General features: G+C 35.0%; 1 protein-coding gene and 1 long non-coding RNA gene across 2 annotated transcripts; one reads left to right on the top strand and one right to left on the bottom strand.

Moving 5' to 3' along the window:
- Nucleotides 1-48997: 48997 nt before the first annotated feature.
- Nucleotides 48998-59909, top strand: LOC129234476 (uncharacterized). Its single transcript, XR_008581543.1, has 3 exons — nt 48998-49101; nt 57387-57611; nt 59748-59909. It is a non-coding gene; the product is annotated as an uncharacterized LOC129234476 (long non-coding RNA).
- A 9796-nt stretch (nt 59910-69705) lies between these two features.
- On the bottom strand, nt 69706-70206 carry LOC129234313 (uncharacterized). Its single transcript, XM_054868307.1, has one exon. It carries the CDS (start codon nt 70204-70206, stop codon nt 69706-69708), a length of 501 nt encoding a protein of 166 aa, XP_054724282.1.
- Nucleotides 70207-72089: the final 1883 nt, after the last annotated feature.

Genomic DNA, 72089 nt, shown 5'->3' with positions numbered 1-72089 from the left:
GAAATGTCGAAAATATTTTACTGATTCATAAATGGCTAATAATTCCCTATCAAAAACCGAGTATTTTAACTGAGCAGTATTCAGTTTTTTTGAAAAAAATGCTATTGGTTTCAACCCTTCTTCAGTCTGCAGACTTAAGGTTGAACCAATGGAGAAATCACTAGCATCAGTGTGTAATGCTAACTGCCCATCCTGCGAGGGAAAGACCAATGCAGCGCCAATTAAACTTTGTTTAGCTTTCTCAAATGCGTCATTCAAAATTGGAGACCATTCTATAGGAGTGCTATCATTCTTTTTACATCCTATTATTTGATCTGTTAAAGGGGTAAGCAGTCTTGCTGCATGTTTAACAAATCTTCTAAAATAATTTATTAATCCAATGAATCGTCGAAGCTCTGATATTGTTTTTGGCTTAGGATAACTTTGAATGGTTTCAACTTTTGATTTTAAAGGTTTAATTCCTTCAAAAGAAATATCATGTCCTAAAAATGATACTTCAGTTTGAGCAAAAACACTTTTGGAAATATTCACATTTAAACCATATTTGGCAAGCCTACCTAATACAATTTTCATGTGTTCTAAGTGTTCCGTTTCATTTTCGGAAAAAATTAGTATGTCGTCTAAATAAGCAACAGCGAAGTCTACATTTGAAAGTGCCTCGTTAATAAATCTTTGGAACGTATTTGCTGCACATTTTAAACCGAAATTTAAATATAAGAACTCAAAACTACCAAACGGTGTGGTAACTGCAGTTTTTTGAATATCATCTTTGAAAACTGGAATGTGAAAATATGCCCTAACAATATCGAGTTTAGAGAAAATTTTCTTGCCGTGTAAAATGTTCGTTACATCGTGTATGTGTGGCACAGGGTAACGGTCAGGCACAGTGACCGAATTTAACCTTCGATAATCACCACAAATACGGTAAGATCCATCCGCTTTTGGTACCACGTGAATAGGAGAAGCCCAAGGAGATTTTGAAGGACGGCATATTCCTTGATCCATAAGGTATTGAAATTCTTTTTTAACTTCGATTAATACCTTTGGATGTAAACGTCGGGGCTTAGAAAATAAAGGCGGTCCTTTTGTTTCTATATAATGAACAGTATCGTGACTGACTGGTTTTTTGAAATTTGGGATAGGATTCAATAACTCGGGAAAATCTTTAAATAATTCTTTGTACACCATATTATCCGAGACTAATTTAATTCCACTATATTGAGTTTTAGTTAACTCTCCCTTCGTTGTCAAACCAGTGACTGAATCAATTAATCTCGACTTCTTTAAATCTACTAGTAGTGAAAAATTTTGTAAAAAATCTGCTCCTAGAATTGGGCAAGAAACATTTGCTACAACAAATGGCCACTGATATATTCTACGCAATCCCATGTTGATATTTAACACCTTGTGGTCGTACAAAGCTATTTTTGAATCGTTCGCAGCATACACGTAAGTGATGGGAGTTTTTGCTTTGAATGAAAAATGGGCAGGAATGCAAGAAATATCACTGCCACTATCAACCAAAAAATTTAATCCCGTACTTTTATCCATTATGTGTAATCTACACTGTTTATGTGCTGCTATGTCAGGGTAAATATCGTTATTAGACATAGCAGCTATGGCAAAGTTTTTTTGAACTGCATCATAACTGCATGGTTGGCGACATTTAAATGCTTTATCGCCGAATTTTTCATGATAAAAACAAAACTCAGATGTATTTTGATTATCTGAGGGTGTTGGAACTCGTCTACTCCTAGATTGGGACCTATATCTATGATTACTACGACCTCTTGAAAATGAACGTTTTGATACCATTTTAGTTAATTCAGAAACTCGCATGGTTAAATGGTCAATTTGGTTTTGCAAATTTGATATTTGCGTTGTTTGTTCACTATGTTTTAGTGATTCTGAAATTTTGCAAACTGATGGCTCCATTTTTATTTCATGAATTTTATCAGCTAAAATGGACAGTTCAGTCAACTCTGAAGTTGATGCTGATAAAATGGCTTGAATATGTGTTGGCAAACGCTCTAACCAAATGGTTTTTAAAAATTCGTCAGTAATTGAATTTCGTGAAAGTTCTTTCATTTGCCGAAGTAAAACAGATGGTTTTTTATCACCTAATGTAAGTTCACACAAAAGTTTCCGTATTTGGCTTGATTGCGAATCGGAAAACTCTTTAACTAATCTATCTTTTAAAGCTTGATATTTATTTCCCTCTGGAAGAGCTATAATTAAATCCGAAACAGCGCTAAGTGTATCTGCGTCAATGGCAGATAACAAGTAGTTATACTTCGTCTCATCATTTGTTATACGTGAAACATCGAAACTAGCCTCCACTTGAATAAACCAAACTGTTATATTACTTTTCCATAGTGGAGGTAATCTGGTTGCAACTCTCAAAACTGAGTCACTTTGTACAGTATTATTGGTAAATTCAACATTATCTAAACTTTCTACCGACATTTTAAAATTTAACTGAGAATTTACAAGTAAAATAAACAAATGCAATTAAATTAAAACAAAGAAAAATTAGTCAAAGATAAAATTTATCTTTACACGAAAATTTAGGCCAGAGCATTTCCCTTCAAGTGAATGACTTTAAGTGAAGAGCATACCATAGAATAAAGCATTGTCCGTCTTCTTTTCTTTTCCTTTCTTTCTTGTCCAAAACGTGGGTCACCACTGAGAGTGTTGTGAAGGTTTATAACAACACCCTAATTTTGTATAAGAATTTGACTCCATTATTTTATAAAAATCGACAAAACTTTATTTACTTCACATATACTTCAAGAAGTCGTCATTTTCATTTTCTCAAGACCAAATTCGTGGAACACGATCTCGTGCGTCTTTTTCACTTTTTTTTAATTACGTGTTGCCATTCGGCAGTTTGTGTTAAATAGAAATAAAATAATTAAATTTAAGAATTAAAAGACATTAAAAATATGGATGAAAATATAATACTAGAGAATTATCATTACGTGGTAATAATTTTGACTGAGAAGGGCACTTCAACTACTATCATCCAAAGATTATTTTTCACTTTTTAGTTCATTTTGCTACGAAAGCGTGTTTTTCTAGTTTTTTAAACTATTATTTTATTTTTCTGTTTTTTAATCTTACAGTTGAAATATTTATCCAGAATTGACGAAATTATTTATAAAACGAGTGCGAGGTAATATCCTAAAGTTAAGACAAGGGCACCCCGATGGGAAGCTACTGTGAGTCATCGATGTATGTTTGCGGAAATCATATTTATATTACTTTGAAAATTTGAGATGCATTTGAATAAAAGTTTTATTCAACAATGGTCTGATCAGCAATGAATTTCCAATTGAAGGCTCACCTAAATTTTGGCATGAAATTAGTTAAAAACAATTATATTTCATGCTCTAATTACCTTGGAACATTGGAACAAATTTTGTCTGATGCAGAAAAATTAAAGGTTTTTGTAGATATTTTTAAATAATTTTTAGAAGCTTTTTTTAATGATTTTTTTTTTAATTTTTCCTTTTTCACATTGTTGGATTTATGCCAAAATATTGATTAAAATTGGAGTAAACTAACAATTAAAAGAGTTAATTAATTAATTTGATTATAGAATATTGCATTGGCATCGGGTCTAAAGTCGCGTGCCAAATTTCAAAAAGAATCCGATAGCAGGAAGTGGGCGAAATTTGAGCTGCAAGATTCCGTTACAAGATACATACATACATACATACATACAGGTGAAGCTAATAAAAGCGTGTTAAAAAATTATGCATGCATTTGTTTTAAGTAAAATGTATTATTTTGGCTACCAAATAACTACCTGTCTTGGCGAAAACACAATATAACTCTCCAAAAAACTCAAGGTAAGCCTCGTTTTATACTCGTAATATGAAAATACTTCTCGTTGTCGTGGTGAAAACACTTGACAATATAAGTCGAAAAATCAAGATGAGTCTCCGTTTCAGGTTATGAGCTCAACTTAAAGTGCCGAATTAGGAGGTGTTCCAACTACCCCTTGAACTTTGGGTAAAATTCACTTTGAGCAGCTTTTCAAGAGCTTCAACATTCTACAAAAATGGAACAAATATGGGGGGGTTTTTCCCCCCATAACGGGATGAAAACCACCCTATGTGCTGTTCTGATGCATAAGCTATAGTATTGTAAAGTTTCATCAAAATTTTTTAGTTTTTGCGTGAATGAAAGAGTAACAAACATCCATACATCCATACAGACAAACTTTCGCATATATATTAGTAGTAAGATATCGTCCAGTAAAAGATCTTTCTTTTCATATTATACTAATTTTATTTATTTTACCAAATTGTTACGTTCCATTTTTTTTTTTTTTACTTTCAGGTTTTTCATAGCATTCGCAGCACTGCTGATGCTATGGCTCATTTTCCACCCTTCAACACATAAAGATCAGGTCATCAGCAACATCTCATCAGGTCAGTCAGTGTACGTGTTTATTATTATAAATATAATTTAGGTATAAAATTACCTGTACCTTTTCAGCAATGAATGTTTTCAGTCCGTGAATAAATCATTTCGTTAGACCATTTGTTTGAAAACGAGTTTCTGTAAAAATATTTTGGAAAACATTTCTCAGTTTCCTCACCCCTTTAAAGAGCTAAAATTTTGTTCTCTCTCTCTCTCTCTTTAAAAGAAACTGAAGCCTGTACACTTTTGGGTAGATCAAAGTATCAATTGTAGAATAAAACTGGTCAATATTGCTTATTCTAATTGAATGAAATTCTTTGTAAGCAACGTTGAGGGAAAGGATTCAGGGATCATAATAGGAAATTTTTCAAAATGGAAGGCCTAAACCGCTATTTAGGCTATCTTAATAACGTTTCAGAGCAAGAATCAGGGACTGCCCACAGAGATGTTTTGGCATTGAAGTTTTAAAACCGCAATTTTGGACTACATGTTGGGAAGTTACGGGTGTGTGTCCGTTAAAGTTCACATACGCTTAAGTTAAGTATGTGTGCTTTCTTTCGGAAAATTTTCAAAACTTGAAGGCTTTAAAATGTACTTTTAGTCTATGTTTGGTAAAGTTAAGGCAAAATACCTGGAAAGTGTTCCGGCATTCAGGCTTCAATAAACGGCATGGGGAAAAGATGAGAGCTAAAAAGTATGCGGTATCGTAATAACTCTACAGTTGAAGCCCTTGTAACAGATTAAATTTCTTGAACACTCATAAATGTCTTCGCGAAAAGTCTTTTATTAGAAGTGTTGAAAACAGAAAATTTACAATTAACCGATAATAGGGAGTCCGCAAGTAGAAATGCAGCTGGGTTCTGATTCAGGTTGGGTTGCACACAGGCCAAAAGAAACGAAATAATAGAAGATAGTTTGCAGTTTCTTCGATATTTGAGTGATCGTCAATTGGACCTGTGGAGGTAACTCAATCAGTGGTTCTATGATTACAATATGTGCTGTATAATAATAATGAGGATAATGGTTCAATTAATGGCTGTTTACGAAAATTTTGATGTTTTGATCATATGGGGTTAAAGGAAAACGAAAATGGAAACAAGGAATTGGTCATTGAAAGTCTTGAAAGTGAATTACAATAACGGTAGATATGTAGTTAGTTTGTCATCATGGAATTAAAATCATGAACAGTTAGATAATAACTTTAAAACTGCTATATTGAATACCTGCAATTTTGAATCCTTTTGAGCTTTATGTGTTGGTTTTGGTATTGTTTACTCTTCAACTGAAATTGGCTCCTTTTTCAAGATTTGTCGACGATATAGACTTAGATCCGAAAGCTTTAGCAGAAAATCATGTCAAAGTATCACTTTTTGGCCCTATCCATGTGCACTGGCTTCAAAACGTTAAGGTACAACATGTTTTTCGAAGCTCACCCTTAAAAAAATGGCAGTAACAATCAAATGCATAGTTTCCATGGATGATAATAACGAACTTTAAAACCATTTATAGAGAATCGATAGCTGCCGCTTTTATTTTATAGAAGAAAAAAAAAACATATCTTTATGCGTGAGAAGAAAAAAATATGCAAATATCAAGCTTTTGTACTTTTGTATGTATGTTGTGTTGATTTTCAACTGTTGTTGGCAGTTTCGGTGATAATAGTCAATAGAGTTTAGAAAATGTCTCAGAGACGTCGTTCGCCCGATTCGTTAAGATGGCGGGCAGTTGGAGGGATGGAAATGGTATTGTATCAGGCTGGTGCTGCTAGACGTCTCAATGTGTGTCGTAGTGCTGCTCAGCGACTTTGGGATCAATACCAATCAGAAGGTTCTGTTTTCAAAAGACATGTTCCAGGCCGACCACGAGCTACAACACCTTTAAAAGATTGTTTTCTAGTTCTTTCGGCCCGAAGAAGAAGAACCACTACTGTGCCTCAGCTCATTGCAGTTCACTTTGTAGCATCAGAAAGAAGAATCTCTGCTACTACGGTGCGAAATTGTCTTCAGAATGCAGGTTTCTATGCAAGACGACCAGTTGTGTGTGTTCCGCTCAACGGACCACAGCGAAGGATGCGCTTATGCTGGGCAAGAGAATATTTTTCCTGGACCCAGTAGCAATGGACTTCTGTGCTGTTCACAGACAAGTCCAGATTTACATTGGAGAGTGATTCAGGGCGTCTAGTGATCTGGAGGAAACAGCGCACTTGATACCATCAATCCAACACTGTTGAAAGGTCCAGTTACAAAGATGGTGGAATCATAGTTTGGGCAGGGACCTCGCTCGGTGGTCACAATGACCTGTATGTGTACCATGGAGGAACTCTGACTGATCTAAGATATCGGGATATGATCCTTGATCCATATGTATAACTCTACACAAGGTCAGTGGCGTAGCCCTGGATTCTGTTTCGGGAGGGGCCCAAGTGCTTAAATTAAAGAGACGATCGGTTGAACTGTTTTTCATTAAATATGTTGGAAAATTCCATGAAAATTTTACGATTTTGTTTTTAAACTATAATTTTATTGGAATGATTTGACAAATTATTTCACACATTATACTTTATTCACTAATTTTATATGGGCCATTTTTTTTTCATTTAAAATTTTGTCACTTTTATTGTAATTAATGGAGTTAAAACATTCTTGTCATTCCGTCCCAACGCATAAACTTCAATTATTTTAATCCAATGCTTGAAAAAATATTCAGTTTCTTGTTGTTACTTCTGCATCTTAAAAGTACTCATCCGTTAAAAGAGTTAATTTACACAGAATAAAAGGCAAGGATCCAGGATTCCGCTCCCGGGGGAAGGGGGGGGGGCAGTAAATTTCCAAGGTCAGCGCCCTCCCCCCTTATTAACTCAAAAAGGGGGAGGAAATCACATTTCAGTTTATTACAGTGTCGTCTTTACTTTCGAACATTCAGCTATTTATCCGTTTCCTAAATAAAAAATATGAAACAAAAATACACAAGTGAAAGAAATAAAAAATATTTTTTATAAACCAACTAGAGTACAGTCAATGACAGCGTGCATGAAATATGCGATAATTTTTTACTTCAAAATATTGTTAGGGGTAGTTAGTAAGTAAACATACTAAAAGTCCCAGCCCCTAGGGGGTGAGCTAAGCGTGGGAGGGAGGGAGGAAGAAAATTTAGGGTTTTTAGAGAAAATGTCGGAAACGGTAGAAAAAATGCGTTTAAAATGAAAATTCAAGCTAAATAAACTTCCTATGAAACTGTTTCTACACATATTTGTCAAATTTCCAATAATTTTCCGGGTGTATGTTATGAAAAATCGATGATTTTCGTAAAAATTCTCTCTTTTTGTCAAACATTTGCTTCTAGTGCCTCCCAGGATCAGTATTCATGAAAATTGTCAATAACAAAGTTGTAGAGCTTTAATTTTCCTTCAATTTGATATGCTAATTTATTATATTTTATTCAAACAATCAAAAGTTACAGAATTTCAAACACGCACTGTCACTGCAAAACATGGAACACTTCCCATTCACAAATTTCAAACTGGCTCGAGAGGATCGCGCACTTCCTCTTCCCTCAATGGATTTGACAGTCCTGATGGACAATAAAGAAGTATTTCTGGATTACTACAACACAAATGATGTTTGGGGGGGCGGGATCGTGAAATTGTGACAAGGAGGGAAGGAAAGGGTAAGAAGTGTGATATCAAGCATTTTTCAATACGAATATGTTTATGAAAAGTAGCTTGTAAAACGAATTTTGTGACAAAGGGGGGGGGGAGGGGGGGGGGATTAAAGTGTTGAAAAAAAGTTTGACATTTTTTATGGAAAGCCCTTTACTTATGAGTAGGACGAAGATTTGCAAAATTACGTATATGCAGTTTGCAGTATTAATTGGTGGACTGAGGACGTGCAGAAAGTCAGCACTATACATGCTGTTTAAAGAAATTGATAACGACATTGATTTAATTTAATTTGAATTTGCTGTTACTGAGGATACCTAGTCTACAAAACTGTTAGGCAAAAAGAGACGACTGTATAAACCACATGGACATAAATGTCAGTTAGAAAATTGAGACGATGGTCAAACAAGAAGGTTTCTGTCTAACTTTCATAAACACAGTCAGCTGACAAAACCGCTATTGATGAAGCTGTTAAAAAACGAGACAAATACGCTCCGAGCTTTAGGTGATATACACGTTGATATTGCGAAGACGGTTATCATCAGATGGCAAAATTCTTCGGTAGTTTTCATTTGAGAGGAAGTTCTCCTGGTTGTTCTCTTGATAGCTAAATCTAACTGATCTAACTGCTCTAAATCTAACTGCTCTAACTGATCACAACATTCTGCTGTCAAAATGTTCCAGAAATCTAAAATCATACAAAAATGTATCTGAGGTATACATCAACAGTTCTTCTTCCCCTGAATCCATTGAGGCTGCTGGGCAGTGGCGCCGACTCCATGGGGCTTGAGGGGGCCCGAGCCCCCTCAAAAATATTTTTGAGGGGGCAGAGCCCCTCCAATAAATCATGAAAAGTATTAGTTAGTTTTCTAAACTCATAAATTTATTTTTTATTTTCCTTCTTTGAAGCTAGTTTACCTTGTAAAATACAGATTAAGTGGTAAGCAGGTAGTGTGAATAATGTTGGTGTTATAGCGTTGCAAGCACACTTAGAATATGTCCCAGTGCGCGAACTTACGGGTCAAATCTGTTGCCGGTGGGCCGCGCTGCGGCGAACTCATCTAAGTGTAGCTGATCTGGAAAAAATATATGAGGGTTTGATTTGTATATTAATACGGGATTATGGGAGGCGTGATAGTTTTGAATACTTTTGGGAATTGTGTTTAAAAGAAAAACCTTCTCAAAATGATGATCCTTCGCTTCCTTGTAATCGACGTATACCAAAGAAGTATGAAAACAATGAAGCCACCTCACCGCACGCTTTCAAAATCCCAAAGGAGTACTACAAGGCACTTTACATTGAGGTTTGTGAAATGGTGCAATCTTGCATTGTTGGGCAGTTTACATCAACTGGAGTCACACAGATCATTGCAGTTGAACAAGAGTGCTTGCATCATTTTATCAAACAGAGGTGAAACAAATTTTGAAAAATCAACTGAGTTTTCAAAAATAACCTAGACATTAAGAGACTGCGTTTACACTTGAATATGTTAGCCAGTATAACTAATGAAAAAACAAATGGTCTTTAAAAAAAACATGCGTAAATTAAATTACCTTTTTACGAAAATACTGTGCGTGTTTGTATTTATTTTTTCCCTTTTTCAAAGCCAAAAAATATGTGTCAGGCTTGTCGAGTTTTCGGGGTTCTAATGTTGATTATATGACTTTAAAATGCTTAAAAAAACTTTAAAACTCACCATTTTTCATCTAAAATTTAGACAATTTCCCCCGTTTTACTCCCCTCCCCCCGGTCCATTTTTTTAAAAGTCGGCGTCTCTGGGAGTGCCCTTCCATTCAAGTCAAGTGTCTTTCCTACCTTATAATATCAATGCCTAGTTACGGCACTGCACAGCTCCCCATAAAATAGAACAAAAAATCTCTTACTAAGACAAGTGATATAATTTAAAAGTTAAACCAGAAAATTTGTAAACCAATTTTTAGATTCTTTTACTTCGAAAATGCCGTGTCACATACTGTTTGTTTGTTAAAATTATACACACCAGAAAATATGGCATTTTCAAGGTAAAAAAATCTGACCTTTCTTGGGGGGAGTTCCGAAAGATTAAATAACCCCCTAAACCCCCGGTGATGTCCGCCCCCCCAACAATTTTTGCAAGTCGGCGCCCCTGCTGCTGGGGTCATACACAAAATGACCAAAAGTATTGGGACACTTCCAAAAATTCACATTTTTAAATTTTCTTAACGAAATAAAAGACCAATTGCTTTGAAAAAACATTTCGCGTAAAAAGTATGCTCCAGCTGCCATTTTACAATAAAAGTTATACTACTCTTGCGTTTCGGGGGTCAGTAACAAATTGAGGAAAACAAAAATGTTTTTTGATCATCATTCATCGTAAATAGCTGAGAATAAGCTGTAAATTTCCGAATTTAGTTAGCTTACTATGTACAATCATTGTTCATGCTTTTGAGAAGGTATCACTGATTTCACGAAACTATAAGCATTTCTTTCAAAACTACAAATTTTATTTGAAGGTCTTTGGCTCATAACACGCAAAGTTTTTCATCAGAGCTTACGAAACTTCCAGAAAACTTGACAGCATACAAGAGAAGCATAATACTAAAATTTGAAATTTAAATGTTGAAAGATTGATAAAATATGTCCATTCTAGGACATTTAAATAACATAATCAATTTCCTTAAATATCCTAGAATGGACAGTTAAGGAAATTATTGGAAATTATTGAATTTCAAGGAAAATTATTGGAAATTTGACAAATATGTGTAGAAACAATTTCGTAGACAGTTTATTTAGTTTGAAGTTTTATTTTAAACGCATTTTTTCCACCGTTTCCGACATTTCCTTGGAAAACCCTAAATTTTCTTCCCCCACCCACCTTTAGCTCACCCCCTAGGGGCAGGGACTTTTAATATGTTTACTTACTAACTACCCCTAACAATATTCTGAAGTCAAAAATTATCGCATATTCCATGCACGCTACACCCCTGTTTTGAGCATTCATTGACTGGACTAAACGTGGAACATAATGCGGTTTTACAGTGGTGTTATTAGCACTGGTGACACCCAGGCAGACAATTTGAGGTGTCATCAAGTCCCCCTCTCCTACACACACACACTCAATAAAAACCTGGAAGAATCTATTGCGATTTATTGCAATAAAAGTAATCAATGTGCATAACATTTTCGGTGTAAACAATTGTTTTAGTTTAACCTTCATAACAAAATGCAAAAATAGAAAGGACAAGCTCGGAGGAAATTTCCATTACCAGCTAACTAAAGTAATAGAAAACGCTTATTAATTTACAATCATGGAAAAAAAAACACAGAATGCAATGAATTAAGTGTAAAACAATGCCTTACTACATGCTTATGCAATGCCAAAAAAAAAAACAATATTATCAATATGAAAATGAACAGAAAACGTCAGGACACCAAACTGCCAATAGTTTTGAAAATCATCCATATATACTGATCATACTTTTGTCTTTTTCAGCTATCAGCTATTCTACCATGTCTGGTGATTATTTCTTCAATAGGTTTGTCCAAGTGAAATTAATGGATGGTTAGATGCAGCTCACGAATTCAAACAACCACACTAAGATTAAAATGCCTTGCCTTTACTTCGCAATTAAACAACTTTCGAAAAAAAGATTGGCTTTACTTAAGCTACAGGAAATGTGAAAAGAGGCAGCATGGAGCATACGGAGAGACATACTCAGAATTATAGTTTTACGGTAAGAAACATTCTGTAACTTGAAAAGTATAGTTCAGAAAACTATTTGCAAATACAAAAGGAAGAAATTGGCTTTATGAAAAAGCCTACTGGTGCACAGAAACCGAAAAAAAAAAAACTCAAAAAGCCTTTACTTCATAATTGAAAGGTGAAGAAACTTTTGAGAGGAAGTTTCTTCGGTAACAAAAAATGCTTTAGCTGCAGATGTTGTAAAAACGGGCAGCATAAAACATCCTCAGGAATATACTGAAGAAAGAAGAGATACTCAGAAACATATACTCAGGGAAGAAGAGATACACAGGCAGTTAGTTTTACGTTAAAAGACATTCTGTAGCTTTAAAACCGGATTTTATAAAACTATTTGCAAATAAAAGAAAATGGTTTTTTCCACATGTAGCCTACTAGTGAACATGGACAGAAAAGAAAAAACTCCAAAAAACCTAAACTTCATGATTGAATGGTCGGCTGGAGCAACGTTGGATGTTACAAAATACAAATTTTACAGGAGAACGTGTTTTCTGAGAGCGCAATTTAATTTGAAAAAGCTGCCAAGAAAATGTCCCATCTAGTTTTGCTCCACTGTAATAAACGTTTTTTTTTTTTTTTTTTTGCAAAGGGTAAAGATAAACCCAAATTTGTTTTTTATGAACCAACCAACATTATTTCACTGGAAAATCAATTTAAAAAAAATCACATCCAACGTTGTTTCAGCCGACCATTCAGTTAAAAAGTGAAGAAACTTTTGAGCGAAAGTTTGCTTTGTAATAATTGATTTAGCTACAGGTAATATGAAAAAGTGCAGCATCGAACATTCTCAGGAATATATTCAGGATGGAAAAGATACTCAGGAACATCAGGGAAGAAACGATACTCAAGAAGTTTTAGTTTCACATTAAGAGACATTCTGTAACTTGGAAACTGGATTTTAGAAAACTATTTGCGAATTCTTAAGAAGGAAAATGGTTTTCTGCACATATAGCCTACTAGTGAACATAAACAGAAAAAAAACCCTCCAAAAAGCCTTAATTTCATGATTGAATGGTCGGCTGGAGCGACGTTGGATGTTACAAAATACAAATTTTACAGGAGAACGTGTTTTCTGAGAGCGCAATTCAATTTGAAAAAGCTGCCAAGAAAATGTCCCATCCAGTTTTGCTCCACTAATAAACGTTTTTTTGCAAAGGGTAAAGATAAACCCAAATTTGTTTTTTAGGAACCAACCAACATTATTTAACTGGAAAATCAATTTTAAAAAAATAACATCCAACGTTGTTTCAGCGACCATTCAATTAAAAAGTGAACAAACTTTTGAGAGGAAGTTTGCTTTGTAATAAATGATTTAGCTACAGATAGTGTGAAAAAGTGCAGCATAGAACATATCCTGGATAGAAAAGATATTCAGGAAACTAGTTTTTTGTTAAGAGACATTCTGTAACTTGAAAATTGGATTTTAGAAAACTATTTGCGAATATTTAAGGAAAATTAAAGAATTTGGTTTTATGTACATATAGAGTCTACTAGTGCATATGAACAAAAAAAATAAATAAATAATTTGAAGGACAAGGTATGCAGTCTTGTATTTGCTCAAGATTTTCTTTGTACACAGGAATAAATGGAAGGACTTTCTTTTGTCATCAGTGTTTCGTTGCAGGCAGATATATATATATATATATATATATACATACATACATATATATATATATATATATATATATATATATATATATATATATATGAACCGGTTCCATGACTAGACTGCGAAGATATTTCCCGTACCAGAGTTTGTGCAGAAGCGTAATCAGTTTCACCCCTTAATGTGTGGGTCTTGCTCACCGTGAGATACCGTATCTCACGGTGAGCAAGACGGTGAGCGGAAGCTCAGTATGGTGACCTTCCCCGGCGCAATAAGCACCAAGCCCGTCCGTAGCACAGACGGCTATCGACCGCCGCACTCAGTCCCGCGGGGGGCCCGCTACGCGGACCCCCCGTGAGATGGAACCTAAGGCCTACGGCTAAGAGGTGGGGTGTGTGCGGAGAAAAGTACCTTCTTTGTCTGAAAACAATCTACTGCAGAGTCATCAAGTAGCTAAAATTATTTAATCATATTGTTAATCAGTCAGAAAAGATTTCGACCAGTATCTTACTAATTATTGAGATTTTCATTTAGGTATATAACATGCTTTGAATATGACTGATCATCAAAACGTGAACATTGACTTAGAGAGTGCCTTTTCAAGAACAATTCCCCATACCTAATGTTTCATCATGATTCGTCACAGCAGTAATACCCATAAGAATATTCAAAATGACGCAGTTGCTATCATTGGACCACTAGGTATTTTCATGAATGGACCACCTGACTAAGTGTTCATTCATGGAAAACCTCAAATATTGCTGTAACTTCGGCTCAATTGCCTTTGAAAAAAGATAAGTCCTCCGAAATAGGAACATGATTAAGGAATCATATTTTGAAATTAGCAGGGCCGATCCTAGGGTGTCGGCCGCCCGTGTGCAAAGACCTAATGTGCCGCCCCTCAAGTGTAATTTGCATATTTTGACTAATCTTTAGCGTCCATATAAATCTTTCTTTAAATTTCTATGCCAAGTTCGAATTTAAAAAGGGGACGGGGGGGGGGAGAAGAATGATCTTATAAAAAAGAATTTTTTTATAAGAAACTTCTTAGGTACAATTTATATCTTTGAAGAAAGTAATAGATACCAAAATTTACTAGTCGTAAAAACGCATTTTATGGTCTTTCTTCGGTGACATCAGAGAAGAGACGGAGGAAGGGAAAGCGTGGGGGGAGGTGTCAGGGGTTCAGGGGAGGAGGATTGCTCCAAGAAAATTGTCGAAATTGGCTTATGAAAAATATTTTTAGTTAATCTCTAGTTGTGTTCGGTTGCAAGGACAAAAGAGTCAAGTATATTCAAGGTGCATGGAGAAATTTTCGAAATTGACGTCAAATATCGCAATTTTAGGAACTTTTTCGAGACTTTAGGTGAAAGTAATGTTGCAGTTCTTTCCTTAAATTCTTTCAAAATTGAAATCAATTTGAAGCTATTTTTTAAGACCGTAGCTTAGGAAGGATCGGCGTTCTTCCCGAAAAATCTCCGAAACTGAAATTTTAAACCGGCAATTTTGGGTTACCTTTGTTGACGTTGCAAGAGGGAGGGAGATTCAATCGTCTCCCATCGAAAAATTTTGAAATGTAAGTTTAAAACGCAAATTTAGGCCGTCTTTGGTAACGGTAGGGGATCTGGCGGCTATCCTCCGGTAATTTCTCGGCACTATTTTTTCAAAAACCCGTTTTTGGCTAGATTTGAAAACAATAGGGGAAACGTGAAAATATTCCGAACCAAAATATTTTTCGGAACTGAAATCCATTATAGACTATTTTTGGGAAGGAAGGGTTTTGGAGCCCTTAAGCGGACATTTCTAAAATCACAATTTTATATTATCTTTGGTGACGTTAACAAAACTGGGAAGCTTCTACGGATCTTTCGGATATTTTTCAACATTAATATCCGAAAAATATAACTATAGACTTTTGTCCACCTCACCTCGACGATTGATGGATATGCCCTAGCACCGTAAAAAGTTACATAGGCCTGGCAGTTCTCCTCCTGAATTCTTTAGAAAAATAAGTCCCAAAATCGTATTTTAAACATTGTTTGATAACGATGCGACGAAGAGCAGGTGGGGGTTCAGTGTGCCCTCACGAACTATGTTTTTGAAACTGAAGTCAATTGCAGGTTAGTTTAGGCAGGAAGCTGTAGCTCCACAGAACCGTCTAAAAACGAACTTTTCAGGTACAGTAATTGCGTTGGAGAAAAGGGGGATCCGGGGTCTTTCCCCAAAAGTTCTTGAAACTGATGTTTGAAAAACGCAATTTTAGTTTGTTTTTCAATACGTTAAGTGAGAGGGGGTGGAATTAGGGGCTTCTCTAAAGACGCTAATTGAGACTGTCTTTGGTAGTAATGTTTGCGAATGGATTTCGGGGTCCTCCACTGCAAAAATTTCGAAAAATACCAAAGCAATTTTATATGACTTTTGATGATAGGAAGAGCTGTCGTCTGAAAACACGTTTTGGATTTTGGAGCCAACATTTTTAGGCTATGTTTGATTAAGTTAAGGTGGAAGAGGTGAATCAGAGATTTAATTGTGTTTTTAAGATCGATGGTTTAACCATCGAAATTTTCTGAAAGTAAAGTCCTAGAAACGCAATTTTAAGACTTCTTTAGTTTCAACAAGGAGGTCATGGCATCCTTTTGGATCTTCGTTTTGGAGCTACATTTAAATTTGCTTCCCGGGGCATTGGCCCTGTCCTCCTACCTGATCTGAAACCGGGCAGTTCATTCAAGATTCTAATCAGAAAAATTGTCTTAAAGGGGGAAAAGTACAACATTTTAGTTCGTCATTCATATATGTTACTCTCAAGGGAGTCGCAATTTTCCACTTTCTCTCCACGCATCCTCGATTGTTAAACACAGAGTTTGTTACATAGTTTGTTGTTTGAAATGCTTGCGAGAGTATCTAATCAGTATAGCTTCTTTTTAATAATTTAAATAAAATATGTCTTCATTGTTTAGGTCTATAAAAGCTTGGGGGTTAAACATTAGTGGCCGCCCTCGGTGCTCCTTTTGAACGGCACCATTTCATGCTTCAGAAGGGGGCCTTTCCCCTCCCCTGTATCTATGCCTGATTACCGGTTCTGTCACAAACTTTGCAACCAAATGAAGCATGTTGTTAAGAGTAGATATTAATGGACAACACAATGTTCCCTAACATTCTATTTTTCTTAAACTATGCTATGCTGTCGTGAAATCGACACATACTTTGACAATTGAACATTTAAAAATAAGCATATTTATTCTACTTATTATAAGTTATCTTGTGAGAAATTCTCGAGGAATTTTGCTTGATTATAAGAACTATATGATGTGGCATGCGGCCGCCCCTTGCTTTGGCCGCCCTTGTGCGGCGCACACTCTGCACACCTGCTAGGATCGGCCCTGGAAATTAGAGAAGAGGTTTTTGGAACTACTTCCGAAAAGTTGGGGGAATTGGCCTATTCAAGAGGTTGAGAAAAATAACGTGTCCCACAGATTTAATTAAGACAAAAAATCTGTTAAAACTATAGTATCTGGTAGTTTAAGACTTAAGCTTCTGGTTTCAGTAATAAAATGGTCAAAAATGTTCTCTGACATTTTAGAGAGCAAGTACGATCTTGCATCAAACGAAAATTTTCAAAATCGATTGAACAAAATTCTCAACAGTTCAAAAGAGGTTGAAAAGTTATTAGATAAGAACAGTGTTGCACAGGTTTGGAAAATATCAAGTGGTGAACGAGATGTGATGACAACAGCTGTGTGTTGTGTGGGTGCTGGGTTTTTTTTTTTTTTTACCATCCTCTAATCCGAAAATTAAACATTTTGGAAAATAAATCTATTTTTCTATAATTTATTGTTATTTATAGTGTTTATTGACCACCTGTTATAAATATTTGTAAGTTACGCATTGATATTTTAATTTGAGAATATGTTCCATCGATGGAAACTCGATGGTCCATCCATAGCAACCGGTAGCCATGAATGGATCACATACTAAAATATTTATTTTTTTTAAATTTTTATACTTTATTTTGTATACTTATCTTGAAAGTGAATATTATTATTAAAAGAGAAATATATTGAGAAATTGTTCTTATAATTAACGTAAAATTTAAGTTGGATTTCCTTTCTAAAAAAATCGAAAACTGTTATGTGGTTCATTGATGACAACCTTCCCCTATACATAAAGACTTTACAAATATTTTCTGTTCTGCTTTCAAATAATTCGCATTTGTTTCTAGGCATTTAGGTTTTACTAGCAAGATTTTCGGCGTGTTTTTCTTTCTTTCTTTCTTTCTTTCTTTTTTTTTTTTTTTTTAATATTTTTTAGCGTTAAATGTAATTTTTAGTTTTTACAAAAAAAAAAACACGTTCATTGGTCCTTTTACTTGCAAAACGGTTTCCTACTTTTATCAGAAAAAACTGCTTTCTTATGAACTGCAATTTATTTTAAAACTAATTTGATTTTTCGCAGTTATAAATAGCTACATATCAAGCAATAAATGTGAATGCAAACAATAAAAAATGATTTACCAGTTTTGAAAATATTGTAAGTTTTTGGTGTGACGGAACGGGACAAGCACTGTGACGGAAAGGGACAAGTACAAAATGATTGAGATAATGGAACCTATACTTTGAAAACAAGACAAATAAACAAGAAGTTCCGTCCAGAACAAAACGAGCCTACTTTCCGGGCATACCAACATTCACTTTCTAGTATCTAATCAATATTCTCTAAATTAGCTGAGACTGCAAATTATGTCAACATAACTTTTTGACATTTTCAGCTGATTTCTAGAAACAAAATACGCTTCGCTCATATAAAGAAATAGATTCTGAAAAAATAAATAAACGAGCAAATAAAGTAAAAGCATCATTTTTAACAAAGCAGCTAATAAATGTTTTTCGATTTAAAAAAATCTTTAATCGATTTCAAAAAGAAAAAATTATAATTAAAAATAATGACGTCATTAAAATAAATACATTATATCAACCAAAAAAAATCACTTGTTTTTCCCGCCGTTGCCAAAAAATAATTTAAAAAATGAATAAATAAACTTTAAGAATTAAATAAAAAACAATAATGTTAACTTCAAGCATGGCCCCACTGAATTCTCGAAAATAAAAGTTCTGTCAAGTGACGCATGTTCAATAGGGTGAGCCCAAAAAAGGAAATTTTTGCTATGCAACTCAACTTCTAATAGCAAAAAAAAAGTTGCGTATTGCGATCCTAAACATAGGAAAAATAATTTTAAAAAAATAATACTTTTGTCTTCAGATCGCGCATTGGCAGCAAAGTTTGGAAACAAGGTAAAAAAATGGTCAATTTTCAAATATTTTTCATAAAAATATCAATGTTAAAAATTTTTGTTCTAATCCCGTTTAAATGCTTCCTTTTTATTGTCTTTTAATATATCTTTGAAAATATTTACATTCCTTTACAGTTTTTAGTTCGTGCATATGCCGCAAAGTTACGTGAAATCAACCAAAAATCGACGTTTTTAGCTTATTTTGTATATTGCAGTACTTCATCTTTTAGATCACAGTTATGTATTTTTTACAGTAAATGGGCACGATACAGCTCTTTGATGGAACTGCAATTATATTATGTTGCATTACCAACTAACTGTTCAGTGAATCTACAGAAATTCATTGGTGGCATTAGCCGGAAGAGATGGATTTATATGAAAACCTTTATATTTTTCAAACATCGGTGCCAAAACTGAGTCGTAAGTCCAACTTCACACCTTGATCGAAACGTAGAAACTTGTTCAAAACCATATAGTTATTATGAAAGTTACTTTACAAATGTATAAGTCTTGTCGATAAGCCCAGTCTTCTTGGGAATTGCAGGGTGGAGTCAGTGGCAGATACACCCGGCGGGCAACCGGGAATTTGTCCGGTGGGCCGGCCATGTTTCGGGCCGATCAGTTGCCCTGTCTACAAACAGTAAAATGCAGATACCGCTACATAAATTCTCTAACTTCAATCCCTCTTTACGCATGGGTTCAAGCCCGCGGATGGAGGGTGCAAGGCCGTCGCTAAAGGGCCATGGGGGTGCTACACCAGCCCAGTTTTTCAGAAATAGGGCCGCCAATTTCATTTTAGTAATGCAATAAAGAACAGAAAAAACAAGGGCAGTATTCAAAAGTTAAAATATTTTTTTCCATTTTTCGATTTCATCTATTTATTTTACTTATGAATGGTTAATTTTAAAAGCTAAAAACTGAGGGAGTGATATACAAGATAAAAGAATGATAAACTATCATAATGAAAGGCATTTTCATTTAAAAATTACAGCTACATTAAATCAGATAGTCTGAATAGTAGTAAAACAGTAGATATAACATTAAGGGGATCAGATAAGTATGTGTGTTTTTTTTTTTTTTTAATTAAATAAACTTTTACTAAGCTCTTATTTTTGATCAATGATTTATTTCTCGCATACCTTTTGCCATGACGAGTACAAATTTTCAATGGTAGGTCAATAAAAATCATTTGGTTTTGGAACAAAATATTTTTGGAGATGTCATTTTGGATCTTAGCGAAACTTTCATGGTTTTTGTCTCACGGCAATTGGTATAAAGTAATATCAAGTGGTATAATGTCGGATGAGCACTAGGGTGGGCCGAATTAAGCCGAAAAAATTTTTTTTCGAAATCAATTTTTGGATAGCGCGCAAAAGTTGCGTAACAAGCTAGTTAGCACTCACAAAAAATTTCTTTGATATTAAAAAATATCTAGCCAACGCTATTTGACACTGAAAAACCGAAAAAAAAGTAAAAAATGAATTTTTGTCGATATTTTTTTTAAAAAACTAAATTCCAAATATTTTGCTAGAATGCATCGAAAATGTCATATAATGAGCCAGTTCGAGCCCATAAAATGTTTCATTGATTTTAATGAGCATTTAACCGCTCCTTTCTGCAATCAAAAATTGGAGAAAAATGAAAAAATATTGAATTTCTTTAAAAAGCAATGTAAAAATTATTTTTCAAAATTAAATCATAGACTAATTAATTAAATAGCACTATTAATCATAGTAATTATTATCACGCAATAGTATCATACATTTTCTAGAATTACATATAAAGATAATAAAGTTTTGAAAAAGAAATCTTCAAATTTGATTTATAGTACCTCAAGCATAATGAATATTATTTTTTGGAATAATATTGTCCCTTGTTATCAAATGATGGAAGTTCTTTCCTAGCTTGAAGTTTGGCACGAATGTATCCATCTCGTGCAGTTTCACCACGAACTTTTATTGCAACTTTGGTTATTAGTTTCACACAACGTTTCACAGCTTGCATGTGACAGGGAAATTTCTCGAAAGTGAACTCTGTAGGCTGTACTTCGCACATTTCTTTCAATTGTTGGTCTATTAGGTGCATCTTTCAATTGTTGATCTTTTAGATGCATTGTAAGAGGTGGCTCTGTAACAACAGTTTGCCTAATCAACTAAATCAACATAATCAACGGCTTCAAAATTGAGTTTAGGACGCTTAAAAAATCGTACACCATCCGTCTTCGTCTTCTTATTTCTAGAGTTCAGAATGCGCCTAACTGCTAATTCCCGAATGTATTTTCTTGAGTCAAACAACATTGTGAACAGTAGCTGTTCAGGATGAGCGAAATATGCATTATTTGAGAGAACTTTGAAAAATATCTCCTTAACGTTGTCTAGAAACTGCCTTGCAAGAGAAATCATTTTCCAAAAATGTTGGGCACCATACTGGCAGTTCGGTTTCATTTTTATTTCAAACCACATTGGAGCATAAACTAACATTACATACTTTACAAGCATAGTAAGATTTTCTGATGGAGTTGGTGTGCCTATATACAAGCGTATCAAACGGTTTGCAGTTGTCAGCCATCGCGCATGACGGAGTTTGCCTGAGCTACTCTCAGCCATGTTAAAAGGACAACTACCATATTTTACGGTAAGACAGATTCTATACAAATATTGTTGCTCAGTACTTAAACGTTTTCTATCTTCCATGTCCAAAAACAGAAGATTGCAGTCAATGTTATCAAATTTGACCACCGGATTTTTTTTACAATCTCTAAGAAGTTGTCCGATAGCTCCAGAATATGAATGTGGCCCCTTTGTGCAACCGTCCAGTTCCAGAATAAGATGCCTCAGTGGCAACTTATTAGTATACAGCAGACATATGTTCCACTGTAAAGGTCTTTGGAGATATGTCTCAAGCAGTGGCGGATTGATTAAAGAAATCGGCCCTGGCATAAAGGGATGTCGCGGTCCCATAGTTCCTATAGATACTCATTTTCACAAAAATGATTGGGGAACGATATCACTTAAATATGAGGAAATTATTGAAAAAAATTAAATACTTTTTTTTAAATAAAATTTAACAGATGGAATTCTTTTCTGTGTTTTAATGGTGAGCAATTGATACAAGATAAGCTAAACCATTGTTTGTAAAAAAAAAAAAAAAAAAAAAAAGGTGATTGTACTAATCTATTTAAGTATTTTTAAGTGTCTGGTGCTGTATTGATTATTTCCGTAATGATCTCTTCTAACATTACTTCAGTCAGAATAGAGAGATTATTAGGGAGGCGAGGGGTATGGAAGTTATTAAATATTAACATTAGAAACTTAATTGTAAGTTTAACATTGAGTCAGAAATATGGGGTCCTGGGAACTCTCCCCCGGAAAATTTTTCAAATTGTAGTACTAAAAATGCAATTTTAGATGATCTCAGGTGAAGTTAGGGAGAACGGAGGTTCGAGGGTCCTCTTCCGGCATTTTTTTGGAAGTGAAACTCCGAACTTGCATTTATATGTTATCTTCAATCATGTTAGGAAGATGAAGTCCGAGAAAATTTCAAAATATTAGCTCTGAAAACGCAGTTTTAAAAGATTTTGGGTAATGCTAGGGAAAGAAGAGATTCGAGCAACATCCATCAAGAATTTTTTTGAAATTGAAATCTTAAAAAGGTATAATTGTAAGCTTTTTTTTTTTTTTGATAAAAACTAGGACATCGACAGTTATTCAAAAGTTAAGTTCCAAAAACGAAACTTTCATCGACCTTCGATGATTTTAGGAGGAGTTATGGCGATGCTCTGCTTGGAATTTTTTCGAAATTGAAGCATTAACAAGAAGTTCTGTCTAGAACTAGATGAGCCTACTTTCCCGTATACCCATACTACTTTCTAGTACCTGATCAATATTCTCAAAAATAGCTAAAATCGCAAATTTTTTCAAACATATTTTAAAAATACTTGAAGCTGATTTCTAGGAATAAAATAACCCCACTCATCTAAAAAAATTTTATGCGTAAAAAAAAAAAAAAAAAAAAAAAAAAAAAGCAGCAACTTTTAAACAAAGCAGCTAATACACTTTTTTCCATTAAAAAAAATCTTTAACAGCTTTCAAAACGAGAAAATAATTAAAATTAATCAGCTCATTAAAATAAATACATCATATCAAAAAAAAAATCGTTTCTTTTCCCCTGTTGCCAAAAAACATTTTTTAAATGAATTAATGCACTTACCAAAACAACAACAACAACAACAACAAAAAAAACAATAAAATGTCAACTTAAAGAAATAGTTTTCTTTGTCAAAAAAAAAATCGTCTGCGCATATCTTTATGTAGAAACATAAATGACTTCGAGTTTATTCGCCAAAAACTGAGTACCTAAATTGAAACTTTAGCGTAAAAATAAGAACAAGTTATATCAACAATAATTATTTCACAGTTAAAACCATAGCTGCGGAATCGGAGTCAATGTCATTTTGAGATAAAGGATTCGGAGTCGAATATTTAAGAATCGGAGTCAGTCATTTGTCCACCGTGTATAAATTTTTGCCAAAACTACGAAGTCAGAGTCAAAGTCGGGAAGTCGGAGTCCGATTAATTGTCGGGAACAGGAGTCGGAGTCGGAGTCAAGTGCCCCTAAATTCTCGGAGTCGAAGTCTGGAGTTTGACGTCAAGAGTTATTTCCAACAAAATTTGTTTGAAGTAAATCCGCCTTCAAGTAGGGAATCTTCATTGACTTTCAGTTTCCCCGTAGGCACTATTGTTAAGGGATTTGAACTGTTCAAAATTAAACGGAAAATTGTTCAAATCAAAAAGATATTTTATATACAAGTTTTTCATCAAAAACTTTTTCCGACAAAGCTTGTTTGAAGCAAATTCGCCTCACAGTTCGGAATTGCTTTGAATTTCCCCGTAGGCGCTAATGTTAAGTTTTTTTGAACTGTTCAAAATTGAACAAAAAATAGTTCAAATCAAAAAGTGAAATATGGGAATGAGGTGTCCTCGCCGAGATCTTTCGAACAAAAAAAAGTTTGTTCGAATCGGACTATTCATTCAAAAGTTATTAGGGGGGGACAGGCAGACAGACCGACAGACAGACCGACAGACAGACAGACCGACAGACAGACAGACCGACAGACAGACCGACAGACAGACAGGCCGACAGACAGACAGACCGACAGACATTTTTCCCCATCTCAATACCCTACTTTCCAATTTTTAATTTTTCAATATTTATTTAATTATTTTATTTATTTTTGACTTTTTTTTTGTTTTTCACGATATTTTTAAGATGCATTAAGCCTTCTTTCATGCTTTTTTCTTCTTTTTCTGACTTTTACTGGGAAAGTAGGCTAAAAACGAGATTTCTGATGTGCTTTACTGATGATGACGAAGGGGGAAGGAGGGGGGGGGGCTTTCTTTGAAATTTTTCGATACTGTATATTCGAAAATGCTGTTTTAAACTATCTTTCATAGTGTTACTAAGAAGAGAGGATTGAGAGCTTTCACCTGGTCCCGGTAAACAATCGAAACTTCGGAAAGAGAAATCAGAGGGGTAATATTTAATGCGGAAAGATGAGGTTAGTGGATGATGGAAGATATAAAGGTCTGGTGAGAGTCCATGACACCACGACATGAATTTTTACATGATGCAGAATCTGAAAGTGAGAAAGGAAGTAGATCGATAGGGAAAAGACTATGGTCAGTTACAAAAATTGCTTGGTGTGTGGTGTTTAGATTTAAATTTGAGGTTTTAATTTGATTTTTGAGAATAGGTGAAAAAATCTTCTGTCATGATGTTATGGGAAAAGTGGGGATTAGGGGAGGTTTCGTACTTTTTTTTGAAGCCCAAAAAAGGTAATTTTAGACGATCTTCTATGATATTATGGGAAGGAGATGCTTAAGGGGTCTCCGAAATTTTTTCGACACCGATTTCTGACGCTATTTAATGATGGGGTGGGGACGTTTCTAGGTCGATTGTGGGGAAAATATACTCCTCGAAGTTTTTCGAAGCTGAAATCCCAAATACGCTGTTGTAGGCCATTTTTAATGACGTTAAACTAAGGAATGGGGTTCGGGAGTTTTTCCTAGGAATTCCTTAAAAAGCTAAGTTTCAAAAACGCACTTTAGGCAAGCTTTGGTGACTAAAAAGGAAGATATAAGCTCTTTTGGATCCCTCTCTTCCCCACTTCTTGGCTACGTCCCAATCTTCTTTTAGTTATTTTATTGATAAAAAATATGAAACACCCTCAAACACTGTTCTCCTTAAAAACCATTTACATCTAGATTTTCCATACTAAAATTTTCAATTTACAGCCTAGTATTTTTATTTGCTTGGAATGCAAGCCATCTGCTGCCCCAAGTAAAAAAACTTTTCTTAACCTGATCTGGTGCTTTGATGACCTTAAGTAACCTTAATGATCTTCGGTCTTTTTTTTCACTCTATTTTATTTTAAATATCATTCCTTTCTTCACCTCTTGATAAAGTTTTGTTTCAGTTTTCGATTCATACATGATTTTTACATTCAAACACTTAGAACTACTGGTGTGACTATTAATTTCAAACACTCTCGCTAAACTTTAATTTTTCTCCTAGGTAAACCATATTTCTGGGGCCTGTGTACTTTTCTATATACTCTGATTTTCAGGATGATATTCTTCATTAAAAAAAATAGGAAAGCTAAAAGTAGTAGGTAGTAGGTAGAAAGTAGAAAAGGTCGGTGTGTCGGCGGCCCCTGGGAATAATTTTTTTTTAAATATATATAATCATTTTTAAACTGAAGGGTCTTCAACCGTTAGTTTGAACCCTTCGAGGGATATTGAGTGAGAGAAGCTGAATATTTAATTTTTCGCAAAAAAAATGTTAGAAACGCACATTTAGGAGGTTTTTACTTAAATAATCTTTATAATACAGAATTTTGGATGCTCCAAACTGTGTTTTAAGATTGCATTTTCTGTTAAAGCTTTAATGAAAAAATACATTTTGTCACTTTTATTTCAATTGTTATGAACTACAATTCATAACAATTGTGAATTGCCATTCATAAGTAAGGTAAATGTGAATTGCAATTCACAGATGAAATTGAAAAATGGACAAAAGTATTTTAACTTTTAAATACTGTCCTTGTCTTTGTTTTTTATTGCATTACTAAAATGAAATTGGCGGCCCCATTTCTTAAAAATTGGGAGCTCCACGGCCCCCTTAGCAACGGCCTTGCACCCTCCATCCATGGGCTTGAGCCTATGCGTGTTAAGAGGAATTGAAGCTAGAGAATTTACTTAGTGGTATTTACATTTTACTGTATGTAGACAGGGCAACTGATCGGCCCGAACATGACCGGCCCACCGGGCAAATGCCATGGAGCTATGAGTAATAAGGAGACGACATGAGCGAGATACGCTGAAGCCGTTTCGGAAGCTTAGTTAACTGTTCTTTTGACTGGCAGCCATCTTGTGGTGTTCAAAACATTGAAAGACTGCATTTCATAACATGGTGTGTTTCTGATGTTCTTTTGCACCAAAAGGGTTCACTTTTTGCAATTGCGATTTTTATAAATTGTTCGATTTCGCTGTTACGATTTTTTTACTTGATGCTTTTATTTTGATTTTATATCGACAAAATTTTATGCTGTAGCCATATTATATATTATTTTTTAAAAAAATGAGCAATAATTCGCGACTATTGGGAAAATTCGCGAAAACAGCGATCCCCGCACTTTTTGCGTAGTTACGGTAATTATTTATTCTTTATTCCCAGTCAGACCATGTAAAATCATAGCAGAATGTTTAAGTATTCACTTCTTTAGCATCTGCTTAAAAGGGATGGACCAAAATCGGGAAAATGATCACGTTTTTGAGTGTTTTTTTCAAAGAAAAAAATCGGTAAAATTTTTCGGAAATTCTGACCCGCGTATAAGTCGACCTCCAACTTTAAACATCATTTTTTGTAATAAATTTCTCGACTTATTCGCGAGTATATACGGTAGTGGATTACTTGCTCAAGGTCTTTTGGGAGCTCTTTTATTACCATTTTTTTAACCTTCTCGTCTGTAATGTTTATATTCTTTTGCGTTATTTAATTTATAATTAACCGACATTTATTCAATTATTATTTTTTTTTTGTAATGGCAGCAACAGTGACAGTAGAAATTAGAATGATAAAAATGTTTTGATGGAATGAATGTTTTTCTCACCCGTTGTAGGCGCAATCTATCATTTTTTATTTTATGTCAATGTAATTGCCCTTAATTTATTTTTTGTATATTTAAAATTTTTCTCAGCAAAAATACTTCTGAAAGCTGATCAATATTATTCTATTGTCCGAGGGCTTCTTAACGTTATCTATGGGTAAAAATTTGGTTCTAGGATTTTTTGTTCGTATAAGCGGAGCATTCGTTTATCCTTTACCTAATTAAGCAGGCTGACAGTATTTTCTTTAATCCTAAAGTACAAGTGCTGTCCAAGAAGTATCTGACCTTACTGTTTTTGTGTGAAAAGTGTAAATAAAACTATTTTTGTTTATAATATATTTAAACTCATTTCACAGCAATTGTTCAGTTTTTGTTATTGTTCTGAATCCTTTTATTTATACTTCTGTGGTACAATGCTTTTACGCAAGTCCTTTTTATGTCGAAGTGGAATATTATAAGGGTTTTATTTCCTGTACGTTTTCAAAAAGTAATGTTGTCCTTGATTCAAACATTGTAAAATATTGTACTCCCTTTATTTTTTGGAATAAATATTCAAAAACACATTTTGTTGCTCTGGAATGTGCTTTTCAAAACTGAAAAATATATTTTATATTGATACAAGTAATATCCAGAGTAAAAATTCCTGTTTTTTTTTTTTTTTTTTTGGAAAATAATAAACAAAATTCGGATTTATTTGATTTAAATCCGATTTTTTTGATTCTATAGAAAAAAAATTAGAACATTTGTAAAATATAATTAAATTTAATATTGATATTTTTCTAAATTTACCACTATTATATTTTGAGTACTTCAGTAAAAAGCTTTCATGACATGATGAAAAATCTGTTTAATACAAAGCATATGATTCTTGTCAAATTTAATTTAAATGACATATTAGTGCACTTTAAATTGGTAAAAAAAGAGGAAAATAAACAAATTGGCCTTATAGCATATGCCTTTTTCTAATCTTCACTAGCTTTGTTATTTTTTTTTTTTTTTTTTTTTTTGTATAAAAATTATATTTTACAATAGGAAAGAGCTGGCAATTTTATTTGCCCACTTTCTGGTAAAGTATTTCGAAAACTGGTCCCGAGACCATCTACAATTATAGTTAACAAAAAATGTATAAACTTCAATCTCTTCGATTGATGATTTCTCAAAAATAAATTTATGAGCATACTCTAAATTTTTTAACAATTTATGCTTGGAGCAGTATTAATAAGTTTATCTTTTCCAATGTGTACAAAAATGCACACAATATAGCAACAAAGTATGGAATTTTTCTGCACACCCATTTTATATCTATGTGCAACAAAATCCCTCATTGTTTTCATAAAAAAAGTTCCTTAATCCAGTGACTACTTATTGAAAAAAATATTGTGCAGACACAAAAAAAAAAAGAAAAAAAAATGTGGTAAAAGAGAGATAATTTAAATAAAAATGGTCAAGTGAGGAAAAACACCTAGGACAAAATCAATATAATGAAAGAGGGTTAGACTAGAAAAATTTAGAACTAATAAAATTAAAAAAATTCAGGGAGATTTCCAGGGTTTAAGTTAAAAAATGATTTAAATCATTGACACCCAGGTAATATTTTTGTTATGTAATCCTAAAGTATTCAGTAAATAAATATTTGTAATATTCATTTTGATTTGCATCTTCCCTTTTCAAAAAATAAATTGGGAATAAGTAATTCAAATCAAGTGGAAAAGGCTCTATTCATTTTCTTATTCCCATCTTTCAATTATGTTTAAAGCTCTTTTTGAGAACATTTACTTAATGCAAATTATTTCGTTGGTTTTAGTTAATTTTACTTTACATAATACTTGATGAATAAAGTATTCAAATATCCAGTGGTTTAAATTTATTTCAAACACGATACGTAAAGGATTTGTTCGAAAAAAAGTCACCGTTCTTTATATAAGAGCCTTGAAATTATTACTAGACGGTTGGAAATAAATTTTATACCCTGCTTTTAGCATTATTTTTGATAAAACCTCCTTCGCTCTGAAAAAAAAAAAAAAAAAAACACACACACACCCTATACCAAAACAGAATATATGCACAGTAACAGCATTTTAATTCTTGAATTAATTGAAGAGCTCTTATTCTTAGAGCAACGATTTTCCACCATTTCTTTTCATTAAACTGACGGGAAAAAACCCTGGATTATTGCTCTTCAGAAAACCATAAATTATCTATTATTGTTCAAAAGCAAAGGCATTGAGTCAACCAGCGCATCGAGTCGAAAGCCACAAGAAGCCGCGAATCTTCGCGGTTGCTTCACTTCCACTGCGGAGTTTCAGTGGTGATGTCTTCTCCTTATTACTCATAGCTCCATGGCAAATGCCCGGTTGCCCGCCGGGTGTATCCGCCACTGGTCTCAAGTAAACGAATTACTCCACCTTTCCATCCCGTATTTACATTTGTTCCATCGCATCCAATAACCGTTAAGTTAAGCAAGCTCATATTATACTTTTTTGCAAAGCCTGTAATACCTTGCAATTTTTTTTTTTTTTTTTTTTTTTTTTTTTGCACTTTCAACAACTGTTAGTGATAAATGACCGATGTACTTGCTACCTGGCTCTTCTATCAGTGCTACATGGTGCTTCAGATGCTAATTTTTGATGGCTAGATGTCTTTTGAGGGGTGTCATCTCTGCGGCCGTCAAAATACAAACTCTTTATAGCTGCCCCTTTAACTGCTCTTTAATCCCTTTCTCTTAGCTCGCTCCTTTTTTTATCGACTTCTCTCCTTATACTTTTGTTTTGTTTAGGAGAAACTAAGTCAAAATCAGCGAGAACTGCTGTAGCAATTTTAGCCCCTACTCTATTTGAAGCGCCAGTTAGATCTGCTGCTAAAGCTGTATGAGGCATAGAAAGTCTCATTTGACTTGTTGTTGATGGCGCATCAGTTCGCTTACGTTTTCTTGAAAGCGGATAATTCAATTTAAAATCGTCATTTGTATTTTCTGTGCTTTCTCCTGATTCAAGCTCTGTTTCAGGTTCATTCAATGTAATATGACTTTCCTTAACCCTGAATCCACTTGTGCTGGTAACTGATATGTCTTTCTCATCCAAAGCAACACTTGTTTCAATTTTTTGGCATCCTTTTTCTCTTTTTCGTAGTTTCTGATTTGTTACCCTATCCATTTTTACAAATATTCTTAAACTAGTGGTACCCGCACGTCTTTGCCCGTAGTAGGAAATTAAAAGGTCATTTGGTTCACCTGTATATTTACAAATAACGGATGATATATTTCTCGTCAATTGGCTATGTTCGCTCGCTCTCCCATGTTACGGTTCCACGTCATGATAATTTCGTAATTTACTCGTCCATCTTATGATAATTTTTCTCCGGAAAATGTTCTTAAAATTGAAATAGAAAAAGAACAAAATCGAATTTTCGAAAAATCGCTTCGAGATGCACACCCTCATGCTACAAACTAACTTAGTGCCAAATTTTATGAAAATCGGCCGAACGGTCTAGTCGCTTTGCGTGTCACAGACATCCAGACATAAATCTGGACAGACAGACTTTCAGCTTTATTATTAGTAAAGATATTCTACGAAATGTATAAAAGTTTGAGGATTTCAACTAATTCACTGACACACACACTTCTAATGTTTGCTGAAACTAGTTTCAATTTTTTATTTCTGCCCCCCCCCCTTCTTTTTCTGCAAAAAAGGGGTTGAAAAGTGCATTTTCGCCCTTTTTTTCAGTTTTTCAAGGTCAAATAGCGCCGGCTAAATATTAAACAAATTTAGCGAAATTTTTTATGGTTAATAACGGGCCCATATAGCAACTTTTCCGCACTATCCAAAAACAGATTTCCAAAAAAAGTTTTTTCGGCCCACCCTAATGAGCACGGTGGGTACCCAGCTAGTATACGAACATTGGCCCAACGCTATCATATCACATTGTACTAGCGTCGGCATCTTACGTCGGAACGTACCTTAAGACGGTACGTTCGGAAAACGGTTATCCAGTTTTGGTTGGTTATTGGTTAGATTCCAACGTTATTCTCATGTAAAATACAACAGTAAACTTACCATTTCCAAACGCAATTTCGATATAAAAAACAATGCTTAACCAACATTTTCTAATGTTGTTCCAATGTAAAATACAACAGTAAACCGATCATTTCCAAATGTTATTTCGATGTGAAATACTACGCGTAACCTACATTTTCTAACTTTATTTCACTCTGAATTTCAACGCTAAACCACGGCCATCTTAACACTAGGATTGAGCTCTCATTCAACATGGCCGCCCGTGAAGGCGGTTTGTTTACATCTCATAATAACTCTACTGTGAATAAAAATTAAGATTTTTTTTTAATCCATTGAGAAAGCAGTTGGTTTTTACATGAAATACTCTGATACATCTCTCAAACATATTCCAACCAGTGCGATGTATTTTCAACCTTTCTCCAACATAAATCCGATGGTTTGTGCTACCTGGGGAGGCAACCCACTATTTAATTATTTTTTTCACCAGTACATTTATATGGCAAAAGAGTGTTGATAACGGGGGTAATTAAGTAATTGATTGAAAATAAAATCTTGACAAAAAGTTATCTTGAATAAAATATGACAACGTATATAAAGTACAAATTGAGAATGAAAAAAGGTTAAAAAACCAGCAAACAGCTGTTTCGGCACTCTAAAATACAAGTGCCATCATCAGTGCAGTAAAACGAAGACAGGTTCACCCTACTAAAACACAGTCGAGGCAAACAATGGAATGAGAGACGAGTTGTAAAAGATATGAGAGCAGTACCGGAAACAATGACGTCAAGGTTACGTCAGAACTCCAGAGGATAGTTGCACTCAGGAGAAAACGTCACGGACAAAAAATAAATCAAATAGCAGACTTCCAAACATTAGGAAAAGGGGGAGTGCTAGACAAATCATTGACGATTAAATTAGCATTTTTCCATATGTAATATGACTCCCAAAAATCTAAATCATGAATGGACGAACACTCGTGAATAACTTTGGCGGAAGAAAAAATAAAATTATGGCCGCAGGACGAACAATGTTGAGCAATAGAGGAGCGTTTGAGATCCTGTTTTTTGACGTAATTTTCGTGTTCTTTTATCCGGAATTTGAGGGATCGTCGAGTCTGCCCAATGTAGGCCAATTTGCACTGGCAGGAAACACTGTAAATGCCCCATTTGTCAAGGTTCTGAACAGGGTGTTTAAGCTGTGAAAATTTTAATTTATTAACAGGAGAAAAAGTGACAGAAAAATTAAACTTTTTTAAGATTTTGGCAATTTGTAGACTGATTTTAGGAAAAAAATTACCCTTTTTTCTCAACGGAACTCGAATAGTTCACAGGAGCAAGTGTTTGATTTTTGTTAATTGAGCTACATAGCTTCTTATAAATGGTATCAATAATATCAGATGTGAATCCCCGATCCACCGCAATACTTCGTAGGTAATTCAGTTCTGATGAAAGTAAATTGGAATTTGAACAAATGGCTAAAGCACGGTAAATAAAAGATCTAAAAGCAGCCAATTTTTGTTTAGGAGGATGAACGGATAACTTGTGGGGGGAAGAGAAACAGCAAAGGGTTTACGGAAAACAGTAGTTGTAATGACGTATTGTCATGACGAGTGATGGACACATCAAGAAAAGAAAGATGATTACCAGATTCCAATTCAACAGTAAATTGAATATGTGGGTCAATAGTATTTAGGATGGATAAAAGGTTATCAAGGTCACTGACAGACGAGTTCAAAAGCACAAAAATGTCGTCAACGTACCTGACGTAAAAATCAAATTGTATAATTTTAAATAATTTAAGTTCGAAATAGTGCATGTACAAATCACTTAGAATTGGACTCAAAGGGTTGCCCATAGCAAGACCTTCAGTCATCCGGAAAAAATTACCGTCGAAAACAAACGTGTTTAGTTTTAAGCAAGAACGTGTTAAATTGCACAATTCATTGATCTCAAAGTAGGAAAAGTGATGTTCAGTCAATCTCATTTTAAGGCATACGTACTTTAAGGCAATCTCATTTTTTTAACCTTTTTTCATTCTCAATTTGTACTTTATATACGTTGTCATATTTTATTCACTATGCAGTACAAAGTTTTCGCCTACTTTTTTTATGTAAAAAGTTATCTGTTTGAAAGAAAAAACGACGTTATTTTTCGAACCCCTTATCAGGGCTCGACTAACTAAAAGTGAGGCCCTAGGCCTACCATAATTTGGAGGACCCCTGAAGACTAAAACGGAATGCAGTGGTTGATTTACAAGGTTTGGGGCCCGTCAGAATGCCTTTTAGAGACCTCCTTGCCTATCACAGAACTTATATATAAATCATTTATCATGTGTATTTATGAATTCCCTTCGGGATCCCTAATAATTGTGATACGGTTTATTCATTACTGGCAAAGTTAATACAATTTTCCTTTAACGAAGTTTTTTCTAATTAACAAGTAATAATTTTTATTATAAGTTGAAAAATGCATGTATTTGTCGTATAGTTTGCAATGCTATGCGTAATTTTTTTTAGTGATTTGGGGCCCCTTATGAAGATGGGGCCCTAGGCCCAGGCCTAGTCGGCCTGTGCGGTAATCAGGCCCTGCCCCTTATAAAAACAAATAAAGTTAGAAACTACAGGGAAAATAGCTGGTGCTATTGTTGCATCACCGATGCTAAAGAGGCATTGGATAGACAAAGCAAATGAAACATTCACTAATTCATAATTAAAGCAATTATGAAAACAAGAACATATTCGGAAAATAATTTGTTTACTAAAAGAAAACAAAATAACTATATTTAAAATTAAAATAGAATTTAGTTGATAGTTAATGCTTCAGAACCATTCCTTCACTTTCTAAGTTAGTGAGCGAATTAAATTTGTTAAAATAAAATTTTAGTAGCCAAGTCTATAACACCTGGTTTCCCTAAAAAGAATTTGTGCAGTGGTCCTTGTATGTTTAAAGATTTCAGTAAGCAGTAAGTTATTTTATTTAAAACTTGTTTGAAAAGGTTAAATGCTGTTGCTTTCTCTTAATTGGTGGGAGGTGATACATGATGGAGCTCTAGGAGAGGTTTTTAACACCAAAACCTCTCCGTGAATTTAATCGAATCAAATGCGATAAGTTTGTATCTACCAATCTCGCTGCTGCCAGAAATTTTCTTTGTTTCACTCAGAAGAATTTTTTGTTACGCTGCTGGCAGAATTCGATCGAATCGAACAATATCGAGTTGGATGAGTCCCTAGGTTGGTGTTAGTAGATGCTGTAGGAAAATTTTGAAGATAAAGATAAATATTTCTGCTTCGAGCGGAAGGAAATAATTCTCTTTTTTGAGCAATCACCATTGCTAATTGTTTTCATTTGACCTTCCTTGATGTTGTGGTTCCTTTTCAGCTTGGACCAGAGGCCTCTGCAGCATCACCGCCCATCGGCCTCTGCAGGTGCGCCTCCTCTGGTCTTGACCACTGTCCGCCGGAATCCAGTGGCGTGCATGTCCTATACACACTTACACACACACGCACGCGCCTTTACACACATACACACTATGACACACATACACACTGACACACATAAACGCATACACGCTAACACACATACACGTATACGCACTGACACACACATACACGCTGACACACACACACACTACACTCGCCGCCTTTACACACATACATCCACGCTTTTAGCTGCATACATGCAGATCTACGCACACACACACAAGCCTAGCCTACACATGCACGCGCGCACGCCAACCCACACGCCTGCACACACACACACAACCTACCGGGGCCCGGAGCTTTGGGGGGCCGTAAGGTCATGAAACTATTTTTCCAATAACTTGACGCATTTCCTTCCTCTGTCGAGGCATCAGTGGTGGTGGTCAAGGACTATTAAAAGCACTATGTATATGTAGTAATAATTTCAACACTTGATTCTATAACATTTCGACTTATATTACGCTTGCCGGTACCATTGTTCTGCTTTAATTTTTGTGCACACAGAACTTTCTATTTTAAACTTCAAACTTGTTTCCTTGGTCCTTTTTACTTAGCATTATACTGAAAATTCATACTATATCATGTTACCTCACTTATCTCAGACATGACAAATTGCCCAATTTCTACTACTGTGTTTAAAAATATATTTTTATGCAAACTTCAAACTAAATTTTTTAAATCTACATTAAAACTTAAAAATTCAGAAGCAACTAGATAATACAACATCACATGTGAATGCAGATTTAAACTATTCATTTTGAAGTGTGTGAGTGAGAGGAAATGAAACGACGGTACAAAACTATGAAATGGTGGCGGGGGGGGGAGGATTATGGGGGGCCCGGAATTAAAATTGGTACCAGGAACCATTGCTGGTAGCGGCGGCCCTGCACACAACTATACACACGTAACCGCCCATGAGGAGGAGCAAACTTGAGGTTTGAATTCAAAATTTCAGAATTCAAATTAGTTTTTTTTTCTTTTTTTGAGCAATCACGATTGCTTATTGCTTTCTTTTGACTGTTTTGATGTCCTATGATTTTATTTTCCCGCCAGCACCCTCTGCAGCATCACCGTCGACCGGCTCCTCAAGATGCTGCTCTTATAGCGAAAACCGTCTCCAGGTTGCGTCCATATCCTACACACACACGCATACATACACAACTACACACACACACACACAAACACATACACACACGCATATATACAGACACCTACACATATGCACACACACAAACACATACACACACGCATACATACAGACACCTACACATACACACACATGCACATACACACAACTACCCACACATTCATGCCTGCACACAGATACAAACACATATGCCTACACTGGTCTAGGAAGATTGGGCGCCGCAGATTGGGCGCCGTCAATTGGGCACCGTAGATTGGGAGCCGAGCACTTTGGGAGCCTGGAACTTTGAGCGCCGAGCATTTTGGGCGCCGGGAGCTTTATGAGCCGAGCATTTTGGGCGCCGGGAGCTTTGGGCGCCGGGAACTTTGGGCGCCGAGCACTTTGGGGGCCGGGAACTTAGGGCGCCGAGCACATTGTGCCCAATTTTCTGGGCATCCAATGTTCCAGACGCCCAAAGTGCCCGGCGCCCAAAATGCTCGGCGCCCAATGTTCCCGGTGCCCAATCTGCATCGCCCAATCTTCCCATTTCAGGGTTTAAGGGTGTGGCTTTGTTCCCCCTGTTTTTGGGGGACGGGGAGGGATTTTACTTTAATAAATTTTTATTTGAAACTTTTCAATACATTTAAAATAAATTTAAAATAATGTTGTAAAAAAATATAAAAAAGAAATCAATTCATGTTAAGCAAAGAACAAATTGCAATCACGTAAGAACATGCAGCACGGTCAGTGGCGGATTGGCCCTGCGCGCCATTGGTCCGCGGGCTGGTGCATGGGCTGGCCCGCCCCTATTCGGCCTGATCACCCTCCCTCCTCTGCGCCCTCGAACATATACCCCTTTAAACTTGTGCCTCTTCGTTTTTTACTTTCTTCTATATCTAATATATAGAAGAAAGTATTGGATAAGTGCACATTTTCGAATTTTGACGGATTCGAACGTTTTGAGGTGTGTGAATCCATTTCGACCATTTTTGTAAAATGTGTGTGTGTGTGCGTATCACGTATGATGTGTGCGACCAGATTTTTTGGCCGCTCTACAGCAACCGCATGAAATCGAACGAAATTTGGTACACTTATGTGCCCCTATGTGAACTTGCGCTTGTGCCCATTGTTTTTTGGCGTGAATTCCTCCAAAAAGGGGGGGGGGAGTGTAGCAATGGGACGTTTTGTGAGTTATCCGTGCCTGCTATTCCCCAGGAAGTAACTGGCCGAATCAAACAAAACTTGGTCCATATGTTGCCCCTAACAGGTACAGGTGCTGATTCAATTTTGGTGTCAATAGCTCAAACGGGGATTGAACTATAGATTTTATTTTTTTTTTTTTTTTTTTTTTTTTTTTTTTTTTTTTTTTTTTTTTTTTTTTTTTTTTGTCGTCAATTGTGACTGCTGTATCTCAAGCAATAATGAACGGAATCAAACAGAAATTTATCGACAAGTAGTCCTTAGAGGGGATAAGAGCTGATTCTATTTTGGTGTCAAAAGCTGAAAAGCGGTGACGCAATCGAACGTTCTTTTTTTTTCTATTGTGAGCGCCATATCTCAAGAAGTAATGCTACGTTCTGGATGAAATTTGGAATAAATGTGAATCCATATGTAAACAGGCGTTGGTTCAACTTTGGCGCCCACCGCTCCATGAGGGAGGGTGGGGTTGATTTTTTTTTTTTTTTTTTTTTTTTTTTTGTGAATAAAAATAGCTTTATAAATGCAACAAATACGAAAAATAAATCGTAATAGACTGTCGTCTGCGTATTTCGCGTGATTTTACCTGTTGGAAAATAAAATGACCAGATCATAGACTAATAATAAGAATAGACCGAGCTATGGCAACCCTTTTGCTGCTCATAAACGAAACCATGTGACTGGTGTATATCCTAGCAACAGCGGGCGTTGATCGTAGCAGACGATCAACGATCGCGAGAAATAAAATAAATAGAATTGATGGAACACGGAAGAATGATATTTTATGGAGTCCGATTTGTAAATTTGCTATTCTAGGTTGTAAATATTTTGTTAATATAGTGAGTTTTTCGTTTAGATAGTACTGTGTATTCTCTTTAGCCAATTTCAATAACTCTCTAAGCAATTAAAGATGCAAGCGCCCAAAACGAATCGGCAAACGGTAAGATTTTTACCTACAATTTCAATTTAAGATACCGATTAGTACATTTTTGCGTTAACGCAAAACGTTTACGCCATTACGTTCACGCCAACGCTGACGTAGCAGTTCCAAATGAAATAAAAGTTACTGAAAACTGTGATTAAAAACTAATTACTAATGTCAAAATAATGCATAACTAAAAGTAAAACAGTTCAATCTCTGTACCTGGAAAAAAATTATAATTAAAACACATTACGTCTTAAAATATATGTCGACTGCCAAACTATAGATAATGTTGCCATCTAGCAACCATGCTGCCAAAGTTTTCGCCAAGCCTCCCACTAGTCACATGATGTATCCATGAACAAATTTTTTCATCAGCAAGTCTGGGAAAGCTCGGTCTACTCTTATTATTAGTCTATAGACCAGATAATCGAGATGATTTAAACTTTTTAACTGTTGCCACCTTGTGTTTGTTAACAAATAAATGTTTGTAATTATTTTAAGCAAGGCTTTTAAAATAATTTTCAATTTTCATTCTTTGCTTTACTTTTCAGATAAATCGGGCAAGTTTTGGCGTATGGCGTATGTAATTTTTTGTTTTTGTTTTTGTTGGGAATATTACTTCCTCGTCAAGCATGGAGAGGAATTAGAATCTCATCAAAAACAACCCTGTTGTAAAAATTTCCCCGCCAAGAAAACCTTTAACCTTTCCGCACAAAAAAGAAAACCTGCATCCTAAACCCAAAAACCCTCAGTCATAAAAAGTTATGATACCTAGTTTGCCCGCCAAGTATCTGCCAAACTATCATCCTCCCTCTTCTCCTTTTTCATCACAGCTACTTCCATTAGAACCTTCTCCCACCTTCAACTCCTCAGAAATATGGATAGATCTTTTAAATTGTTTATCTTGTTTGGCGGGAAGCTTTTTGCTCACCAAGCAACCACTTCACTTTGAAAAGCTTCCCGCCAAACAAGATAAACAATTTAAAAGATCTGTCCATATTTCTGAGGAGTTGAAGGTGGGAGGTGCTTCTAATGGAAGTAGCTGTGATGAAAAAGGAGAAGAGGGAGGATGATAGTTTGGCAGATACTTGGCGGGCAAACTAGATATCATAACTTTTTATGACTGAGGGTTTTTGGGTTTAGGATGCAGGTTTTCTTTTTTGTGCGGAAAGGTTAAAGGTTTTCTTGGCGGGGAAATTTTTACAACAGGGTTGTTTTTGATGAGATATCACATCTTTTTGCATTGATATTATTACTTTGTCTGTTTTTTTAGAATTGAGAACATCAAGTCAAAAAATTTTCAATTGAAACAACGCTGTTTTGTGTCTTTAAGGAACAATAATGGCTAGCCTAATTTTACGTCAAATTATTTTCTGACAATTAAGATTCTATGTTCATTTTGCGAGAATTGGGCGGTTTAAATTTTATTGCAATTCTTGTATCCTCTCTGTTGCAAAGAAAATTTCTTGGATAATAAAATACCATCTTTTAAATTATATTGCTTTCGAATATTTTACAACTTCGCAATAAATTGTATTACAGTTTCTTTATTTGACAGATTATTCAAGATTTTCATGAAGGTTTCTTTAAATGTTTTACAACTTGGGGGCTATTTTAATCTAGCTTTTCACTTTTTGTTTAATTACATTTTTTCTTAAATCGTGGATTATTTTACGTTTTATGGGATAATTTTAATTGTTTGGTGATTTATCTTTTTCTTGATAGAAGTCTTTGTCTTGTTTAATACCTAGTTTTGTTTAAAAGTTCATTTAAAAAACAAAATAACGCATGTTATCACCAAGCAAAAAAAAAAAAAAAAACTAAGCCATCAAATATTTTAAATTTGAATGTGTCAGAAGATCTATACAACTTTACTCGATGTCAAATCGCGGATATCCCAAATTTGCCATAGCGAATGCGCATGTTGTGCGGACTAAGCTCATTAAAAGTCTTGCTTAAATTAATTGCAAAAAATTTTTCAGCTAACAAATTACTGCAAAGCACGGATATCCACACACGTATTTCATATTTTTTCAAATTCAATATGTATTGTTTGTGAAAAATCCATTAATTTAGAAAATAAGCAAACCAATAAAAAAGTGCTATTTTTCGCTTTCAATTAAAAAGTTATGTGCCGTATTCATATGCGTACAGTTTCATATAATTTGTCACGTAAAATATTGTAATGGTTTAACCCCAGTTTCGCGCCGACATTTAAAATTTCTTCCCTCCATAAATATATCAAAACTGCAAAACAGGAAGAAAAGAAATTTTATATCGGCGAAACTGGAGGGGGGGGGAGGACAGCATTCTAATCACATTCATTAATTTGATTCTCTGTTTAAGTACAAACAAACAACATAGAATCTGAAAACAGAAAGCCCAATGAGCTAAGTCTGCGCGCATGCGCAGTCGCTGTGGCAAATTTGTAATATCCGCGATTTAACGTCTAGTTGCAACTGTTGGATATGTTTTAGTCTTGATTGAATTTCATTTCCTAAGACAACTTTGGAATAACTGTTAGATTTGTTCTAACCTTGCAATTGCAGTCCGAGATAAACAAACTATATGAGCTGAGAGTAAGTACATAAGAATTTAGGAAAAATTGGTGATTTTCAAACTTCAATTACCCCGCCCATGATGTCCCTGGGGGTTGAATTTTTGTATATATACTCAATGGCCCCTCAAGAATATGTATACAAAAAATCATTACCGTAGCCCCCGGTGGGGGGGAGGCTGTGATAGAACCCCGGGAAGGTACAATTTGGGGGGTAAAAACGAGGGGGGAAGGGGAGGGGGGCCAAATGGCACAAAAGGCACATCAGTAGGGCACACGGAATGTGTGTGCGAAATTTCAGCTTGATTCCTTTTTTCGTCTGGGCTGTAGCCCTGTCAAAGAAAGCGAAAACTTTTTGGAACAGCGATTTTATAACTTTAATACCTCCTCCCCCTGATGGTCTAGGGGATTGTATTTTGGTTTACGGCGTCAGGGGCCACTAGAAATTGAGTGTACCAAAAATCAACTCCGGGGGTCTTCATGGGGCTGAGATACAGAGGGGTGAAAAACCCAAAAAACCCCAATTCGTTCTGTCGTGTAATCTTGTTCTTGGTCGCTTTATTTTCTTTCGTCTTTGGCGGTGGATTTACTTCTGTTGGCTGCTGACGTTTGGTTTCCTTGGCGGGGTGGGACGCTCCCGCGTCCCTTGATCTTAACTACAAAACTACAAAATACATCCCAAAAATTATTAAACTCATGTTCATGTCTATGAGCGCCAGCAACGAGTGCATTCTCACTCTCGTTAACTTTTAACAATAAAATTAAATTAATTAAACAAGGTCTACAAATACATTAGGAAAAACTACAAAATACATCAAGGGAAATATGGTTCACTTTCATGTCCATGAGCACCAGTAGTGGGCTGCTTCAAGAGGGTGCACTTTCAACCCTTGGCTTTTAAAAATAAAATTAGTTGATTTTAAAAAGTAATATCACTTTTAGAATTTTTTAATATTAAATTAATTTTATTTATTTTTTACTTATTGCAAACCTTTCCTTTACTTAACTTTCTTCGCTGAATAGTTTCACCACAGATAAAAATACATCTCGCTATTCGCTTTAAAGAAGCACAGTGGCTTTAATGCTTAGCACTTTCATGCCACAGGCGCGGGTTCGATTCCGGGTTGAGCTTGGTCAACTCAGCCATTCATCCCTTCAGTTGGTAGATAAAATGAATACCAAGCGTGCTTGGGAACTAAACACTGGGGGTCCCACGTTATAGGCTGACCACCTAACCCGAACATCTGCTCTTGCAGTGGCGGATTTACTAGGAGGCGGTGGGGGCGACCGCCCCATCCGTGACCCACATTTTCTGAAACCAATGATATAGAATTGAAAGAATTACTAGCAATCGCTACTAATTTTAATCAAGTACGTTCCACAAATTTGCTTTAAATTAATTTTAGAAAGTTAGTGTAGTCGAGGATGGACAGCGTTACCCACTTTTTAATTTGAACCTAAGCTCGCCTTTTCCCCTTTTTTCGAATTTTAATAATTTTTATATTTCTATATGTGTTTTTCAACCTTTTTCTTCCAGGACTACACTATACTGGTATGATAAGAATTGCTATGATTTAGAACAGTGGTTTCCAACCCTCTGGTGGGGATCACCCCCAAAAGGGCAATTTGACACTACAAGGGGGTGAAAATTCGTTAGAGGCGATTAATATTTAAAAGACAGGATAAGGGGGGAGGGCATTTGTCTCCTTTCCCCTCTACATGACGGGTCGGGGGGGATGCCTTTCACGGTTTTCAACCGCCACCCCCTTGAATAGACTGTAAATCTGTCCCTGTGCTCTTGCACCCCACAACCCTTAGTCAGGAAAACTGAGACGGGCACATTAGTCCTGGGCCCTCATGTGCTGTCGTTCCACTGGGTTTGGTTTATTCGCTTTAAAGAAAATAAATTAATTTGTATAAATAAAACAAAGAATATGTGTGTATATAGAAATGTGCATGTACATATGTGTGTATGTTCTCTATACAAATCCACAGTTTACGTCGGATCTCGACCAAATTTGGCAGGAAGGTACTTGGGCACCCGAGAAAGAACGTAAGGGAGGGGAGGGTTCAAATGCCAAAAAAGAACGAACCGTTCAAGTTTTAATTTTAAAGCTCGAAAATGTCATTAAATGATCCTTTCCACCCAAAATAGTTATCCGATTTCTTTGATTCAGGTCCCATTCTAAAGTCCGCAAAAAACACCCATCGAGTTCCTTCATTTCCTTCGGGTTTCAAAAAAAAAAAAAAAAAAGCTGCAAAATCACCAGAAAAAAAAATTAAAAAGCACTGCGAAGCGTAATGGAACAGAAATTTTAAAGCAGAAAATTATCGTTTGCGAGATCTCATTTTAAATTAGCGTTCAGAAGATTGCCACTTTTTTTTCCTCAGTTGTGGCTTAGTAAAATTTTGTTTTTGTTTTGAGGTAAAATTTTCTCCTTTTGATTATTTTTTAGCAACTTATCTTCTTCTTCTTCTTTTTTTTTTTTTTTTTTGTAAAATTTTCCCCTTTTGATTATTATTTAGCGACTTATCTTCTTCTTCTTTTTTTTTTTTTAAGATGTATTTCTGCGTTTAATTTTTTCGGGAACTTTTGATTTGCTGTTTTCTTTCTTTGAGAATGTATTTTGACGGGAAATTTTGTAATATTTTTTTCTCTAATTCAAGCATGATTGTAAACACACGTCACTTGACAAAACTTTTTTTTTTCGAGGTAGACTGTGCAAAAAGCAGGGCAATGCAGCTAGTTATAAGTAAACGAGAAAAAAAAAACGATGATGGAAAAAAAAAATCCGATTTGCATGCAAGTAAACCTCACCCCTCACCCCATATTTGGTTCTGTCGGCGCACATGGTTCTGGTTCACCTCTAATTGTGTCTGATATAATATTTTTAGAAAAAATATGCTTAATACTTTCCTGAAAGTACAAAAAAAAATTACTTTTTTTAAACACATTTAACCATTCATTTACTAAAATTAATTACTTCACTGTTGTTACTGTCAATCAGCGTGGAAAATAGGGGGGATAAGCGCCACCTAAAGAACTTTTACCCCCCCCCCCCCTTTGGATCTTTCTAAAAAGATCGTAAAAATTTCGAGGAATATCTTCATTCCTGTCCCCTATCTACCCCCTTTCCCAGTCTTGCCAAATAAAGCTGGAAATTGAGCCTCTAAGACTTGAATTTTGAAAAATCTCAAAAGAAACTCCCCCCCCCCCCAGCCCCAACCGTTTGTTTAAACAGGACATCATCAATTTCGCAAAATTTACGATGGAGAAATCCCGAATCCCCTATTCTCGGTCTAGGAAGATTGGGTGCCGGCGAGCACATTGTGCCAAATGTTCCCTGCGCCCAAAGTGCTCGGCGCCCAAAATGCTCGGCGCTCAAAGTTCCCGGCGCCCAAAATGCTCGGCGCTCAAAATGCTCGGCGCCCAAAGTTCCCGGCGCCCAAAGTTCCCGGCGCCCATGGTACCTGGGTCCACGGTGTCTAGAGTCGTAAGTGGTTTAGTTCTCGTTCCCTTATGGGTAAGGGGGCCCCGGCCGAAAGGTCCGTTCTCTGGAAGCCCTAGATGGCATAGCAGAGCGGGGTTCCCTATTCTGTACCCCCTACACACAAACACACATACCCCCCCACACACACACACAAATACACTCGTGATTGCGAAAAACATAATTTGAATTCAAGATGACAAAATTCAAATTATTAATATTATTTTTTTTTTGCAATGTTTTCATTTTTTTAATATAATTTTTAATTTTCTCTGAAAAAAATTCCTATGACGTCACATGACGAAAGTATCCCTTGGAGCTTAACTGTAACTTTCATTGTTAAATCCCGCTTGGTTCATTTGTTTGTTTACATAGTTGTCGGGCGAGACTCGGCTGCCGGCTGGCTGGCAGCGGAAGCACCACAGCTAGGCTGCCGGCTGGTTCACGTGACCTGTTTGACGGGTTTTTCACGTCACTGTACGGCAGCGGAAACCGAACAGATGTTTGTTTACAGATTGGAAGTCGTATTGTAGCTACGTATCAGTTCGTATATATAATTTAATGTTACTTATTTAATAAAAATATCGACGAGTTCATGATAGTTTGAACCGATACAGGTTTGTACTCTGTGATTACCTACTGCTACCATTAAATTTGTTCTTTTGTTTGTGAACGAACGAGTCTATAAACTTGAAACTTCTCATGAAGCCTATTTTTTTTTTCAATTCCTTTTATTAGTGCTGGCATGACACTAAAATGAGGCTTTCCGTTTGTTTGCTTGAATTGCTCACAGCAGGCTTCGTAATTGTCCTGATTATCCTGATAAAAAATATTTTGTCATGAGTATTAACTTTTTGTGCTGATGATCCCAACAGGTTTTCAGTTTGTTCCTTGGGAAAAGTACCTAATTTATTCAAGGTCCTTAATCTGAACTTCAAAAGGTTAAAATTAGCAGTTCCCTAGTTAACCAGCAGTAATTAGTAGACTCCGGCAGTAATTGGTAATCCACTGCTTTGCTGATTTACCTACCCGCCATTGGAAACTGATTAATCAGTACAAACATTTTCATGTTAAAAGCAGTGGTGTTCTCCATATACGCTATATACTCTCAAACATTTTTTAGACATATAGCGTTTACCCTCAAGCTTCAAAAATTTTCATACTGTGGTATATTATGTATATGATCGCATACACATTGTGCGTAATGGATTACTGGGAGTATATATACCCCTAAAGAAAAAACATGACTGGTTAAAGGTATTATCGCATAGAGGATGTATCAATGCTTATTGAATTTTAGCCGATTAATCGATAGATTCTGTTTTATATTGTTTTGTTAAACACTAGAAATTATGCTGAATGAATTATTTACACCTAACCAATAGTTTTGAACTCCAGTTGGTATATTGCATCTAGCTGTTCTCTCACCATTTGATTCATAACTTTCAAGTATGTTAATGTTATTAACAATATATTGATACTCAGGGGCTGATACAGAAAACTATTTTGGGGGGGAGGGTTAGCTGAAGAATGACGACCCCCGTGAACGAACCTACGGTTTTAGGTACGAAAAATTTCAAAAACTGCTTGCGGGTAAATAAAAAGCATCAAATCAGCCTGGAATAAGACACCTAACTGGGGATAAACATTGCAAATTGATTTCATGAGGAATGAGATGAAGTAGTTCAAATGTTTAATTTTTAAAATAATAAATGAAATGTTAAGATACTGTAATCATCTACATTTTACACATAAAGTTCTCGATTGTTTAGGGGGGGTATGACCCTCCAGCCTCCATGACTCTCCCCTTGTATCTGCCACTGTTGATACTTTGTTTGAGAAAAAAATAGAAGGGGACAGAGGAATCACTGAGTAAAACTCGAAATGGAACCGATATTTTAAAGCTAACAAGGGCCTGAATTTGAAAAAAAAATGGACTTTTAGAAACTTGTAACAGTGTCTAGTTGTGAGCCCTACAATTTGCATTGGTCTTTTTATGACAAATTTCCAGTGCAAAAAATAATAATAATAATAAATGAAAAACATGTGTACTAAACTTGTTTGCAATATCTGATGATATACATTTCATTTTGCTACTGAGTGCAATAGTATGTATATGCACTACTTTTTAAAAAATGTTAAGTGTTCTGATATTTTTGTAATTTTGTGTCCTGATTTTTTTTTTTTTTTTAAAGCATTATTTTTTCTAGAGATATTTCAAGATTTCTCTCCTCAGTCATGGATTATAGAACAGAAATTCACTACATGATATGGTTCTATAATAACCAAGGACGGATGCAAGGGAGGAACAATCGGCTCCTCCTTGAGCCGAGATGCAGGAACTGTCCCTCAACCTATTTTTGTTTCTCAAGTTCCAAAAATGTAATTTTAGATGATCTATAATGTTGTGAAAAAGTGGGCTCTCTATGGGAATTTTTTCAGAATTGTTGTCTTGAAAATGCAATCGTAGCATGTTGCTTAACATTTTAGTAATATTAATCGGAACACAGGTAGTTTTTCAAAGTTCCAAAAACTCTATTGTAGATGACATTATGTGGGGTTCGGGAGATCCCCCCTAGAAAGTATAAATTGAAATTCAAAAAAGCAATTTTAGGACACCTTTGATGACGTTTAGTTAAAGGAAAGGGTTCGGGACGTCCCAATCCACTCCCAACAAATAGAAATAAAGCAAAAGAAACTTAATTTGTGACAATCATCTGTGATGTTAAAGGGCGGAGGTTTTGGAATTTATTGAAAGGTAATCATCTGGATCCATCCATGGCAATAACCTACAGTTACCATTGACTGATAACCCATGATCTTACTATCATGTTTACTGACTTAATCTTAATTTTTTTATGATACTAACCATTTGACAAACTATTTCAGTTAGCACATCTGGAAAATGTATGTGTATAAAGAAGTGGTCATTTGTTGGTGCTAGGGGGTGGTGTTATTCAGAGGGGTTATGAAAAACCAGGCTTATTTTAAAAGAGGGTCACAAAAAAAACCTCATAAAGAAGGAGCATGAGAAGTTATCCAATTCATTGCAGAAAAGGAATTAAAGCAATTATACATGTTATGCTGAATGTTTTTCGAATAAATTAGCAATAATTTTAGCATAAAGCCAAGATCTCTTCCAGCCTTCAAGTTTTTTAAGCGGCCTTGCAATTACAATTTCTGCTGAAAATTTTTTAATCCTCATTGTATGCATTCAAAATCTTGCAGGTGACTAAACCAGCAATACCGGATTAGTAGCTGATAGGCTGCTTGTGGCCCATCAAGCTCTTTTGTTAAGCTAACCATAAAGACTAGTGATGGGCATAATCAAGATCTCGGGAATCAAGTACTTCTGATAATCGAGACTTTTTGAAATCGGGAACTCGAGTGATTGACTGCTGGGGTATTTTGAATTCATATCTCACAATGTTTCAAATTGAGATCTTGAAATGTTTCAACTGCGTTTTTGAGTAATTAAAACTCAAGTTTTTCAAAATTGAGTTGACTTCTATAGGGGTGCCCACTAAAAAGAGGGGGGGGGGGTCTATAGCACAAACAGCACCACTGAAATTTGAAATTTAAAGGGGCTTTTTATTGAGAGGGTTGTTTTGTCTTCTTTTTCGGTGTGAGATCAGTTTCTTTCTAAATGAATAATCTGTAACATTTGAGAGGGTGTGCACCTTTGTACCTTGGGGGAGAGAGATGAATTGAATTCTTAAGTTGTTTCTGCAGTAGGGAGGGATGCCATCAACCTGTCATATAGGGACTGTGGTGGCCTGATTGGTGAAGCTTCTGACTTGTGACCAGAGCCCCCCCCCCCCCTCCTCATTCTTGAAACCAAAACTGGAAATCCACTGAGCGGTAAAGTCTGGAAACTTGCTACTTTGACGGAGTTTACTTTAGATGCGGAATTTAGTAATTATTCAGTTACAAGTTTTGCAAATTCAGCCTGCTGGTGTATATTAGTAATTTCGGTTTAAACACTGGCATTTTTAGTACCGAAGCTGACAACCATGGCTTAATTGTTTTCTTAACAGATCTTTATGATATAAAAGGGATAAGAGATTTAATCTCAATGGATCCTTGCTCCAAATTAGTAAGCATTTCAGAAGTAAGGAATTAAGAAGTATTAGTTCTACAATTACATTCGTTCAAATTATTTCGATGAATATCAATGTGTGGTTATTATTTCTAATACTCACTATGCTAAATTTGTATGCTGTATCAAAGGTCAAATATGTATTTCGTTGAGTTATTTATAGTGCAAGGATAAAGGTTATGAAGATTTCAAGAATAGAATTATTTAGTAAGCACTAGAAAAATAAATTTTTGAAGTGTAATCAATGCTGTAGTTGAGAGAAACATGTTTGAGGGGGGGACCACCTTTTTATATGTACTCTGCACTAATTTAAAGCCAAAGAAAAAAAATTTCTCTGAAATATTACCACACAGTAGCTTGTACAATTTATTTGTATATTTATGATGCAATGGGACTTGATGGCTTTTGGAAATAACTTTTATGTCAGTTTCAGTTTTTTTTGGGGGGGGGGAGGTGTATTGATGTAAGCAATTAAGGTTAGTAAAACCAACCCCCCCCCCCCCCTCCGAATCCTTCAATTCATTTTAATTTTTTACTGGAATTGTTTGCTATATATGTTGTTAATGCCCTTTTCTTTCATTTCCATTTTTTACTCAGTAAAATTTTAATACTGGTCGAAATTTTAGATTTTATTAGTCACTGTGATTCTAATTGGAGCTCATTCAGTTGCAAATGATTGACAAAGTACTATACCCATTGTAGAGACTGCAAGTTTTTTTTTCCTTGACTTGTCTCATTGCAAAAAGAAGTTGTTCTAAGCCATTTCATGAAAGTAAAAAGAATCATGTAACGTTACCACAACATAAAAATAAAGCTTATTTTCATCTAGTATTTATGCTGTGCATATATTGTGTTGTTAGCACTATAACTAAACAAACTAGTCAAATCTTATTCAGAAATAAAACACTCCTGATTGTAGTGTCTGGTTCTTACTATATCACATGCGATACATCCCCTCTAAGCCCACCCTCAAATAGAAAAAAAAAACATTACTCTTTTCTACTTTGTACTAATCAAAACAATTATTCAAGTTCATTGTACAAAATATTAAGCTTTCATTCTTTGCTTGGGTCTGAAAGGGATAATTTGTAAACAATGTTACCAGGAGGCACTTTAAGAATAAATTCTGTCAGTGTAAGTGTATGCCGGATTTATTTCCTTACTAACATATTTATATCTATAATTGTATTTAAATTAAATATTCACTCTTTACTTTAATTGTAGAAAAATAAAACTGCTTCTTGTAATTTCCTGCAACAGTCAGATATCTCTACTAGATGAATCTACTGCTGTGAATACTTGTAAAGAGGTCTCACACTCAAGAAAGGTGTAAGTGTAGTTTTTATTGCCTTAACATTGAAAACAGCTTTTTTTTTCTAATTCAATTCTGGTCCAATTGACCTTTTTGCTAAGTGTTGACTTTTGAGCTGAAAGTTAAAATCTACTACTTACTTTAATAACATTGTCACAGGGTTGGCGAGGTTTTTGACACTATGGTAAATACCATGGTTTTTACCATTCTGTCCAAAACTGCATTTTTAGTGAAACTGTATTTTGTGAGAAAGTATCAAAAACAGAGCAAAATGTGTCAAAATTATGTTTTAAATTGAATATTTATTCAATGTGGACTGGACATTCAAGTATAAATAATATATATATAACTTATTTGTACAGCTTAATCTATTCTAGGAACATAGAAGTTTAATTCTTTATTAAGAATTTTAATTTGTTCGTCCGCATGTTTTTTTTTTCATAATCGTTCGACATTTATGCATGCATGCAAATGTAAGTGTGCAAAATATAGTGCACATGGTTGCCACACTTCCGTCCAAGGGACAGAATTCCGTCTTTTCAAAAATTTCGGCCATCGGATTTCTTTTTTCCATGTTCAAAATGATTTTTATTGATGAAACAAATCTTTACTTTTGAATCTCTCACTCTCAAAAAAAGGTCTTATTCTTCTGAGGACAAAAAACTGGCCCATCTGCTAAAGTTAAAAAGATGAGCTGTTTTTTTCCCCCAAAAAAAGAATGAAATAAGTCACTCAATCTGTTGATTTCAACCATTCTTATCTTAATCTGGAAAATTTTATTAAAGTTTTTATCACAATGCATCTTATAGCCAAGATATCATACCTGAATTTTTTTTTAATGACTATTTTTTTGTATGAAATATGAATTATTTGTGGAAAATGAACTATAAAATCTGAAGCTTTTTCTCTGCAGTAGCAAATAGTAAGTTTTTTTATTGTATTTTATTATTAAGTTCTTTTTCTGCTTTTACCTCCCAAAAATCTTGGACAATGATATGTTGTTTTTTATTTAGGTTTTAATTTTTACTTAATCTTACAATTTGGTTTTACTATATAGTTGCAGCATCAAAAATTAGCATTATATATGTCTAAAACATCAAACAAACTAAGCGCTAACATTTTGGTGTCGCGAAATGGAGACACGCGCTTTTAAGTCCTGGCCAATTTTTATAGTGGCACCCAAGATAGTGCAATATCTGACTTAAATACAATAAATGACGATTTTTTTGAAATTGCAAAATGTATTAAAAATATGAATTTCAAAAAGAAATTTTCACAAGTTAAAAAATATAAGTGCATATTAGGGTGGCCCTTATTTTTCAAATTTGTGAAAATGTAGCTCCCACCCCCCTATTTTGTTTCAATGGACAAAAAAATAATGTGTGCAAATTATTAGCTCAATCGGAAAAGTTTAAATGGTGCCTCAAATAGCATGAAATTGTCGAAATTTCACAGAAAAAACATTTTATTCATATGTTTTCAAGTTTAAAAGCAAATTTCTAGCAGATCTGGATTTTTTATGGCCTTATTTCCTGTCACAAGTGTTATTTTATTCTAACTGCTTTTTCTTGAGATTTTGTTCAGCTTCCCCGCTTTTCATCTGATTCTTTTCTGATTCTGACTCTTTTGAAGCTTTTTCCCCAAGACAACGCTAGTGACTCATGACATTTTTGCAATCACTTCTACAACAATCTAACCAAAAGCTTCTCTGTGAATATTTAGCCGAGTTATTTTTGTAAGAACACATAAATTTATGAGTGTATTTAAAATTAAGTAGAAATTTAATTTAGTTTCAGTTTTATTAACTTCGTTAGCATGCAGTGTTTTCTATAACATGGCATTTACTTTTGTTGAGTGAATGTAAGAAAACACTTATGATTAATGTATAATTGATATTACAAAATAAATCTATATATTTTTTTTCATGTGGTTAGATAAATTAAATTTGTAACTCTATTTTTATGAAATGTGTATCCTTTATTTAGTTTCTAAGTATAACATTATCTTTTAACTTTAATTTTCACTTCGTGCGGTAACTCTATTTTTACAAAATGTGCATTGTTGACTTATTTTCTAACCAAGTACAGCATTGTCTTTTATCACTAATTTTCACGCTGCTGGTAACTTTGGCCTGATTATTGTGACGGTCAAACTAGGCTTGTAACATAGCACCAACATCTACAGGGTTTGTACTCGATTTCAAAAATAAAATGAAAGCATCTTGCAGGAGTAAAATGAAATTTTGAAGGAGTACTATAGTGCAGTGCATAAATATCACTTTTTTTCAACATATTTGACCCCCTTCCCTCTTTGTCAAAGTGTCACACTACACCTTACTCCTGGCCTAGTCACATGTCATATTTTTTGTAAACATATTGTGTTAATAACTGTCGTGTCACTTTTTCTCACCCTCTCTCTTCCCTTGTCACAATTTCATGAACCTGTCTCCCTTTCAATGACATCACTTGTGAGGGATCCCATTTACAATGTCATGTCAAAACTGCTATTTACTAAACAATTTTTTTTTTTAACATAATCACTAAAAAAACTTCATGTATTTTTAAACATTTATACAGTAATTAGACAAACTGACTTTTACTGCTGAGAGTGTGGTAGGGGGAAAAGCAATAATCATAAAACTTTAAAATATAAGCGTATGAGAACTATAGTTTCATATAAGTCATCTTAGTCATCTAATGTAATATTTTCATTTTCAAATTTTATGACTTCTATAAGCCATTTGTAAATCACATCTTTATGAAAAATAAATAAATATCCGAAAATACTACATTAAAATTTCAAAATAAAGAGCTGTAATTTAATAGTAAAATACACTAAAACATTGATTTACTTTGTAAATCTTACTTGATCGACCTACTAAATTTGAAAAAAAAAAAAAGTGTGAGCTGTTGACATTTGTTTCCTTTCAGTCTTCCTCAAACTGTTCGATTTCAGGAATATTACATCTATATAAAAATTAAATAGCAAAATATACAAAACTGCTACGTTACATTTATTTATTTAAAAAAAAGAAAGTGTTTAACAATAAAATATGCCAAATCTCAACGTGTTTATTTTTCTTTCCCAGCTGCGATCAACTCAGTTGAGACAGAATTCCCCTCCCCCCCTCTTTGCCCTTGTGGCGAAGCTAATAGTTCTTGATCAAAGTATTTTAAAAGACTGTCATAGAGGATGGTTATGTAGGAGTGATGAAGGAGTTTGAAGGGCCCTTCAAAACAATTTCCTAAATGAAGAAGTTTTGAAGGAGCATACAAACCCTGGTCTACCGGTAGCTGTTCACGCAAGTTAAGAAGAGATTTTTATGTAGATCTTCTCGATTACCTCTCAAATTAAATTATTGTAGTAAAAATGCCATCAAATAGGCAAATTTTAAGCATTTTTTTATTTTTTACAATGACAAAAAAGCAAGAAGTACAGCATTATTGCTTCAAGAATTTCTGTTTCCTGGCAAAAACTCACCAATTCCTACTAGAAGGATGGACACTGAATCGATAAGTTAGCCTAACTCTATAATGCATGAAATAATTACAGATTTTTTTTTTTTTTTTTCAATAATTTCAGGTTAAAAAAAGGAGGAGAAAAGATCTTTTTGAGGGGAGAGATTTGAAAATACGGATTATTTCTCTGACAGTGCATGTACATATGCTTTGAAAGACATCAAAAATGAAAATAATAGGAAATTCTGAATTCTTCAGTGCAAAAAAGGATGCCCGGGCTCCAAAAGGGAGTTGTTCAAACGAAAAGAACTTATGAAGAAATGGAATAACAATGTCTCATCAAAAGCTTATGATTTAGCTTCTAGTTTCAAACATCTCAAGCAACGATGGTTTTGACGACAGTGACAGAGAACCAGGACAAAATTTGACAAATAAGATATATATCTGGTAACTATGGAAGTATTTGATGATATATTCTCAACCATGCTCGAATTTCTTGAACAACAACTTTCTATTCAGAAACAACAGCGTGATGATCATCAAGATTTTTTAGAATTAGCTATAACAATCTTACCGGGATTTTAAGGAATGGGATATCATTTTGTAAGCCAGGAACTATAAAGTCATGCTAGGTGGATCTCAAAGGCTCTTTACGTATTCAAGATTTAACTACTTTAGGGTCAATTTCAGCTTTCTAAAAGGGAGAGGAACGCTTTAAGAACATCATGTATTTTTCTTGGGCTCGAGTCTATATTCAAACCTGCTTTCTCTCCCCAAAAGCTGTAAAAGCTCCCTATCCAGATTTTCTATTCATGCATCACATGATCAATTATCAGGATAATGAGCCAGAAATCAGAAAGTTACTCTCAAAAAAATTTTAAGCCATGGCTTAAATTTGGTTCACAAAACTATGACTCTTTCCTTATTAGATGATATTATTCCAACTAGGGTTAAGAGAATTATGACTCAAATTATGCTAGAAGCTGATAAATATTTTGAAATACCTGTTACAAAATATTTCTTTACCCGACAATCAGCTCTGATTTCTTTAACAAAGGCTTCAACTTGGAAGGATGAATTTAGATATAATATTATTAATGGAAAAACTTGACAAAACAATTTTTGTGAATGATGCTGCAGAAAGAGGTGTAAAATTGATTCAGAAACACAATAATATTTTCAGAGAAGATGAAAGGGAGGAAAAAAAATTGCTTCACACATCATTGCTGAAGACCATAAAAATTGCACTTCTGATACTAAATCCTGACTTAAGAAAGAATAATGTTCAACATTGGTTTATTCTTCTATGTTTTGATTCTATAAAAATTATTAGTCCTAATGAAATGTATTTATTCTCTAGAAATTGTGGTGATGTTAAAGAGAAATGCAGTTTAAATTTTTTTTTACTATATTTCTAGGACTTTGTGTGTGTGTGTGTGTGTGTGTGTGTGTGTGTGACTGAACTTCAAGGCATTTGAGGTACCCCTAGAAATTGTCCAATTGAAGGGAACTTTTGCACAGGCTGTTCTTTTGTCCATTGGAACAAAATAAGAGGGTGGGTATCAATGCAATTTTAACTTCTGAAAAATGTCCTTAGCTAAGGGCCACTCGAGTGCATATATTTAATGATCAATGTCTTGTTCGTTAATGTATGAGTGAAAAAAGAATTTTCATTAAAACTTCATATAAAACTTAAGTGCAAAAACTATTTTAAAAAATCAGATTTTTCTTTGCACACTTTACTTTACACATTTAGTAACATTCTTTTGAGTTTTAATGGAACTGAAATTAGTTATCTTGGTACTGTTATGAATTTCCGTTCATAACTCTACTGACTGTTACATAAGAAAGTTTTTATGTAAAGCGTTATTTGCAAATTTTTTTTAAGTGAAATATTTTGTAAGTGAACATTTTGAGGAAAAATATTACCAAATACTCATTAATTAAAACTAATTAATATTTATATTTATGCATCACGAATATTGCAGTAAATACGAATTGATTAGATTACACTTTAGTTTTAGCATACTTTTGGGCAGTTTAAGACACTTTCAGACAGTTTTAAACAGTTTTGGACAGTAAAAACCACTTGTCCTGTCCTAAACCAGTTTTGGACAGTCCAAAACCCAACCCTGATTGCAACACATACATACAGTCGGATCCCGCAACAACGCCATCCGACTTTCGCGAAATGACTATAAGGCGAGTTTTTTTCCAAAGTAATGAATTTTTTTATTGCTGACGCAAACTGCTTGCCTGCAACATGAAATTTTTTGGAAAGGAGCTGCGTAGGCTTCGTTGACACTAAATATTGGTTTTGTGAATGGACTTTCATCCCTTTAACATCACTGAAATCAGAAGTTCACACACTGTATTAGTCTAAACCTAAGCAATGCTTTGTTTTAGTTTATACAAATAACCTGGGCCAGATTTAGACTTAGCGGGGCCCTAAGCTGTTTCAGGTATGGGGCCACCTGATGTAGTTTGGACAATGTTTCTCACAGTGGTGTAAGATGCAATTTTTTAATTTTTTTCTCCTTTATTATGTTTGTCTCTTTCATCTGCTACAGCAATACTTTTGCTTTTTTGATTGCTTTTTCCCTGGTGTCCTTTTGGGATTGGCCTTAAGAGGGGGAATGATTTCAAGAGCTGGAGACCCAGAACTCAATCTTTAAGTTGAGTATAGAATATCCCCAATTGTAGGGGTTGCGGGTGTTTCTCCCCTGGAGGAAAGTTTGAAAAATAGATATTAAGTTCTGCATTTTGAAGCCTTATAAGATGTAGTTGGAACTACAAAAATACCAGGACAGAAATAGGCAAACAAAACTTTTTTAAAGTTATATACTTTAATTAAGATAATAAGCAAATTAAGATAATGTTCAGTAGAAATTGTTTTTGATTTGACGAATCAATGACAGAAGTTGACAGAGAAAAAGAGTGTGGGAAGAGAAAAGACAATACATTGACTTTTGATACAGTTAGTTTTTAATTATCATTCCAACCCACCAACAAATACAACGAGTTAAATATAAAATGATCAATTGTAAAAAATGCTTTAAAACATATGGTGTACAGATTTAAAAAATAGGTAACAAGACAGTAACATACTGCCTATTTGAACAATTCCTAATGTATGCACTTGTTAAGAAATAAAATTGGAGCCCAACTTTGCTTCGGATTTTCAAAGACTTACTAATTATTTTCAAGAACTCTAAAACAATTAAAATTTTTTAGCTCACTTCATTTGTACTTTTCTGTCTGATATTTTAGCACTTGATCCTAAATTTTTAAACTCCTGTTCTAACTTTGTAAGAAACAGCTATTTTAAATGTAAAAGAAAAAAAAACTATAGATTTCTCATTACAACAACTTCTCTTCAGTTGCAAGTGGGACAGAAAACAAAGAGGAATAGAAGTAGAGTGTAATTTTATTTTTGGGCTAAACAGATTGACAATATGCAGAAGTAAGATAAAAGCAAGCAACACCAAAAGAATTTCCAAAATTCTGCATTCGGAGTTATATAAATAGCAAGATATGAAACATGTGAGTCACAAAAATATTTAATATGTTTCAGAAACATAAGAACCATGGTTTTTACATTTTTTGTGCAGGATAAAGCAAGGAGCTGAATTTGACATATATTGGCATTCCTTCTCCATACACCCTCTCATTTGTTGTTTGTAGCTACACTTTTCACAGTTTTCAAGTACTAGAAAATAAAATTTATTTTTCAAGTACTTTATTTTTGAAACAAATCATACAAATTTCCGGCAGTTGGGGGCCCTAAGCTATAGCTTGCTTAGCTTGTAAGTAAATCTAGGCCTGCAAATAACCGCTCCAATTCTTAATGGTTTTTTTTTCATTCTACATATGAACGTTGATAAGATAGAATGGCTCCCAAACGCGCTTTTTCATCTAAAGTTGGCGAAAATGGAAAGAAAATGAGAAAGCTTCTGATTATTAAAGAAAATGTCAAGATTCTCAATATGCTTGAACAATTAATAAGTGGATTCAAAGTAGTACAGCAATCAGGTATGAGTGTATCTTTGATACGTGCAATTAAAATTCAAGAAAAGGAAATCCGTAAAAGTTCAGAACTTAGTTTTGATACTGAAACTCGCAGAGTAATGTCTGAGCAAAATACAATCATAAGAATAGAAACTGCTCTTTCATTGTAACTTAAAGAGGCCAGAAAGAGGGGTGCTCCCACACTTTCATAAACCATCATCTTCATCCTTTTAAAAATTATAATTACGTTTACGATATCTACTGTTCAGTGCTAATATAATGCAGCATGGTGAGACAAAACAACATTAGAAGAAGCACCAGTTTGCAAATTACAGCAGACACGTGTTTCGGCGTTACAGGGAATGCCTTTTTTAATGCAAAAAATAATGAGCTTATGGATGAAAAGACATCCGACAAAAGATGGTTTACAAAGATGCAGTATGGTTTGTACGGTACTTAATGTAAGTACCGTACTGTTTTAATTCATGTCTCTCATTGTTCATTGATTTTGTGCTTTGTAGTAGTAATTTATGTTAAATTGTAACGCTTTAATGCTTAGTTATTTAACGCTAAAATGCGGAAAAAAATCATTTCTTTATAACAGATACGGTAATATTTAGTTAAGAAATGTTTTTAGACAATTTAAGGGGCGTTAACACTTGTCTGAAGTAATTAGGTATGCTTAAAAAATTTCTAAACATGCGTTGTTCCACAACGTGAAATTTCGACTTGTTCGAGGGGTCTTGGAACGCATCCCTCGCATAAATCGGGATCCAACTGTATTTTTATTATAACTTGATGCCTTTTTAAAAAGAATTTATTTTCCTTTTAATTAGTTTATAGTTCTGCAAGAGATTTTGAATCTTTTGGCCAAGCTTAAAAAGAGGGCAAAAAGCTGAAAAGAGAAGCGAAGTTGCTACAGGAAAAGGTGGAGATGAATGTGATGTCCAAGAAAGCTCCCAAGTTGCAGCTGCAATTGGCGATATTAATGCTGCAGAACATGAATTTGTTTTGTGTCTGTCAAGCATTAATGGTTTGATGCAGTTAAAAGTGATGCATTCGTAAGTATAGCAAAATTCCTGAAATTGGTACCTTATAATTTTGTAACTTACCTTTTCTGAAAGTTGTGTACTAGTAAGTAGCTAAAAATTCCCCAAACTTTTTACTGACGAGAGTTTATTCTAGGAATGCACCAATTTGTTGGTAATTAGTCATACTGCCGATTTTAATGGGCAGGAAAATTATTTTTTGAATAAAATTATATATTAAGTATGCCTAGAACAAGAAACTATGGGTGAATTTATTATACATAAGTAAATATTTTTTTTTATTGTTTAAGAACCATAGTAGGTGGTTATATGCAGCCTGACTCAGTTCCCCTCGCTTCCTCTCAAACTTTTGACAGAATACTCCTATTCAAGCAAAAAAAAATGTTTTTCAGTTATTGTACTCTCTTTTTATACACATAACTACAACATTTTACAATTTGCTTTCAAAATTACACCCTTTAATTGAGCAAAAATGTTATTGTGTCTTATGTTTTTGTTTTTAATGCAGGTATTTTTTTTTTCAACTGAGAGAGCAGTAAAAGCCATTATGATTATAATTAATCAGCTAATGGTTAATTGGCCAATTTGCTTATCAGTGCATCCCTAGTTTATACACTGTAATGAACTATTTGATGGCCAAAATAGCAATAAAACTTGCTTGAGTATGTTTTCAAAGTCACAAGGAATCTCTTTTTCAATAGAAACACATGTGAGCTTATGAATGAAGAGAAATTCCGCAAAAATAGATTGCATATTTACGAAAGTCTCTGAACTGAAAGTTCTAGTGAAACATATCTTCATTAATTGTGACCCACCATGTTATCCTAATTGAAATTTAATAATATATGCCTATTTACTGATTAAGGAAATTAGGATCATTCAAAAAAAGATTTAGAACATTTTTTGAAAAATGTGAAAGCCCATACAAATTTTTGAAAAAGAAAAAAGTATGTATTATGAAGTAGATTTATTGCATACCAAAATATATATAATGACCTGTTGACAAAATGTATAATATACTCTTACTCACCAATAAAAGGTTTCTAAAAAACTTTGACTTTTGTCGGAGTCATATTTTTTATTTAAGTTTTAAAAGGGGCTCTCATTGGCTGTAAGTCTTTAAAAGAACTTCAGTTGCAAAAGTTTTCAAAATCTATTCAGGCAGTCAGGGCCGGATTTGGAAATGTGGAGGCCCTGGGGTAATGAAGGAGTGGAAGCCCCTAATCAGGGTTCCAAAAGATCATCATATTACATATTTTCGAAAATATTAGATACTTTGATATATATATCCGAATATTTTGATATATATGTATATATCCGATATTTTCAACCCTTGAAAGTTAGGATATTTTGTAAAAATTTTATTGTGGGGGCCCCTTTGTTGTGGAGGTCCCGGAGCAGTAGCCCCGCCTGCCCTCCCTTAAATCTGGCCCTGTAGGCAGTATCCTTTACCTAGGAAAATAGTCCATCTACTAGACCATCACTCACATAACTGGTTCCTTCATTTAACCAGTTACTATTTTCCTTGTTTGGCAAATGTTTTGCAGACTTTTTTATTTAAAATTCTACTTAAACCACTATTTTTAGACCATAACTTAGTGGCAGCCCTGTTCTGTTTATCATGGCAGCATCAAAAACTTGGCAATCTGATATTTATCAATGGAACAATGATATGATGAAAAAGGATGGCTTATAAAAATTGTTTTTGGTTGAGACATTTTTGTTTTTCAATTCTGGTTCATATTTGATCTACCATCGTAAAAATGTTATTGAAGAAGGGCCTGATTTGGAAACTGTTCAGTTAGGCCTTAATCATCGATGAAACAATTTTATGATCTTAAATCATCTCTTGAGAATTTCTCAGCCAGGGATTTTACCTGGGTGGGAAGGCCGAAGGACCTAAGTTTTGTCATGTTTTTGACTACTATATTAGAATTGGTAATATATGTTATAATGAAGGGCTCTGGGGACTCAAAACTCTCTTTGCTGCCCCACTACTTAAGTCATATTAATAAATTTTGTTATACATAATTTGTATCTTTTGTTATGTGTAATATATAATTCTTACTATGCATTTATTTAGCCTATTTCACTGTAAATTAATGTGTAATTATATCTTAAGTGACTAATTGTTTTTTTTTTCTTTAGCTAGTGTAAAAATTAAGTACTAACAAGCAGAGACTAATTCCATTAGCCATCAAGTCAGTAAAGTGCTAGCTGGTGCTGCTGATTGGAACTTGCATCGTTCTAGAAAAATCGAAAAAGGATACTAGACTTGCAAATCCGAATAAGAAGAAGAAAATGTATAGATGCAAAAAAAAATGTATAAAACTTTTTTATTCATAATAAATTTGTAAATATATAATTGCTCCAAAATATTTTTTTTGAAGAAAAGAAAACAAAGAAACAAACTTCCTAAAATAATAGTGGCTGCTTACCGTTGGAAACTCCCTATTAGCCATTAGAAAAGTTTTTATAATCTTGTAGCGCATGAATGCAACCTATTTCCTATTTTTTGTTTTAATGGCTTTAATTTTATGATTTAGAGAAAACATTCTTACAGAATTAAAATATCAATGAGTAGAATAGGATGTTCGCATCTGATACTTAATCTTAATACATTCAGGGCCTGGTTTAAGCGTAAGCATGAGAAGCACAGGCTTTAAGGACCCCAAAAATTACAAAAAAATATATAAAAATTTCATAATGGGTGTTTAAATTTGTATTGCACTATAAAATTTTTCTAAACATTTTTATTCAAGTATAAGTTTATTGCTGGCTCTGTTTTAACGAGGTTTACGAGTTCAGTGGAAACCTAACTCTCTCCCTATGGATTGATTAAACTATTTGGAGTGATGTCTACTCACTATCTGGAGTAATGTATGAGATCACTCAGATGTAACTCTGTGTTGGTACAGATCGAACTATTGCTGCTTAAGGCATTTATTTTGTTTCTGTTGATTTACAATGTTTCAAAATGTTTGAATCTTTTTTTTTTTTTTTAATGTAAGTTTCAAGTTACAAATACAGAGCTGTTGATATTTATCTGGATTATACAGGCTGATAAATAGACTAGCACCTAATTTGCTGGGCCCAGAGCCTGTTCTGAGTTTTCACTTTTGTATCCGTAATGTAAAAACAATTTCTTATTACTATCTAGTGTTTCATTTAGTTAGAAGCAATACTTAACATGCAACTAACAAAATACATGCTGAGCTTGGAAACCAGTTTGGGGGAAGGAAAAGACTTAGTTTAAGATATTCAGTGACATTATCAAAACAGATATACCCCGAAATTTTTTGAAATTGCAGTTGCAAAAACCCAGTTTTGGGTAATGTTTGAGGGAAGAAAGATTAGGGCCAATCCCTGGGAATTTTTTGAAATTGAAATCTTCAAAACACAATTGTGATAATATCTTGGGTAACGTTTAGGGGACCGGCAATCTTTACCCATTGAAGCTCTAAAAACGTAATTTTGGTTGACTTTCAATGATGCTATGTGGAAGAATTTTCGGAAGCTCCTCTCCTGAAAATTTTCAAAATTTAAGCCCTAAAAACTAAATTTCAAACAATCGTTAATGGTAGAGAAGGGGGGGGGGGGGGGCGAAGAAACATTCCGCCGAAAATTTTTTGAAGTTAGCTTTTGAAAAGGCAGGTTTTAGAGGATTTTCGGTACTGTTTGTGGGAAGAGAGATTTGGGGCCACTTTTCGGTAATTTTCTTCGGTAATTGAAGCCCTGAAAACGAAAGTTTGAACGATCTTTGGTAATATTGGAGGGGGGAGGGGGAGTTCGAACACAACTCGAATTTTTCCGAATTAAAGTCCGAAAAACGAAATTTTTCGCAATTTATTTTTGTGAAGGTTCGGAAATTTCCTCCCGCTGGCTGCGGCCTTGCTTGAAAAACACCCCCAACATTTTAAGATATAGAATTAATCCTTCGGGGTGAATGACACCCAAAATGTGTCTTAAGAGCGTACGAAAAAATACATGCTCAAAACTTGCTCCAATATTTAAAATTTATAGAATCCAACAAACGCAGTAGCATTACTACAAGAAGGGGGGTGCTACTTGAATGGGTTTAAAAGTTAATTAAAAGTATAAAAATTTCATTTCAGAAATTATTTTCAGATTTTTTGGTTGTATTAAACGTTGCATATTTATTTTGATTAGGTAACATCCTTGCTTTAAATTACTTTAGAATTCTCGCGAAAATCTTCAAAAATCCCGGAATAAACCCAGTTTTTTCTTTTCTTTGCAATACTACTTATGACTGAAAGGTGGAGGGTGAATGACCTTGGAAACTAATACGAGCGAAGGCAATATTCCACAACAGTATTGTCCAATAATATATGCAGGGCCAATGTCACCTGGTTACCAAAGTAACTGCCAAAGTTGCGAAAAAACTTGCCGGCAGTATTACCCAATATAATTACCCAACATTGTGAAAAACTTTACTGTTTGGTGGCGGCCGACCCAATTAGACCGATAATGACGAATTTTGTTCTACAAAATTGGTCAGCCCTGCATCTGCCAGTGTTGCAAAAAGCTTGCCGGCATGCATTGGCTAATTTTGTTCTGCCAGTATCAGCCAATACTGGCGTTGTGTAGTGCCCAATATTGTATAAAGTAAACCGTTTGATGTCAGCTATCCTAACTTTACGTGATATTGGTCAGTCTTCCAAACATCTTGTTTGCGACATTTTTTCATTGCACATTCTTTGTCGTAGATGGAACAAAACCCAGCGCCGGAGCGGCAACTTATGAAGGAGAAAATTTTTAAGTGCACTGCGCACCTTGACGAGACCTGGGAGAGCATAAACATGCGTTTAAAGGCATTTAGTTTCGAAAAATTTCTGGGGTACAGCCTCCTGATTTCCTAGCCCCTCCCTCTCTTGTCAGAAAAAGAGCTAAAAACCCTAGTAGCACATGACGTACGACAATATCGTAACAATACCAATGCTATATCGATGTGTCATCGGGTCACAATATAAAACGATGTCTAATCTGACAGAGCGTGCGCTATTGTGACAGTATCGTTACGCGTCATTGTAACGATGACGCAAGTGTCATTATGCAGTCATCCTTTCCCATAGTTACGATATCTTCCTATATCGTTTATGCGTCATTGTAACCATAACGTAAATGTCATCGTGTCGCAATGAGAGAGAGGTGTAAAATTTCAAAAATTTGAAATTTTTAAATAAAACTGGATTATTTTTTTTTTATTCCATTTTATTCATAAAATAACAGTACAGCTTTGAAATATGACTATAATAAAAATATTTTGTAAAATATCGTTTCTCGTAATATCGTGACGATTACGCGCTATACAGCAAAAACAGTATACGGCAATGACGTACAGATGACGCCACGATATGGTGTGCTACTACGGAAAGCTATCTTTTTAAAACTTGAGCTTAGAAAGGTTTCGAAATGGGAAGTTTGAGCGACGAGCATGTTGGGTGCTGGGAACATTTTGGGCTCCCAGCACATTGGGCCCAATGATCCCATCGCCCAAAATGCTCGGCGCCCAATGTTCCAGGCGCTCAATATGCTCGGCGCCCAAAGTTCCTAGATCGGAAATTTTTACGCTGGAGAGTCACTTACCTTGCCTCTTCTTCTCTGACCTGGCTCAACAGAGCCTAAAATGGCGTTTTTGGGACATCAGTAATTTCTTACAATTTCCCAAGCGATTCCCCCTCCCCCGTCTTGTAATAAAGCCAAAGATAGCTTTAAAATGTTTTAAGGTGTAGGTATAAAGACTCCCAAAGTTAATTATTACCTAAAGATAGCTTTGTTTTTAGAGCTTAACTCTTCCTTGGACACCCCCAAACCCTTTTACGTCGAAAGGTGTCCGTAGGAGAGTACTCTCACCCTTCCAAAGTTTCGCTTATACAGGCTAAAATTACGTTTTTAAAATTCAATATGGAAAAGTTTCAAGAGCAGCGCCAACACTGACCTTTTAAGTAATACACTATAAAAATCATTTCTAGGCCTTGAATTTCAGAAGTTTTCCGGGGGAGGTGTTCCTTTATTCCACCTCCATTTCTCCTTCGTTAATACCAAAAAAAAAAAAAAAAGTCAGACATTGCATGCTTTTGATTTCCATTATGAAAATTTCCAAAGTAGATCCCCCTCTCATTTTCTTCAAAGATAGCGAAAGATATATAGCAGAAAATTGATTTCAGTTTCGATACCGTTACAAAACACAGTCCCGTTTTAAGGTGCAATTTCAAAAAAATTCCGGACTAGAGCCACTCAACTTCTCTTTCAGTAACAAGACATCCCCTTAACATCACCAAAAGATCATAGGCGGCTGTACCAAAAAAGGGGTTAAACGAAGTGTAGAGGTTGGGGGGGGGGGAACCACTGAAGCTTTTTTTTTATTATTATTCGTGAAATTGGGCTATAGTATTCCTGGCTTTTAATACTACTGATTCAATTTACTTCTTAAACTGCAAAATATGGCCTTGAAATTCGGGGCGGAGAATCACTTTAGATTTTTCCTTTCAATTTTAAAATTCCATTTTTATGAAATAAGATGAGTAATGTCCCTTTATTTGGAATATTTAGTTCATACTTTCGTGAAATAAATCAATTTACTCTATAAAAAATTAAAAAATCATTTTTCAATCGGTGTCTTTGTTCATCCTCTTATATTAACGAAAACCACCAAAAATTGCAATTTTAGTTTAACTCGTTACCTTCAAATTACTAATAGATTCACCTCCCCCCTCCCTTTTTCCTGCGATTAAATCTTAAAATTTTTTTTAAAAACTTAAAGGAATCAAAATGGTGGATTCAGGGCCTGGTTTTAGTGGTGGTCCTTTCCAAAAAAGGAAGGGGGAGGCCGTCATTTAGGGATTCAGGAGGAGCAATTGCCACCACCCCCCATGTGCTAGGTCGAATCTTTTTTTTTTTTTGAAGTTCGAAATTTTATGTCAATGAAACGTTGCCCCAGAGGCTGCGACTGGGACTGAAAAGTGCCGGGGGGGTGGGGGGGGGGGGGGCAAAAAGAAAAACCTAAAAGCCATAGGATTTTTAGCGGCAGCAAAAAAATGAAAAAAAAAAATGTGTAAAATTTTGTTAGGGTTGGTTTTGAGAGCAGATGAGGGGTAATTGATGTGAACTCACTTATTTCTTAAGATGTTGATGAATTTTGTACGCAATAACTTTCTTCGAAGAAACACTTAGACTTACAATAGTTACCAGAAGTTTTTTGAGATGTCACAAAAGTTTGGTAAAAATTTCATTAAACAACTACACTCCTGTTTGTGAACATTGCAACACCATGAAGGAAGCATCATAGTTGAATAAAATTCAATACCCAGTTGAGTGATAATGGTACAAATAAATGATTACATTTTCAAACCAAACAAACAATAAAAAGAGATAGAAATTAGTATTTTGTGGGGCCACCACGCGCCGCAATAAGAGCTGCTACTCGGCTCGGCATGGAGTGAAACAGAGTTTGAATATATGCCTGCGAAAGAGTATTCCATATTGTTTGTATGCGCAACCAAAGTTCGTCTGTCGAAGCAACAGGACGAGGATCACGAGCGAGACGCCGCCCAACGAAATCTCACACATGTTCAATCGGCGACATATCCGGGATACCTGCTGCGAATCAAGGTAGGATTTGACAGTCCTGGCGACATGTGAACGGGCATTATCCTGCTGGAATACAGCCCCTGGCAATCCTTCAGGAAAGGAATAACTTGGGGCTGTAAAACTTTGTTTATGTATCGAATACTGTTCAAATTGCCCACAATTCGTAGCAATTGTGATCGCCCATGATATGCTATGGCACCCCAGACCATAACTCCGAATGTTCGTCCATGTGGCGTTCGATAATGCACTCCGGAATGTGCCGTTCACCGGCATAGCGCCTGACACGAATTCGGCCATCATGGTGCCACAAATTGAAGCGGGATTCGTCTGTAAAGACGAGCTGCTGCCAATCAGCACGCCAGCTCCTATGCACATTGGCTCATTGTAGCCTCAGGCGGCGATGGTTTTGCGTAAGAGGAATCCTGTATAAAGGAATCCTTGCGCGCAGCCTACGCTGTAGCAAACGTCTCCGAATTGATGAAGCACACAATGAAACACCTGTAGCTGTTGACCACTGTGCTGCCAATTGTCTAGAAAAAGCTGTGCGGTCTGTCAGCGCCATACGCACCAGGTGTCTTTCATCGCGAGCTGACGTCACATTTCGGGATCCACTCCCAGATTTCCAAGCTGTCCGACCTTCGTCCGTTCACAGCTTCCAAACATGCATGATTGTGCTGCTGTTATGCTGCACAAGAGCGGCTACTGCACGATAAGACAATCCAGCTTCACGAAGGTGAACTATTCTGCTCCATTCAAACTCCGAAATTTGCTCAAATTTCGCTTTCTTTCGTCGAAGAGGCATAGTAAAGATTCAGTTACTCTAGCATATAACCACCGATAATCATACACGCCTCGCTACAGCCGTCTACTTATATTCGGTTCGATCCGCAGTTCAGAGGAAGCTGCTCAGCATACGCATGCGCTACCGGTCTGCAATTCTGATCATTTGCATATCATGCCGTACTTTACATTTCCTGCAATTTTCAGCTCACTCGCGTAAGTCATTCGTGGTGTTGCAATTTTCCCAAACGGGAGTGTATTTAAGTAAAACAATTGCTTTACTAATATCTAAACAATGAATACATAAACTAAAAGTTACTGCTTGTGATAAATAATGTTCCGTAAACAGATATACAAAGTAAAACAAAGAATTATGTTCAAAAAAATTTTGACATTTCTGTTTTTTTTTTATTTTTACATTTGGTTTCTAAATTGGAAAATAAAATAAATAAATTAACCATAGAAAAATAACCCCCATTCCCCCCCCCCCGAATCGCCGCCACTGCGTTGCCCTTATAACCTCACATGCGCCACGAAAATATTTAGGCGTCCAGCAAAAGGTATAAAATTTATAATTCTTTTCAAAAAAGTCATTTAAATTAAATATCAAGTTCAAAATTTAACTTAAATTTGAAAAAGTCTATATATTGAGCACCATGTGGGAGACATTAATATATTGCAGGAGAGCTAACATTTCTATTCAACGCTTATCGGCTTAACTGTTTATATTGTTCAGCTTGATAACTTTTTGAAGGAAATTTCAAAATATAGGTCTCTTGCGTGTCACCTAAATATTTTTGTGGCACATGTGGGGCCAACTTTTTATCATCATGAAATTTCGAACTGCAAAAAACTTTTTTTTTTCGATACGGCCTAGTACAGTGCTGGTTCACACTTTCAGGCTCAAGTCGGCACGGATTGTCATTGTTCAAATTATATGAAACTTTTTTACAATTGTTTTTGCCCAAAAGGAAAAACATGAGGCTGTTCGTCTTGAAAAATCTACTTTCGTTTTCTTTTTGGGACACCCCAAATACGCATGCGTGTGTGTACACACATGCGATATTGGCATTCTTTCCATCTTAAAATTTTGAAGCTTTTTTTTCGATTGGGTTCAAAACCCCCCCCCCCCAAGAGAAAAACATCCAATTCCCTCCACCCCCCCCCTCATGCGGGGAGGACAAGGCGATCAAGCGCTCTCTCGCGGAAATTTAACGTGGACCAAAACGCATTTTTAAGCAGGCTTTGCTTAGAGGATGAGATTATTATAGGGCACTTAGCCCTTGTAGCAAACATATAATATAGGGAAAGTGGGATCCATTCTCTTATACTTATTAATAATACTTAGTGCAAAAATTCCTATAGAAGTGTGCACTTTAGATGAAACTATAATTGAAGTTTAATGAGCATAAGTAATAAACACTAACCTGGAAACGCTTCTGTGAAAAATGTTGCTTGAACTCCCTAAAACATTATTTTTTGGAAATTTGTTTTGCCTTTAATTCTGTGACGTAGAAAACGAAGCCCAAAAATGTGCAAAACCAACCATACTGTGATGACAGGATTGCCATTTGCCACTCACTTATAGGTAAAAAATTCTTCGAGTTTACCCTGTGTGAGTAGCAGCATCACAACTGAGCAAACACTAATCCAGTATAATTTCGATTTAACGATATCAAATTTACGGATTCCCTCAATTAAATGATACATTTCACTGGTTCGGATTTAACTTTATTGAATATATATATGCTGCTCGATTTAACGATAACTTTCTCCAGTCCCTTGGCAATTGTTAAATCGGTGTATTTGTATAAGAAAATGAATGTCCTAAAAGTTTCATAAAAACTTTTAGGACATTAATTTTCTTTTAAACTTTTAAGACATTAATTTTAGGACGGAGGGAAAATATAAATTAATAAATTAAAGAGGAAATAAAGAATTCATTAAAACTGAAATAAATATATAAATATTCAGTCACCATGCTATTTAACTTTTTATTTTTTAAAAAAAAAAAGCTCTCTTTAAATTATTCATTGCTTGTACCTTAAAAGAAAAACACTAAAAGTTAGCAGAACAGTATATTGAAGACTAATCTCATGATCTCTAAATTAAATTAGCATAAAATTCAAAATGCATGTCAAATAAAATATTCAAGACCATTTGATTTTATGATAGATATTTTAAAATTTACTCAAACAAAAACCTGGGGGAAAAATGTGTATGTTAAAGCAAAATTGATTTTTATTTTAGTCTATTCATTTAATTTTAACTTTTATTTAATTATTAGTAGCTTATACATTTAGCAATTTTTGCAACTTCCATTTCTGAAACGTCCTGCATTTTAAGAAAATTTGCAAAATTCCCTAGTTTTTTCCTTTTTTTTCGCGGGGGGGGGGGGGGGAGAGATTTTGAATTCCTTGTATTTTCTTGTTTTTCTATGGTATGGCAACCCTGCGTGACATGATTAGTGTAAATAAGTACAAAAGCTTGATGGATATTTAAGTTTTACGGGTGTGACCCACTTTCCCCAACGAACAAAATCTAAGAAGACATAATATAGTAAACTTTATTCTTCATTCTGTTTTTCATAACGTAGTTGACTCTCTTTTGTCCTAAATGATAAATAGCTGAAAAAAACTACCAATGAAAACAATTATTTATTTTTTATTATGTTATTTTTCCATTATATTGATTAAACTTTTTGGAAAACCAGAACTAGTTAGTGTTCCAAATATTTACTGGCCAGTTAGAAAACATAAAGCATAGTAGTGACAGAAATGTACATAATGTGATTTTGTAGAAATGGCAGTCTCTGGAACCTTGAAGTGAGAATCTTTACTTATCAAAAGCTAAAATTGAAGGAAATTGACATCCTGAGTTTCCAGTCAAAAGAGTCATTGGGATTCTACCTTATTCCCGAAATATAGCAGCCAACTAATTGTTTTTTCGTTTATCTTGATGGTTGTGTAAAGTCATCCCTGGCTATTTGATAAAATTCTTGACAATTTAACTTTATCACTATCTTTTTGCACTGAGGAATTCTTTTCTCAACTTCTCTGATGAAGAAAAATTGTGACAACATAAAATAGGTCAGTTAGAATGAGTCAAAAAGCACAAGCAAAGGAAATGGCAGTTAATGAAACCCAATTTCTCTGCTATGTGCCATTCAGTGGTTACACAAATATAAGCTTCTTGGGAAAGTGGAGTGAAAAAAAACATACATTATGAAATCAAATTTATTAATATATGAATACATTTTAACAGAATAGAATACAGTAACGGCTTTGCAACTTGTTCAATCAGAAAAAAGGTTTTTTAGTAGTAACTGCAACAAAACTATCTTTTTTTTCCTGCAATTGTTAGTAAGGACGCTGGAATGCTTATCCTTTAAAACTATTTATTTTTATAAAAGATCTACATGAACATTAAAAACTGAGCAAAGGCTACTAAAACATTAAAACTTTTAAACAGTAAAAGGTAACATTTGAAAGGTTCGCTGTCGGGCGAAACACCTGGTCGCAAGCTCTCTAGGAACAACCTCGCTTCGATGGAGCGCACGTGAGTTAACTCTCCTGAGTTGAGTAGCGCGCGTGTTCGCTACTGATTGCGCTGATCAACTGGAGCTGTAAAACAGAGGAGGAGCTGTCAGAGGAGTTCCGGAGTCCACTGACCTGGAATCCCCACAGTACTCCCCCTCCAGTGACAACGAAACGCTTTATGAATACTTATGGAATCGAACACGACGCCCTGATTGCGTGGTGTAAAACTCCTCTGTGGTTTTCAATGGAGCACTAGTAGGTAGTTCCAAGGATGCCGGAGTCAATTTTTCAGGTTGTACTGGAGGTGATGGGGTTGATCCAGTATCCGTAACCCAAAGGAAAGCAGGTTTTAACCGATCTATACTCACAACTGCCTCTTTGTTGTTGATTTTAATGCGAAAAGTCTTTTCCTGTCTAGCGAGCACTTCATGAGGACCGGAATAAGTTGGCTCCAAAGACTTTCGTAGAGAGTCAATGCAAAGGAACACATGAGTCGACGTTAACAAGTCCTTCTGCACAAAAGGACTGCGTTTGCAGTGGGCACTAGTAGGCACTGGCTTTAAGGATGACATACAGTCTCTCAGCTTGTGCACAAACTTGGTAGGGTCGAGGACTATGCTGGTGTCCATGGGCTGGAAAAACTCTCCTGGAAGACGCAAGGATGAGCCGTACACCATTTCGGCAGCGGTTGCAGAACGGTCAGCTTTGTAAGCTGTTCGGAGCCCCAAAAGCACTGTAGGAAGAACCTCATCCCAATGAGTCGAGGTGTGACAGCGTAACGACTGCTTGAGGGAACGGTGGAACCTTTCCACCAGTCCATTAGAAGACGGATGGTAGGGTGATGTCCGAATTTTGTAGATTTCCAGGAACTTTGTAAGAGACATAAAGAGCTCGGACTCGAACTGTCTACCTTGGTCAGTAGTGACGAAATCTGGAACTCCAAACCGACAGATCCACGTTCTGTAAAACTGTCGTACTACTGTGTCTGCAGAAATGTCAACCAGAGGGACGGCTCCTGGCCAACGGGTATAGCGGTCAACACAAGTTAACAAATAACGATATCCATTCGAAGGAGTGAGTGGTCCAATGAGGTCGACGTGGACGTGGCTAAACCGTTGTGAAGGCAGATTGAAGCTTTTCAGAGGGCTAACTGTATGTCGGTGCACCTTAGACCTCTGGCACTGAATACAAGCACGAGTCCATTCCACTATGTCCTTGTGCATCCCGGGCCAAACGAAACGCTTCTGCAGTAGTTTATGCGAAGCTTTAATGCCTGGGTGTGACAAGCGGTGAAAGTTCAGGAAAACTTTCCTGCGGAACTTCACTGGGAAGCTAAAATTGAAAGAAACTGACATCCTGAGTTTCCAGTCAAAAGAGTCATTGGGATTCTACCTTATTCCCGAAATATAGCAGCCAACTAATTGTTTTTTCGTTTATCTTGATGGTTGTGTAAAGTCATCCCTGGCTATTTGATAAAATTCTTGATAATTTAACTTGATCACTATCTTTTTGCACTGAGGAATTCTTTTCTCAACTTCTCTGATAAAGAAAAATTGTGACAACATAAAATAGGTCAGTTAGAATGAGTCAAAAAGCACAAGCAGAGGAAATGGCAGTTAATGAAACCCAATTTCTCTGCTATGTGCCATTCAGTGGGTACAAAAATATAAGCTTCTTGGGAAAGTGGAGTGAAAAAAAACATACATTATGAAATCAAATTTATTAATATATGAATACATTTTAACAGAATAGAATACAGTAACGCTTTGCAACTTGTTCAATCAGAAAAAAGGTTTTTTAGTAGTAACTGCAACAAAACTATCTTTTTTTTCCTGCAATTGTTAGTAAACAAGTTCCTATACTAATTCATCCTTTACACTTCCAGTTAGTTCTAATTTGGTTACAGTACTTTTACTACTGTTGCATTTTTTCTCTTGCTAAAGCCTTTGGTAAATAAATTACCTTTCGTAGCTTTCTGCCATTTGCACCTATCATTATTATTGCATTTTTTAAAATATGTTTATCTACTTTAGAGAGTTTATACTTTCTACTTGGGGCTAATTTCTTCAATATTAGTGAAATTAATATTGCTTGGAGAGAATTATAACATAAAAAAATTTATAAACTAGTTCACACAATGATTGAAAATATTTTTTTCATCATACAACAAATAGATAAGTGTGAGGCATATAACTATATGATGTTTGCTGCAATATATTTAAAATGTGTTTCTGGAATTTCTAGAAATTTTTCTAGGTCAATCTTTATCTATCCAAAAATTAAAATTCAAGAAATTGATGCCAGTTATAGTAGCTTCAAGTTAAAAGGGTTTCTGATAATCGACATTCTACCCTACTTCAAAACAGCTCAATAATCTAAACAACGCTAACTTTCTTACTAATCTAAACTCACCAACTTATAAAGCATTAATTGTACTTAAAAGAAATACATAGGATTAACGTAATTTAAAACATAGAGTACGAGTATTTAAAACACAGTATTATATTAATAGGAGTGACTTAACAGCATGCAGTAAAGTGAAATATAAACTGTTATAACA

This window comes from Uloborus diversus, chromosome 1 (genome assembly GCF_026930045.1).
Source record: "Uloborus diversus isolate 005 chromosome 1, Udiv.v.3.1, whole genome shotgun sequence".
In the NCBI taxonomy this organism is placed as follows: domain Eukaryota; kingdom Metazoa; phylum Arthropoda; class Arachnida; order Araneae; family Uloboridae; genus Uloborus; species Uloborus diversus.
This window is presented reverse-complemented; position numbering and strand designations above follow the sequence as displayed.

What these genes read in the sequence shown, in the direction of transcription:
- LOC129234313 (XM_054868307.1), bottom strand. Translation starts at nt 70,206, where the DNA reads ATGGTGTACGGCTCATCCTTGCGTCTTCCAGGAGAGTTTTTCCAGCCC.